At 36.9% G+C, this 69,526-nt stretch overlaps 8 protein-coding genes across 12 annotated transcripts; 3 read left to right on the top strand and 5 right to left on the bottom strand.

Moving 5' to 3' along the window:
- The first annotated feature begins 12,457 nt into the window (after window positions 1-12,457).
- On the top strand, window positions 12,458-13,970 carry LOC137722468 (large ribosomal subunit protein eL43). The gene is made up of 5 exons (XM_068461474.1): window positions 12,458-12,557; window positions 12,842-12,881; window positions 13,400-13,488; window positions 13,566-13,648; window positions 13,737-13,970. Exons 1-5 carry the CDS (start codon window positions 12,555-12,557, stop codon window positions 13,798-13,800), a joined length of 279 nt encoding a protein of 92 aa, XP_068317575.1. The 5' UTR covers window positions 12,458-12,554; the 3' UTR covers window positions 13,801-13,970.
- Window positions 13,971-15,146: 1,176 nt separating this feature from the next.
- Window positions 15,147-18,697, bottom strand: LOC137722905 (uncharacterized). Its single transcript, XM_068462022.1, has 3 exons — window positions 17,329-18,697; window positions 16,199-16,457; window positions 15,147-15,679 (listed from the first exon to the last, which is right to left on the bottom strand). The coding sequence occupies exons 1-3, from the start codon at window positions 18,198-18,200 to the stop codon at window positions 15,533-15,535; spliced, it is 1,278 nt and encodes a 425-aa protein (XP_068318123.1). The 5' UTR covers window positions 18,201-18,697; the 3' UTR covers window positions 15,147-15,532.
- Window positions 18,698-20,308: 1,611 nt separating this feature from the next.
- Window positions 20,309-24,756, bottom strand: LOC137722568 (casein kinase II subunit beta-2-like). Of its 3 annotated transcripts, none has more exons than XM_068461603.1 (5): window positions 24,245-24,756; window positions 22,599-22,817; window positions 21,824-21,918; window positions 21,566-21,731; window positions 20,309-20,947 (listed from the first exon to the last, which is right to left on the bottom strand). In XM_068461603.1, exons 1-5 carry the CDS (start codon window positions 24,477-24,479, stop codon window positions 20,817-20,819), a joined length of 846 nt encoding a protein of 281 aa, XP_068317704.1. In that variant the 5' UTR covers window positions 24,480-24,756; the 3' UTR covers window positions 20,309-20,816. The 3 variants fall into 3 exon arrangements, with proteins under 3 accessions (XP_068317704.1, XP_068317702.1, XP_068317703.1); XM_068461601.1 differs by having other exon boundaries at window positions 21,824-21,933; window positions 24,245-24,755; XM_068461602.1 differs by having other exon boundaries at window positions 21,569-21,731; window positions 21,824-21,933; window positions 24,245-24,754.
- Window positions 24,757-27,131: 2,375 nt separating this feature from the next.
- Window positions 27,132-29,996, bottom strand: LOC137723237 (uncharacterized). 3 transcript variants are annotated; one of them, XM_068462396.1, is made up of 3 exons: window positions 29,727-29,996; window positions 28,642-29,174; window positions 27,132-27,587 (listed from the first exon to the last, which is right to left on the bottom strand). In XM_068462396.1, exons 1-3 carry the CDS (start codon window positions 29,893-29,895, stop codon window positions 27,435-27,437), a joined length of 855 nt encoding a protein of 284 aa, XP_068318497.1. In that variant the 5' UTR covers window positions 29,896-29,996; the 3' UTR covers window positions 27,132-27,434. The 3 variants fall into 3 exon arrangements, with proteins under 3 accessions (XP_068318497.1, XP_068318496.1, XP_068318495.1); XM_068462395.1 differs by having other exon boundaries at window positions 27,132-27,650; XM_068462394.1 differs by having other exon boundaries at window positions 27,132-27,669; window positions 29,727-29,993.
- Window positions 29,997-35,473: 5,477 nt separating this feature from the next.
- LOC137723280 (uncharacterized) lies at window positions 35,474-36,315 on the top strand. The gene is made up of 2 exons (XM_068462438.1): window positions 35,474-35,995; window positions 36,103-36,315. Exons 1-2 carry the CDS (start codon window positions 35,474-35,476, stop codon window positions 36,313-36,315), a joined length of 735 nt encoding a protein of 244 aa, XP_068318539.1.
- A 2,484-nt stretch (window positions 36,316-38,799) lies between these two features.
- On the top strand, window positions 38,800-44,574 carry LOC137722716 (NAD-capped RNA hydrolase DXO1-like). The gene is made up of 13 exons (XM_068461785.1): window positions 38,800-39,344; window positions 39,895-40,139; window positions 40,464-40,529; window positions 40,652-40,730; window positions 40,869-40,948; window positions 41,044-41,067; window positions 41,435-41,559; window positions 42,193-42,406; window positions 42,506-42,562; window positions 42,842-42,888; window positions 43,154-43,238; window positions 43,412-43,475; window positions 43,989-44,574. Exons 1-13 carry the CDS (start codon window positions 38,948-38,950, stop codon window positions 44,090-44,092), a joined length of 1,587 nt encoding a protein of 528 aa, XP_068317886.1. The 5' UTR covers window positions 38,800-38,947; the 3' UTR covers window positions 44,093-44,574.
- A 1,415-nt stretch (window positions 44,575-45,989) lies between these two features.
- LOC137722506 (protein ABA DEFICIENT 4, chloroplastic-like) lies at window positions 45,990-48,760 on the bottom strand. Its single transcript, XM_068461521.1, has 6 exons — window positions 48,494-48,760; window positions 47,906-48,134; window positions 47,031-47,131; window positions 46,567-46,695; window positions 46,391-46,479; window positions 45,990-46,312 (listed from the first exon to the last, which is right to left on the bottom strand). Exons 1-6 carry the CDS (start codon window positions 48,542-48,544, stop codon window positions 46,159-46,161), a joined length of 753 nt encoding a protein of 250 aa, XP_068317622.1. The 5' UTR covers window positions 48,545-48,760; the 3' UTR covers window positions 45,990-46,158.
- A 3,339-nt stretch (window positions 48,761-52,099) lies between these two features.
- Window positions 52,100-56,530, bottom strand: LOC137722496 (calcineurin B-like protein 1). Its single transcript, XM_068461512.1, has 9 exons — window positions 56,265-56,530; window positions 55,453-55,599; window positions 54,884-54,966; window positions 54,413-54,472; window positions 53,848-53,956; window positions 53,672-53,724; window positions 52,909-52,989; window positions 52,541-52,653; window positions 52,100-52,446 (listed from the first exon to the last, which is right to left on the bottom strand). Exons 2-9 carry the CDS (start codon window positions 55,529-55,531, stop codon window positions 52,383-52,385), a joined length of 642 nt encoding a protein of 213 aa, XP_068317613.1. The 5' UTR covers window positions 55,532-55,599; window positions 56,265-56,530; the 3' UTR covers window positions 52,100-52,382.
- Window positions 56,531-69,526: the final 12,996 nt, after the last annotated feature.

Raw genomic sequence — 69,526 nt, forward strand, 5'->3', positions numbered from 1 at the left:
GAACAGATGAGTGAGCAATGGTCGAATTTAAACTAGGGTCACTAGTTGGTGTCGATTTCCTCTTCTGAGGTTGTGAATCCTTTGAACCAAAGGGTCTGCCATGCTTCAGGGTCGAAGCAGATGATTGGCTAATCGCCAATATACTGGGCCGGGTGGAAGGTGCGGCTTCCCCACATTCGGGGACGGTCCGACCAGTTGAATATTAGAGTGCACCACAAACAAGACTACAAAATACAATATTATTAAACAAAAAATGATGCTGAAACGGCTACAAAACTCCAAGATGCTACATTGTGAATGACTTATTCCACAGAGCTACGAAGCATGATATTTATAGCGAACAAACCTAACCCTAATACTAATAGGCTAAGCCTAAACTAAACTTATAAGAAAACCTAAACAATATAATACCTACAGTAATACCAACAAAACAAGTAGCAATCGGGTCAAACTGGTGGTGCAACAACGACGAGCAAGAATGGGCAATATCAGGATTTTAAGCAAATATGGTGGTCAACATTGGTAGGGTTCGTCAGGCAGGTGGTTCTAGGCGGCATCGAGATGGTGATGGTCTGGTACGATGATCAAGTCACTATGGGGTAGAGGGTTGGTCAGGCAGTTAGTAGCGATGTTGATTCTGGTGGTGTGATGGCGGGTTTGATGCATATTAATGGGTTCAACAAATCTGGTAAGGCAGGTGCTATTCTAGGCTTCATGGTGGTTCAGGTGAACGGCTACATGATATGCAGCAGCAGCGGGTTTGTGGCTCGATGACGGAGTATAATGGATGTAAACGACAGCTTCAGTGTAGGTTTGGGTTCTGGCAGATAACAAACAGCGAACGGTCGCAACAAGTTTAGGGTTCTGGGTTCAGCGCGGTGTGCCTCCCAAGTCCTAAGCAAACAGATTCAATTTTTTTTCTTTGTTTTCAAACAACAAAACCCTAATTAAAACAAAACTGATACTGAACAAACAAACAAACAAATCGATATCAACCCCATAACAGATTAATTCTCGAAGGATTTAACCTACTCTGATACCAAGTTGAATATCAGAGTGTGTCACAAACAAGACTATAAAATAGAATATTATTAAACAAAAAAGAATGCCAAAACAGCTACAAAACTCCAAGAGGCTACATTGTGAATGACTTATTCCACAGAGCTACGAAGCATTATATTTATAGCGAACAAACCTAACCCCAATACTAACAGGCTAGGCCCAAACTAAACTTATAAGAAAACCCAAACAATATAATACCTAAAATACTAATATATTCCAACATGGCCTTCTCAGGCGGGATATGTGATCTTGTCACCTTAGTTAGATTAGTAACAGCATTCGGCATGCTCTGAAAATCTATAATTCGGCGCATCTCAGTTTCAGACTGAGCAGTGCATGGATCTAAATGAGACATAGTGGAAGCATACCACGACAATTCGCGGCATTCTCCAAGAACTTTAGCATGCTTATGTCCCCCTAACGACTAGAAGACTGTCTCATCAAAGTGACAATCCGAAAAATATGCAGTAAAGCAATCTCCTGTCAAGGGTTCTAAATAGCGAACAATTGATGGCAAATCATAATCGACATCGATTCCTCTTTTTCTCTGAGGACCCATTTTGGTACAAAATGGTGGCATTATTGGCACATAGACTGGGCACCCAAACACATGTAAATGCGAGACGTCAAGCTCGTGTCAAGTAACCAACTATAACGGTGAATGAGGTTGGGTAGTGATGGGCCTCAGGCGAACCAGCATAACTGCGTGCAATATTGCATAGTCTCAGGCAGATACCGGTAGTTTGGTTTGCATAACCAAAGTCTGAGCTATCAATTGAATGCGCTTTATGAAAGCTTCTGCCAGGCTATTTTGGGTGTGAACATGGGGTATATAAGGTTCCACATCAATCCCTACCGACATAGATTCCTATTTTTCTCTGAGGACCCATTCTGGTACAAAATGGTGGCGCTATTGGCACACAGACTGGGCACCCAAACACATGTAAATGCAAGACGTCAAGCTCGTATCAAGTAACCAACTATAACGGTGAATGAGGTTGGGTAATGATGGGCCTCAGGCGAACCAGCATAACTGCGTGCAATATTGCATAGTCTCAGGCAGATACTGACAGTTTGGTTTGCATAACCAAAGTCCGAGCTATCAATTGAAGGCGCTTTATGAAAGCTTCTGCCAGGCCATTTTGGGTGTGAACATGGGGTATATAAGGTTCCACATCAATCCCTACTGACATGCAATAATCATCAAAAGTCTGTGACGTAAATTCTCCAGTGTTATATAGTCGAATCAACTTGATCGAATAATCAGGGTGGTAAGCCCTTAGCTTTATAATGTTTGGCAAATGTAGTGTTGCGTGTGGATAACAGGCAAACATGTGGCCATCGTGTCGATGCATCAACCAACACCATAAAATATCTAAATGGTCCGCATATTGGTTGGATAAGTCCATAAATATCCCCTTGAATCCTCTGAAGGAACTTAGGAGGGTTGTGACTAATCTTTGTAATCGAGGGTTGAGTATTTTACTTCCCTAAAAAACACGCTTTGCATGGCAGGAATCCAATGTAAGAAGGTAAATGATACACATGTGACGATTTGAGGATATGGCGCATCATGTCACGTCCGGGATGTCCCTTATAGTCATGCCAAAGCAGCAAAGTGCTCTGGACCATAGCGGTCCAATTGCATCAGTACATAAGTTTTTGTACAAGTATATAGACACATAAGTTTCAGTACAATTGTATTGATACATAAGTGTCGATACAATTGCATAGATACATAAGTTTTAGTACGAATGTATCGGTATTTAAGTGTTGGTACAAAATGTCTCGAAACATGACTACAGTACAGACATAGGTACGTAATATGCATTTATATATATAAATATAATTTACGCACATTGAAGAATATGTGATATATATATATATATATATGCCTTTTTTATATTTTATTATGGGAACTTAATAATAATTGTCAAATAATATTTATTGTTTACGATACAAATAATGGTAAAAATAAATAGTAAATTAGCATTTTTGAATATCTATGCCTTAACGTACCTAAAGCTAAAGGTTGTAATAAAACATCACCGTGCCTTCAAATGTACCTAAGCATTTAAGATGAAATGCACCCAAGAATCCAATAAGAAAAAACGTACCAATAAACGACAATTGCTCAAAACTATAGTTTGGGTTCTGAAAGTAGAGGTGCACAAAATTTGTATATATGCATTCCTATTGCTATTCAAATTTCTTTTTCCTTGGAATTTAAAACCTCAGATTCGTTTTAGGTGCACCAAAACTGGACACTCTTGGAATTTTCTATTCTGAATTGCACTTTTGTATTTGAGTACGAATTTCTCCTTCAATAAATTAAAGTAGTTTAATAAGATATCACATAGGGAAACAAAAGATCAAAGCAAAGTCACCAGCAGCACAACAATCAAAAGTAATAGGAAAAAAAGAGAAAGTTGTAGCAATGGTCCCTCAATTTTAATCCAATTAGAGCAATGGTCCCTTAACTAAAAATCCATGACTATTGGTCCTTAACTCATCAAAATGTACATCTGTAGTCATTTTCCTCAACTTCGTCAAAATTCTGTCAAAATGAGTCATGTTGGAAGGACCATTACTACAACTGGGTTAAAGTTGATGGACCATTTCTCCAATTAGGTTAAAGTTGAGGGACTATTTCTCCAATTGAGTTAAAGTTAAGGGATCATTGCTACAATTTTTCTCATTTGATTTTTCATATTTGCCCATTGATTTAGCTTCATGTGCCACACACTTGACTCATTTTGATGGAAGTGCTAACGGAGTTGACGAAAAGGACTATAGCTGCACGTTTTGATGAAGTAAGGGACCAATGATCATGAATTTTTAATTGAGGGAGAAAAATTAAGGAGAAAGGGGAATGAAGGGCTTGTGGTTGTGATTTGTGAGTGCCATAGAGAATAGGGAAGACAAAGGGTTTGCGCTTGGAAAAGGAAAAGGAAAAGGAAAAGGTGGGAGAGGTGGTTGACAGCTGTGATTGGGTTGGTATACTTATATGGAATGTTGACCTGGTATCCCAGAGACAGTGGAGTTTTCACCTAATTTTGACCTTCTTTCATAAACTTTTTCCCCTTGACACAGTAAGAAAAAAAAAGACCAAAAATTGACAAGGGGCCGAAACTCTCTCTTACTCTAGCGTGCATGCTCTCAAACACTTTGCCCCCTTGGTGCCCTTCTTCCAATTTTACCACAAATCTCCTTCGTCTTCATTTCCCTTTGCAGCCTCCCCCATTGTTGCAGGCAAGTTTCTCTCCCTTTTTTTTTTTTTTCTCTCTCTCTCTCTCTCTCTCTCTTTCTCTCACTTTATCTTTATTTCTCTATCTTTAGCTATTTTTGGGTGTTTAAATATGTGTGTGTGTGCGAATGTAATATTTGTGTAATGTAATTTTTATGCGTGCACGTCTGTGATTCGAGGAAAATGAGTTGACTTTTTGATGATTTCAATTTTTTGGCGAAAAAGTTTGGATCTTTGTGGGGTTTTCAGTTATGTTACATCTTGCTTTGTTTTCTATTTTCTTTTATCCCTCATGTTCTTTCCTTTTCTTTGTGTATATATGTATATGTATGTCAATGTGTATGTGTTTATGTGATTTTGATGAACAAAAATATGACTTTTTGGGAATTTTTCATGTTTTGGATAGAAAAAGTGGACGGTTTGAAGTTGATAGGATGGACTACATAAGCTTTCCAATAGCAAAGAGAAGCAGACGAGGTCAAGAGTTGTACTAGAATGAGCTTTATGACAAGAACCGGAAGAATAATTATGCGGGTGAGTCGGCCAATGTGAGTCAACCCGCAAAAGATGTGGAAAAGAAGAATGCCCGGAAACGAAAATCCACTAATGGCTCAAAGAAATTATCATTTGGAAGTTCAGTGGAGTACGTGTTTATAGATGATTATGATGAGAGTGAGGATGAGGCGATGATTATGATGAGAGTGAGGATGAGGCGAGAGCCTATGAATCACTGGATGTTTCTGATGAGGCTGAGAAGGCCAATGCAAGTCCACTAGCACTAAGTAAACACAAGAAAAGGCTTGGGAAACCAAAATCCAATAACCAGTCCAAGAAATGGATGTCTATAGATGATTCTGATGATGGTGAGAAGGTCATAACAGATTCATCCAAATGAGCTAAACTCAAAGAAAAGGTTGGAAAACAAAAATCTTGTGAATGATTTAAGAAATGGAGGTCCAGTTCATCTATAGATGTGTATGATGATTATGAGAATTCGTGTAGAGAAAATGATAGTGATTCAATGGATTTTGATGAGGTACATAGTGCTGGATCAAAGAATGAAAAAACATCTAAATTTGGCTCTAAGAAAATTGAGAAATATGGTACACTTGATTTAGAGAATAATTATTCCTACATGGTGTATTTAGGTGAAGAGGAAAGAGAAGATGAAGAGGAAGAGGTTTTGCTCTTAATAGCTCATATGAAACGGAGAACCTCTTGTCTAGTGAAGATGACAATTCTTATTCGGATGATGAAGATTAAGACCTTGAAGAGGCAAAAAAATTTGGGTTTTTTTAGGAGTCAAGTTCAACTAGTAGAGAAGACTAGCACAATGAAAGTGATGTTGAGGTGAAGGTAGACCAAAGTATTGATAAATGTGATATTGAGGTGAAGAAAGGGAATAATGTTAATAAAAGGGAACAAAGAAAAGGGAAGATGGGAAGCAGAAAAAGGGGAAACTGTTAAGGATAATGTTGTGGTGAAGAAGGTTTATAACACTAATCAAATGGATGGTAAAAAGGGACTTGAGAAAGAGAGAAACGGGAAATTTGTTGAAGAGGTGAAGAAGGGGAAGCATTTTAATGAAAGTAAGAGAGTGGAAAAGGGGAAACACGTCGAGGATGAGAATGTTGAAGTGAAGAAATGGGTGAGCTTTAATGGTAGTAAGGTTAAAATGGAAAGTGGGAAATGAATAAAAGGAAATGTGTTGAGGATGATAACTTTAAGGTGAAGGGGGAGACTTTGATGATGGTGAGGTTAGGAAATGAAATGGAAAATAGAGGTTGGTATGAACAGAAAGAGAAGGTTTGGGTTGGATACAAATGCTGAAGTTAATAGAAAGAAAAATGTTCATGTTCATGTTCATTTTGGTTAGAATTCCAGAAGTGTGGACAAAGAATTCATTCACAAACAAATCCAAGAATTAAAAAAGAGAGTACTGAATATGTAAATGATAGAGGAAAAACTATGTTTGACGAGCATGATGATATTCATAAAAAGAAAACTGAGTCTGTTGATAGAAGAAACGATGAAGATGATGAAACCTGTGGTGGTTGGTGGAATGATATGCAAAGAGTACGCACAAAGAATAAAGAGGAGAGGCTTACTAACAGACAGTTTTGTGGGAAACAAGTTGCAATGTTTTTAAGGTTCTTGTGGATTCCATATATGAGGATCGATAGGTGCTACGGGAAGAGTCAGATCCTTTGGGTAGAAGCCCCCAAAGATGAAACAAATCAATGAGTAGATGACACTACCACTCTTCCATTGAAATTTAGTTTTGGATCAAAGCAATCAAGCATACCGGAGAAACCAAAAATTGAGCTAGAAGAAAAGGAACTTTGGGACAAGTTTTACTTTATTCTTAGTTATTGTGAGATTAGTTCCACCAGATCTAATGATGTAGGTTGACATAAAGTAATTGTTCATAGTATGACTTTCTAACGATTTCAATTTTTGTGCGAAATAATTTGGATCTTTGAGGGGTTTTTCAGTTGGGTTACATCTTGCTCGGTTTTTTGTTTTTGTACAATTTTTGTGTATGTTTGTGTCCAATTTGATATAAAAGAGACAATGTTCTGGATTTTTTCATTTCTTTGGTGAAAAAGTTTGTATATTTGGTGGTTAATAAGTTAAAAGCTTGCTTTTTTTTCCCTCACGTTCTTTCCTTTTCTCAGTGTGTTTATATATAAGTATGTCTACGTGCATGTTTTTTTTTTTTTTGTGATTTTGGTGAACAAAAAGATGACTTTTTTGGGAAATTTTCATGTTTTGGGTTAAAAAGGCGAATCTTTGAAGTTGATAGGATGCACTACAGGAGCTTGCCAGTAGTAAAGAGAACCAGGTGAGGTCAAGAGTTATACTGGAATGAGCTTTATGACAAGAACTAGAAGAATAATCTTGCGAGTGAGTCGGCCAGTGTGAGTCAACCTATAAAAAATGTGGACAACAGGCAAACATGTGACCATCGTATTGATGCATCAACTAACACCATAAAATATCTAAATGGTCCGCATGTTGGTTGGATAAGTCCACAAATATCCCCTTGAATCCTCTGAAGGAACTTAGGAGGGTCATGAATAATCTTTGTAATCGAGGGCTGAGTATTCAACTTCCTTAAAGAACACGTTTTGCATGGTGAGAATCCAACGTAAGAAGGTAAATGATGCTCATGTGATGATTTAAGGATACGGCACATCATGTCATGTTTGGGATGTCCTATATGGTCATGCCAAAGCAGTAAAGTGCTCTGGACCATAACGGTACGATTGCATCAGTACATAAGTTTCGGTACGAATGCATTAGTACATAAGTTTCGGTACAAGCGTATGGACACATAAGTTTCAGTACAATTGTATCGGTACATAAGTTTCAGTACAATTGGATCAATACATAAGTTTTAGTACAAATGTATCGGTACGTAAGTTTTGGTATAAAATGTCTCGGAACATGACTATGGTACAGACATAGGTACGTAAAGTCATTGTTTGCAGTATGACTTTCTAACGATTTTCAATTTTTGTGCGAAACAGTTTGGATCTTTGTGGGTTTTTAAGTTGGGTTACATCTTGCTCGGTTTTCTGTTTTTGTACAATTTTTATGTATGTTTGTGTCGGATTTGATATAAAAGAGACAACTTTATGGATTTTTTTCGTTTCTTTGGTGAAAAAGTTTGTATCTTTGGTGGTTAATAAGTTAAAGCTTGCTTCTTTTTCCCTCATGTTCTTTCCTTTTCTTTGTGTGTTTATCTATAGGTATGTCTATGTGCATGTGTTTTTTGTGATTTTGGTGAACAAAAAGATGACTTTTTTGGGGATTCTTTATGTTTTGGGTCAAAAAGGCGGATCTTTGAGGTTGATAGGATGGATTACAGGAGCTTGCCATTAGCAAATAGAATCAAGTGAGGTCAAGAGTTGTACTGGAATGGGCTTTATGACAAGAACCGAAAGAATAATCTTGTGGGTGAGTCGGCTAATGTGAGTCAACCCGTAAAAGATGTGGAAGAGAAGGATGTTTGAAAACAAAAATCCACTCATGGCTCGAAGAAATTGTTGTATGGAAGTTCAATGGAGTATGTGTTTGTTGATGATTATGATGAGAGTGATGATGAGATAAGAGCCTATGAATCACTAGATGTTTCTAATGTGGCTAAGGAGGCCAATATAGGTCCTTAAATACCAAGTAAACTTAAGAAAATGCTTGGGAAACAAAAATCTGGTAACGATTCCAAGAAATGAATGTCTATAGATGATTTTGATGATGGCAATGAGGCCACATCAGGTCCTTCCACAAAAGCTAAACTCAAAGAAAAGGTTCGGAAATGAAAATCTTGTGAAGGATTTAAGAAATGGAGGTCTGGTTCATCTATAGATGTGTTTGATGATGGTGAGGATTCGTGTAGAGAAAATTATAAGATCCAATGGATTTTGATGTGGTACATATTGTTGGCTCAAAGAACGAAAAAACATCTAAATTTGACTCTAAGAAAACTAAGAAATCTGGTCCACTTCATTTAGAGAATAATAATTCCAACATGGTTAATTTGGGTGACAAGGAATGAGAAGGAGGAGGAATATGTTTTGCTTCTGATAGCTCACATGAAACAAAGACTCTTGTCTAGTGAAGAGGAAAATGTTCATTCAGATGATGAGGATTATGACCTAGGAAAGTCAGAAAATTCTGGGTTTTTTAAGGAGTCAAGTTCACCTCGTGGAGAAGACCAGTAGAGCAATGAAAGTGATGTTGAGGTAAAGCTGCGCCAATGTACTGATGAATGTGATATTGAGATGAAGAAAGGGAATATGTTAATGAAAAGGAGAAAAGAAAGGGCAACATTTTAATGAAAGTAAGAGAGTGAGAAAGAGGAAACATGTCGAGAATGAGAATGTTAAAGTGAAGAGGGGGGAAAACTTTAATTGTAATGAGGTTAATAAGGGAAGTAGGAAAGGGGATAAGGGGGAATGTGCTAAGGATGATAACATTGAGGTGAAAGGGGAGACTTTTAATGATAGTGAGGTTAGGAAGGGAAATGGAAAAGTGGATGTTGGTATAACGAGAAAGAGAAGGCTTGGGTTGGATACAAATGCTGAAGTTAATAGAAAGAAAGATGTTCTTGTTCATTTTGGCCAGAATTCTAAAAGTGTGGCACAACAAACTTGTTCACAAATAAGTCCAAGAATTGAAAAATAGGGTATTGAATACGTAAATGGTAGAGAAAAAAAGGTGTTTGACAAGCATGATGATATTCACAAAAAGAAAACTGGGTCAATTGATGGAAGAAACGATGAAGAGGATGAAACCTATGGTGGTAGGTGGAAGCATATGCAAAGAGTACGCATGAAGGATAAATGGGAGAAGCTTACTAACAGACAGTTCTCATAGGAAACAAAAGATTGCAATGTTTTTAAGGTTCTTGTGGATTCCATCTATGAAAATAGAGAAGTGCTACGGGATAGGTCATATTCCTTTAGGGATGAATCCCCCAAAGATGAAACAAATCAACCAATAGATGGCACTACGGGACGGGTCATGTTTCTTGGCAACGTTTTAGCACTAGTGTAAGATTATGGAGGCATTCATCAAAATAGGAACCAAAGACGAAAAAGTCACCCACAAATACCTCAATAATTCGTTCCACCATGTCAAAAAAAAAAAAAAATGTTCATCATGTATCTTTGAAAAGTCGCTAATGCATTGCATAACTATACGACATTCGTCTATACGCGAAAGTTCCAAAGGGGCATGTGAAAGTTGTATTTTCTTGATCTTCTAAAGCTATTACAATCTGGTTGTAACCGGAATAACCATCAAGAAAACAATAATATTGATTTCTTGTAGGTCTCTCTAGCATCTAATCAACGAAGGGATAAGAGAAGTGATCGTTTCTTGTTGCATCATTGATCTTTCTGTAATCAATACACACCCTCCAACCTATGATCGTTCTCTGAGGAATCAATTCATTTTTTTCATTCTTTATTACAGTAATACCTTATCGTTTTGGTACTACATGTATTGCACTCACCCATTTGCCAGAAAAGATCGGATATATGACCCCAACATCCAACAATTTCAAAATTTCAGCACGCACCACTTTTTTCATGTAAGGATTGAGGCGCCTTTGAGATTTCTATGGATGGCTTTGATTTCTATTCAAGTAGTATTTTATGCATGCATATAGAAGGGGTTGATCCCCTTAATGTCGGCAATTGTCCATTCCAAGGTTGTTTTGTGTTCTCTTAGTACCCATAGTAGTTTTTCTTTCTTACATGCACTTAGATCAGAGGCTATAATGACGAGAAGAGTTTTAGAAGAATGCATATTTTAACGTATCAAGAAGAAGATTCAATTCTAGCTTTGGAGGCTCAATAATGGACGAAACAATTTTGGTTTATGGAGGCAAAGTTTCAAACTTTGGTTACCATCTAAGTGGGTAGATGGTTGCAGCATTGAGTGTTGCCTCAACTACTACGTTTTCTTCATTTTCAAACTTCATGCCATGTTGTGTGATGCATATTTCCAGAGGGTCATCAATGCTTATCTTAATGAAAGTCTTTTTGACAAGATAATCCACAACATCAATACTAAAACAATCTTAAGCTCCCAATGATTTTATCAAAGCTTCGAACATCTGAAACCCAATAGTAATATCTTGCATAGTCATGGTTACTAAACCAAATTTAACTTCAATCTTCTACTTGTAGTCGCCATGAAGGGTCAACCTAGGATTAGAGGAAGTTCACAATCTTTGATCTCCATTTCTTCCATGTTCAAAATAATGAAATCAGCTGGGAGGATAAATTGATCAACTTTGACAAGTACATCTTCAATAATGCCTCTTGGGTATTTCTCTGAGCGATTCGTAAATTGCAAAGATATTGAAATAAGTTTCATCTCCCTCTAGCTTAAACGTTCATATGTAGAATAAGGCATAAGACTGACACTTGCCCCTAAATCGAGCAAAGCCCTTTCAAATGTTTTGTCACCAATAATACATGGGATTGTAAAGCTTCTTGGATCTTGAAGCTTTGGTGGCAATTTTTGTTGAAGAACTAGACTAACAGTTTCGGGAAGCTTCAAGTCCCACTTTTAGTCATCTCTTGCTTTTGGTTCTGGCGAGTAGTACTTTGGATTAGACTTGTGTATTGTAGATATTTCCGTTGAAATATCTAAAAAATCAATAAATATCTACAATGTTTACCAATTCGCAATAGAAATTTTGCCAAAGCCCATTGCAATTCTAAACTTTTGAATTTTTTTGAGAAATTTTTCTCTAATTTTAACTAAACTTGAATGAGTTGATATATCCATCCCGTGGCAACTTTTCTTAATTTTTGTCGAAGGAAAATGATATTGATATATCCATCAATATTTTCATAAATTTACATATCAATATTTCCACCTGGATCGATATTTTAAACACTGATTTGGAGGTAGTGGTCGGTGGTGGTTAAGAGTAGTGGCCTAAGCTCAGCGTCTGATGCCAGGGGCAAGGTATGATGCATTTCTGTGCTTAATTTAAAGTTACCGACCACTACTTTTTTTGTCTGGAGACTTGAACCGGGGTCATCCTTGAGCTTCTATGTTCTTTCGAGCTTTTTTGTGAGTTATTTATTTGGATCTAAGTACGAAAATAGACTCCTATTGATTTATAATGGATCTTAAAAAGACCCCATATTAACAAGTCCCATAACTCCTTATTCAAGAATTTTCTTTTGATTTGGTGTAGTGAATGTCAAAGATTCAATCAATATTACGCTAAACCACCAATTTGCTTAATTCACCACAACAAAATCTCTCCACAAACATGTCAGGAATGGTATCAACAAGCAAATAATTTATAAAAGGGTAATGTTAAGGATATCAAATTTGGAGACAAAATTTTAGAAACTAAAGAACATAAAAGTTGAATATTAGTTTATTATTTATGTGTTGATAAACGTGCTCATTAATGATACATAATTTAGTTTGTGAATTTTATCTTCCTAGCATTACTCTTTATAAAAACACATTCAAATCTCTTGGTTAGATTCTGAGAATTTTCTCTCTGCGTTTGGGCCTTTAACCAACCCATTATTAATTATGGACCCAGTTGGTATGACCCGTTTTAAAGTTGGCCCATTTGCTCCTTTTGAGGGGCTCTATAAATCCGAACAAAGCAAATTAGGGTTTCTCTATTTGCTCTGAGAAGAAGAAAGTACCAGCCGCTTCAGCCCTTCACAGCCAGCAGACCCTCCAATCCACAACAATGGTATTGCTTTATTCTCTCTTCCTCTCTCTCTCTCTCTCTCTCTCTCTCTATATATATATATATGTAAATGTATGAATCCATCCACTGTTTGTTTCCTCAGAAATTTGTTTGTTGTTTTAGTTTTCTGGGAAAATGTTGTGGTGATATGGGCTTATATTTTTTGTGGAATTAAACGATAAAAAATAGTTGGGTGTTTTGAGCTACCTCTAAACAAGCAAAAGTTATGTTGATTTGGTAATTATGTCCGCTGTGTTTATAAGAAATGAATGTTTTGTGTGTTTCAGACTAAGAGGACGAAGAAGGCCGGTATTGTTGGGAAATATGGTAAGTTAAGTTCCATTTGTTTTACTTAAATCTTAATGCTCTTGTTGTAATGCAATCTGTTCTCTGTTATGTTGCGATCTGTGAAATTACTCATTATTCTATAAATTTAATTGCTTGTCTCATGGTCGTGTATCGGTGTGAAATTTATTTGCTCTAGTAGGTTTAACTTGGCCGAGACGCGGTTTATGTTGTGATTGTATGCCTGAATAATTGATTTTCATTTTTGCAATACAAGAGCTAGTTATAGTTACCTCGCAGCCAATATGTGGTATGTAAAACCGAATTTGGGATTGGAAATTGAACCGTCTTTTGTTTTTGTTCGTTTTCTGTTTTAGTTTCGTTGGTAAGGGAAATGTGTGTTCATGTGTGTCAAATAGTTTTGGTGGAAATTATGCACAACAATACAACATTCAGATTTGTTAAGAAATTCTTTGAGTAGATATGTTTCGCATTTGTGACGTTTTGATCTGATTCTGGATTGAAGTGTTTACGATTCTGTCATCCGCCTCTTATTACAGGAACTCGTTACGGTGCCAGTCTGCGTAAGCAGATTAAGAAAATGGAAGTTAGCCAGCACAGCAAGTATTTCTGTGAATTCTGTGGCAAGGTAGTGTGGTTGTATTTTGTCAACTATTTGTCTCTCTAGTCTGAGGAAACATGATTAAATTTTTCATTTCCATGTAGTATGCTGTGAAGAGAAAGGCCGTTGGAATTTGGGGATGCAAGGACTGCGGAAAAGTGAAGGCAGGCGGTGCCTATACTTTGAAGTAAGAACCCTTTTTCGCTGCTGTCTCATTTTTCTTGAATTTTCTGTTCGCGTGATTAACTAAATGATACTTCCGTATTTTTAAACAGCACTGCTAGTGCTGTGACGGTTAGGAGCACCATTAGAAGGCTGAGGGAGCAAACCGAGAGTTAAGCCTGCTGTTGTTGACCTCTACTACGTTTTGAGCATTTGCAGCTATGGATATTCCAAACAGTTTTGGGGATGTGGTTCTCCTTTTATTTTGTTATATTGTTTCGAACAAGTTAGATGAAAATGTTGACTCGTTGTAGTATGTTTAATATGAGATTTTAGCGGCCATCTTTGAATTCGGAGTGCAATTTAATTGTTTCTGGATTTCTGTTTGATACTGCAAGTTATGTCATCTCTTTTGCTGAGCGCAAACTTTAAGCTTGCATCCAACCCTGTGCAGCTCTGGTCTCTTTAGCTTTGCATCCAACAGTGACCTGCACGGCAATACATCAAACGCTGACGTCGGTCTGAACTAAACTCTGACGTCGGTCTGAACTAAACTCGGACGGATCATGTGACTCAAACTGCCGCCCTTGAGCAATGAACAAGTAGATTCTGCAGAAGGGTCGTTTTCTAGGGGCCTTGACGAAGTGGCACCAAAGTCACAACGGCAAACTTGTACCGCTCTCAATGGTCTTCGATTTGTCGGATGCCATGGCAGTCCATGGAGACCGGATCAATCGGATGCCACGGTAGTCCATGGAGACCGAGTTAGGTGCCGCAATCTCTTTTTTCCGTCTTTAATGTTCGCATGTCTTGCTATCGTATACCAACTCTGTAATGGTCAGGTGCCGCAATCCATTTGCTGCTTCTGGCGCAGCTACTCTTACGACATCGGATTGTTATGAAACCAAACGGTGATGATACTGAAAGTCTGAAAACGCCAGCACAACTCTCTCCTAATCCCCTCGAACTGAAGACCCATCCACCTCTATCCTCGTTATTACTTGAAACATAGCGAGTTATTCATTCAGATCCAATCCTAGAGACCTAACGAGGCCCTCAACTCTAGTCGGAGTGGATTGGATTGGAAAACTCACCATTCAATCCAACAACCGGATGCGGATTGGCTTTATCTTATTAGATTATAATTGATGAACGCCGTAGATGAAGGAAAAACCAGTTCTATGAATTTAACTACATTAACTAGTTGACAATCAATCGACCTAAAAAAAAAAAAAAAAAAAAAAAACCCCCTAGTTGTCAATCCTACAATGTGTAAACGGAAATATGATCTTGTATTAATTTTCTTTTTGATGTATTTCGTACTTATTATCGAATAGGGGTGTGCTATCCACATATCCTATTTTACTTGTCACACATCATTTATAATTTATGTCCGTTAATCTTCTTCAATTCATCCGATCCGATGGTCGAAAATTAAAAATGTGTGAGAAGTAAAATGGAGTGTGGATATCACACCCCAATCGAATACAAAGTCGTTATAGAATATTCATGGCTCGAGTTCATCCAGGCAAAATTACATATATAACAATAACCAGTAACGTTTACAATAGGAAGCAAAAACGTAGAATCACAAACCTTGGTCTATAACTTGCACTCTTACTCATCATATGTACATATTGCTGAAAGGCCAGAAGGTTAAAAAAAAGGCGAAAACCGGCCTGCTCCTCAATCAGCCATAACTATAGTTGACTGAATGTGGTTCCAGGTATGTACCTCGCATTCCCCATCAAAATAATTGCAGGAGCAAAGACACCAAGTAGAAGAGAAGAAAAACAAACCCATTCACTGATTTACGCGGTAGTTTTGCTTGTGTGGCTTTGTCACACAATCATGATGGGTGATTGATCGGAACATCAGGTGAATGCGGGTAGTGCCGCTGCTGTCATTGTTACAATGGGTGTACTTGTTTTTGCACAGCCTTTACAGCCGCAACTCGTGCAGCAATTGCTGCTTTATTAGCTATCGCTACAGCTCGGTTCACCCTTTCTTCTACTTTGGCCACTGCATATGCTCTCTCAGCAGCTCTCTGTGCTTCCTGCTCATAAGATGGTATTCAGTAAGAAACTCATATAGTTGCGGTAACTGGTAAGTGCTTGTTCAAATCAAATAATTAAGGTTTTGCATTCAGTCTTCATGTAAATAAACACCGAGTAATTCTATTGCAGAACTGTCATTTTAGAGGAAAAGCTCAGGTAGCGTAAGGTCAAAAAAAAAAAACAACAGCGGTCTAACTCTAATGACTGATGAAATCTGTAGTGGGCGTTGGAATAATTCATCTATACACAAACTTCCAACAAACTACAACAAAAATGCTATCATGGTTGATGTCAAAAAATAAAAGAATTATTTCCAGTTTTTCAGTACGATATTTACCTAAAATCAAATGTCTGTAAACTTGAATTGATAATCAAGTCAACAACATACAATACAAAACACGTTAAGCAAATCAAAACGATATTTACCTACTAAATATTTATGGTTGTAGACCAACATATTTACAGTAGAATTTGTTCCAATGAAATACTGATACCACAAGGACATAAAAGACAATTACCTGGACTGCATTAAGCACTTTGGCATGGTTGGCAGAATAAGAAGATCCAGGTTGGGTATTTTGTGCACTGGGAATATCTAGCACCCCATTTTGCCAGTGACCAGATTGTGTTTCCCCATTTCTGAAAGTGTACATGCCAAGTCCCTGCTTTCTACCTTCATGCCAGGCTCCTTCATATCGATGGCCGTTCCCAAACTGATATACTCCAAAACCGTGCATCTTGTCCGCAAAATATTCCCCAGCATATGTGTCACCATTTCTGCGTTATCATATATACCAAATCAGCCCTGTGCTTGCGAATTTAACTTTCACTAGCATATCAGAGGAACAAGTATTCTTAACATGTGTGAGACAAACACAGATGCAAGCGCCCACACACATGTATATGAAATTGAAAGGAGCGAAACTAGATCAGTTTTCCTTTCGAATTTAACCAAGTATAAGAACAGTAGTCAAAATCCAAAGTGTCTTGTTTATATTAACATATAAACTAAATATTAGATTACTGAGACCCTGTAGATAATGTGCCGGAGAATGAAATAGCAAAAAAAGTATGAGATTGTTCCAAATACCATGATGCTGACCATTTAATCTATGTACTCTAATATGATGCTAGCCATAACCCACATTTGAACCCTAATAACCTCCACCCTTGATTGTTTTGGTAATTATGCAAAAGAACAACGAAAAATCCAACTGAAGGCCCGACTGACTTGACACGGAGCATCTATAAACAATTGAACGTAAAAACAAATACTTAACTACAGAGACAAAAATCAACCAGTCTCTAAACTTGGTGCAAACTGTATAACAATTCCATTAAGCACATGATACCTCAAGGGCTCAAACCTTATTTAGACCTAGCTAGCCCAAAAATTGCATACCAGATGACAACACCACATAATTGACTTAATATCTTAACAACCTAGTAACTGAGAGAGGTACACAAACATTTCAAATCGGTCATCCTAGTACTGTGTAACTAAAACCCTACCATACCACATAGAACAACAAGGCAACTAGATGAATCAGTGTTCAATTCCAAACATCAATATCATAGACAAGAACATGGAAATCGAAACACATATCCATTCGCTTCATATATGTTAAGGAAGACAGTAAGCTTTTACCTGAATTGATAATGACCAAGTCCATGTTTGACACCCCACTTAAACTCCCCAACATACCGACTTCCATCCTCGCAAGTATGTATGCCACTCCCATGACACTGCCCATTAGACCACTCTCCGGCATAAACATCACCGGTGAAGAACCTATACACCCCAATTCCATGCCTCAAGCCCTGCCTATACTGCCCGCGATACCTGCTACCTCTGGCCCAAGTCTCCACACCATAACCATCGTACTTCTCATCCACCCAATCACCTTCATACCTCCCACTCATATGATAGTAATAAACCCCACTTCCTGAACATTTTCCTTTATCAAATTCACCCTCATAAACATCCTTATTACTATACACCTGCACCCAAGACCCCGAATTCGGCTTTTTGTCCAACTTTGGCTTCGACCCAATTGACCAAAGAACAGGCTGAGCGGGCTTAGAGACGCAGGAAGACGAACAAAGCTTGATTGGCAAAGAGCGGGAAAGAAACAACCGAGTCGAAACAAAACGGGGAAGTGCAATGTTGAGAGAAATCAAAAGGGCCGCCGAGAAAGCGATCACAGAGAGGAAATCGAGAGCGAAAGAGCGGCGGGAACTGGTGATGAAGTAAAGGGAAGGCAAAAAGAAGAGGACAATCAAGCGGCAGTGGACTCTGAGCAAATGGGCACAGCGGAAATGGCGGAAAAGCTTCAGAACCAGTGATCGGGTGGCGAAGGGAATGATTGCAAGTGAAGCAGAATACAGAAACGAAGAAGAAGAGGAAGAAGAAGGGCCGGAATTGAAAGCAGTGTGGCTATGGCGGTGGAAGTGAATCGGGTGGTGGTGGAGAGAGGAGAGTGTGGGAGAGTGGGATAAAGTGGAAGGTGTGTGGTTCATTGCAGGATTGTAAGAGATGGGTTCCTCATGGAATTTGAATTGGGTGTGAATTTGGTGGGATTGTGCTGCTGGGCTTGGTGATTTCCGGGTCTGGGTTGCTTGGAAATGATCAAGTTGGTGGTTTGGTTTGGTGATAACATGTAGAACTAAGTGGGTATTTGAACAATTAACATTTGGGTTTGAATTTAAAAGTGCTTTTGAAATTGATGAGGAATTGATTCCTCTCAGATTCTGCTTTTCTGCCTTCCTTTCCTCTTCCGATCTGAGTTGAATTGCATTTACAGACACATATTTTCTTCTTCCTCTCTCTCTCTCTCTCTCTCTCTCTCTCTCTCTCTCTCTAGCTTTCTCTCTCTTCTGTGACTTTCTGGGTTTCTGAGATCAGAGCAAATGGTGGATATCTGTGTGATGTGTTGCTGTTTCTTGTTGCTTTTCTCTGGTTTTCATGTCTGGTTTATCTGCAGAAGCCAGAACTGACCTGGGGTGGTCTTTCCTCTTCTCTACAAAGCCCCTGGATTTAGGATATTTTCTGAAATACCACCATTCTTTCTTGTATTTGAAGGAAGCGAAACAAGTGGCAAAGCCCGAGTGGATAATTGCTGACTGTTTGTTTGTTTTTTTTTTTTTTTTTTTTAGTATATTGATATTTTTGCAGAGGAAGAGTTCGGATATCATCAGATGTACTGCGGAGTGGCGATTGACGTTTGCGGTTTTCCGTCTTGCCGTCTGTTAACTTTGACAATCGTAACGTTTGATTGGTGCTGATTAATTAGTTATTTAATTTGAAATTGATGTTTTGCAAAACTAAATAATTTACTAGTCTTTTACAACGTCACTGCATTGCTGTACTAAACTACATTATTGATGACTGGTTTTTATGATAAGAAAAAAAATTGTTGGAACCAATTAATTAAATGAGAATTTTAACAAAAAATTTATGATATTGTTCACTTTAATGAAAAATCATATTTTTACATTAAAAAGTCAATTATGGTACTATTCACTTTACCCTTTATTTTGTCCTTATCGTTAAAACTCAAAGTTTTCAAACATTTTTACACTAAAAAGTCAATCATGGTACTATTTACTTTACCCTTTATTTTGTCCTTATCTTTAAAACTCAAAGTTTTCAAACATTTTTCATTAGTTTTCCGTTAATTTTAAATTAAACTAATGATATTTTCTTTCGAATGTTGAAGTGAAACGTTTGAATTTACCTTAGCCGGTTGATGGAAAACTAATTAAGCATTACATTTGGAAAGAAAAAAATATATACATTTGTGAGAAGTGCACAATGAGATTTTTGACCGCAATAATAATTTCCAACAAATAAGAAGAAAAAAAAACATTTTAATTTGTGCCCGCATACTCTTTACAAAATCTCGGTTTACACGTACATTCTATTTTGTCTCACTTTATCACATGTACTCTTCTTTTGTATTCCAATTTACCCCTTTTCTTCATCTAAGTTGAGTGAAATGTTAATTTTGCTAATGTGGCATTGCGATTTTCAATAGTGAATATAAATATTTGTTTAAACAAATTGCAAGTTTTTATAACGTTATGGGGAAAATGATTCATTTAAGGTCAGGAAGACGGGATCTCCTTGTTTCAAAAAGTGAGGATTAATTGCAGAGCCCACATCCCATTAAATTTAACGATCCGAATAATCTATTTTTTAAGTATAGATTATTCTTGCAAAAAATCAATTTCAATCGAAGGATGCATAAATCCTTGAAATTCTGTGAAGAGTGCAAATGAAGAAAAAAGATTTTCTGTGGATTTAGTGCCATGATTGAGAGAATCCTTCATTTGCACCCTCTATAGAATTTCATGAAATTTCACGTAATTTAATCGTGACCGTTCAAATATAAAGAGAGAGAAAAAAGAAGAGAGAATCCTACTCCAAAAAAGCGAGTGCAAATGAAAAAGAAAAGAGTGCAGAAATCACTTCCGACTAACAGACAAAAGAGGGCTCCCAACCTTCCAATTCAGAATCCATGCAGCATAGATGTCCCCTTGCAAATTACACACCAAAAATATATACCAACATCTCATACAAGTGCGTATGAAATACGATTCAAAAGCAGAATAACACATCCAGTGCGTACAAAAAATATCCGAATGTAGAGGGTATAAAATTAGGGGTGTGCTATCCACACACCCCATTTTACATCTCACACACCCCTTGATAATTTATGTCCATTGATCTTCTTCAATTCATCCGATCTGACAGCCAAAAATTAAAAAGGTGTAAGAAGTAAAATGAGATGTGTGGATATCACACCCCTAAAATTATATGATGCTATATTCCAACAATTAAGTGCGTATATAATCCTACTGCTGTGCTATTAGACAAGAATATTAAGAGACTACACGATACAATTCTCAAGACACAAGAAAATTGTAGAGATGAACTAGCTATTCTCGGAGCGCCAATAATCCCGCTTTAGCTAATAAGAAAACGAAGAAAACAAGTCCGGCAGAAGCCACTACAACGTAATTATTGATACTAAAGCCAAACGGACAAGTAAGTCCGCCCGCGTTCGAGAACATTACTGACAGAGGGGAGTAAGTCTCACATGAAAGCCCTGGCTGAAGCTTGAAATTTCAGCATCATGGCTTGTGAAGCTTGAATCCGAACACTCTAGGAACATAACTCTGTGACGCTTTCTGTGGCTTCAGGTGGCCGTATGTCATCATGAAGAGGTGCGGAAATGTGCTTCCGAAATAGGCTCCATCAATGTCTAGATAGAGTTAAGTAACTCAGAAATTAATGCAAGCATAACTAGTGAGCATTGTGTCCGACCATCAAAAGGAGCCACGGCCCTCAATGATGTTATAGATCACAAAGCACAAGGCAGGATACTGATAAACACAAGTACGAACAAAGTATGCAGTAAATTCATATTTTTTAACAAAATTCAAGAATAAACAGAAGATATCAGTACGAAACTAACAATGTTCCCAGATGACAAAATGAAGTTGCTTAAATTAATCGATGCTTAACTATGCACAAAGGAAGCAGCCTAAGACCTCCCCACTGCACAACATGTAATACTCTCCAAACAGACACCCATAACGCCTACTGATGCAAGTGAATTAGAAGACAAAAATAACTTACTGTATGATACCTCTCAGGACAAAACCTACAAATTGAATTTAAATTAAAGAAACCCCCAGCTCAACCTAGACAAGAGATTAATGCTTACGGGACATCTAGATACCAACCAGCAAAGGAACAAAAAATAAATAAAAATATATGGCAAGGCATGAAAGAAAATTCTGTGAGCAGCATCTTAACAAACCAGCTGCTTATATGCAGCCAGCAATTGTAAATATAGGTTCAATGATATAAAGGATACTACCTTGATACTTTGATCGAGGGTAGTAAATATCTTCACACTTGGGGCAGTATATTTTTACAGTGCTGGACCGTGGGATATCCGACTGGCCAATTGGGAGGCAGGGTTGTCCACTGCAGAAAACTCTAGGGCATCTCCCAAAATCATAGTTCTTGTACTTGTCTAGCTGTAGATCCAATAACCCAATTCTAAGTTTCCAAATTTTACAGTCAATAAGCAATGAAACTGTCAAACAGACAATCAAGAAAAGAAACTTGCCATGGCAGCCATGCCCTTGCTTGTCAATATATATCGAACATGAATGAGACCATAAAGCATCTCTGCTGCTGATTCAATCAATTCATTTTGTTCTTCTGTGAACATATCACCTGCCCAATGTATATATCAAAATTGGCAAACAATCTTATGGGTGATCAAGGAACACAAATATTGTCATATATTCTAAAACTGGGTTGTCTACTTGTATCCAAAATATCTCTCTACGTTCTTTTCTCGAAAATAACAAATGGAATCTTACCTCTTCTATTAGTATTCTTTCCAGCCTTTAAAAAGTAAGAATTATAAATCTCAGCGGCCACTGGCAACCAGAAACATTACCACTGACCACGGAAACACCATGGTTAGCACATGAGGGAGAGAGGGATAGGGGGACAGGGGGGGAAAGAGGGCAAGAGGGTTCTTCTTTTCATTTTCAATTTTTGTTTTCTAATTTTTTTCAAGAGGGTAAAATTAAGTTGGAACTTTTTTTAAATAAGGGCTTTTAAGAGTACCTTATTGGGTCTTAAAAAAATCATACTTTATTATTAAGTTGGGGAAAGAAAAAATTTCACGAAAGCAGACATCAATATTCTGATGTAATCGGAAAGAGTTCTAGCAAAAAATACAGTTTAATCATATAGCTGCATTAAAAAATACACATGGGCCAATGCATAACAAACTTATTTTTACTTTATAAGAAACATAATATCTAATATAATGTCATTAACACCATAGTTGTCATCAAACGAGACAATAAACCAAAACATATACTGACCGTGAGAAGATTCAACATCCAGAATTAAATCAAGTGCATAATCATAGTACGGCACTTGGCTGCTTAGCCCGCAGAGGTTAAAATCATCTTGTATGTAATCATCATCGACTTCGCAGAAAAATTCATTTCCTCTCAAATTGCAAAACCATGAGATCCAAGATGTGTCATCCCCTTCGGAACCACTAACATCTGACTCTTCACTGTCTGTCTCAGATTCCTCTACAGCCAATTCAGATACATTCCAATCAGTAAATTTACAGAACTGGTATCTTCTATCTATCAATATACCTTCTAGTTATAAATCAAATTTTACTAGAGTTCCACAAATCACATACGTCAATGATTTTAATGATGAAAACTATTGTTATGGTTTATCAACATTGCTCCTTATACAAAAGGGACACATCCAGACTACAATAACAAAGATGTCTTCATGTTGAGACAACAATATTAACTCTAGATCAACACGAATAGATGTTCAATATCACAAAATGTGACTGAACACCTAACTGTTTAGTATTACTCCCTACAAAAACCTAATTCTACTACAATGACCGACTCTTGCCAAAGTTCAAACAAATATCCCAAATGCCCAGTAGCCTCTGGATTCGGGGCCTGGTGGTGGTTTAAAGGACTGTAAAATCATGTGAGGGAAGGGATGGGACAGCAGACTGAATAACCATCTAAATGGGCCTCAAAATTACAGCTTTTCTTCTATTGATAAGCTTGCTAAAGAAATAAGACAATGGCATTTAATTTGGGGCGGACTTCTACAGCGAAGGACATACTTTAGTTTTAGCTCTATATAACAAAGTTTGATTCAAATACCACTAACAAGCTTCAATGGGTAAAAACAGAATGCTTATCCGTAATACGCATTGTCAAGTGCTATAATAGAATTCCTAAATGGATACCCATCGTATAAAAACAAGTATATGCACACACCTGATTGGATAAAAACAAGTATATGCACACACCCGATTGAATAAAAACAAGTATATGCATATGAAGCATGGATACAGATACAGTGACACAATACGCCAAGACATGGTGATACGTAAAATTTCTACAAACTAGGTTACAATATGTCATGGATACGACAATAAAATATATAATTTAAAACACATTTTAACATAAATACATCCAAATTCAAGTTCATCTTTGAACTAAATCTTTGTTTCCTATTAGTTTTCTCCTCTTAAAATCGCATCTGAAAGTGTAATGCTATCCTAAATGCCGAATACTTGTAACTGGAAGTATCCGACGCATAATACACGACCAAACTGGAAGTATACGTGCTTCTTATTATGCACACACCCAATTGATATTATGGAAGTAAAAATTTTATCTTTCAACCCAGATGCAGTTCATTTCTTCGAGGTTTATCAAAAGGTAAATCTATGATATACCATGTTTCTTCTTCTTCCAAACTAGGCTTAAACTCAATGCAACAAAGCAAAACATAGACTTTTAACCTAATAATGATGCTAGGCAGACAATCGATCTATAATCTCCTCTTTCAAGAGAAACCCACAAAAAAAATTAAAAATTAAAAAGATGAAAAATTAGTAAACAAAAGGTACCAAATGCGACTAAAATCGAATTAACACGACTATGAAAAGCAGGAAAGAAAGAAAATTTCAGACCATCGGAGCAATTGGTTTTGGTGAGAGAGGCAGAGCGAGAGTCTTTGTGATCGGAGGGAGGCTGCTTCCCACCCATGATAAGCGGCTTGTCCTTGCCGTTGATTGCCCTAGAAGTGGAGGGCGAGAATCGCTCAAGCTGCTTGTCCAAGACGTCGTTGATCCGCTGCTTCCGATCAACGGCGGGCCCCAACACCTCCGCCGTCTTAGACCCAACCACCCCGCGCTCTCTGTACATCTCTTCTTCTTCTTCTTCTTCTTCCTCCTCCTCCTCCTCCTCCTTCGATGCCCAAAATTAATCACCCAAACATGGTAATTTCGATTCTACCCCAAAAAAAAATGAAAAATAAATAAAAATTGAAAATTGAAAAGAGAAAAAACCTAGGGCTGTGGAAGTAGGGTTTTCGGTTTTGATTGCTAACTCATGTCGCCTGAAATTCGTTCGTTCGGGCTTGGGTTAGCTAACTCAGCTTCAGCTTTGAGACGGAGAGAGAGAGTATTAGTGCGAAATCAGAGTGAGGAGAGAGAAGCTTATATTTATTACGGAGGAGGGTATTATGGTAATTTAGTTGGAGATGGATGGGAGAACGATATGGAGGGAGATCTAGAGTTTGGGTCGTTTAGATTCTGTAGAGAGGAGGGGAGGATATGACCACCACGTGTCGGGTGATCGGGGAATGTTGGGTGGATCGTCATGTGGGACCCCAATCGGGCGGGAGCCAATCGGAGTGGAGCTGTCGCCAGATATAGTTTTCGCTGTTTATGGTTTTTAACTTTAAAATAATTAAATTAATAATTTGAGTGAGACTAGTGAGTGAAGAGAATGAGAGATTTTTCAGTGTGATTGGTACACGGAATGATACATCACATGTCACTATACAAATATTACGATATGTGTGATAAAATGTTAGTAATTTAAAAAATAAAATTTCTCACCACATACCACTTGTCTTCCCGTCACAACTAAAAATTTCTCGAAAAAAAACTGAAATTATGAATGGGACTTGCAATAAATTCGACATTCTCCTCCTTCTCTGGTGGCAGGGGAAGGGTAGGTTGGGGTGGGGTCCACGATGGAGCGTGGTATTTGTCTAGTGCAGAATAAGTGGGTTGTTGAGAAAATGCTCCGAGTTTTAGGCAAAACGTGAACTCGGAATACAAGTTAACCGGACCGCTAAGCTAAAAAGTCCTTTATCATGTAAGTACGCAACCGTCTTTATCCGCCTCAGCCAATCTTAACGGTAGACGGTAGAGATTATTGAGCTAGGCACAATAATTATGAGTGAAATACATAAAAAAATGTATTGAAGTGTGCATTATATAATCACGTGAAAAGTGAAATAACCATGCAAATATATTGCACCGGTAACATGAAATGAAAAGGTACACCGTGCATGATGATATTTATAGGGTAGGACATGTTGCTGTTCATGTAAGCTAATGATAGCTGCTAGCTCACATTAATAATTGCACAATGAGACAACGGTCAGAGTGTAAAGCTAATGAAAGTTGTTAGGTCGGACACACTTAAAGTATTGGTAAACCAATCATAATTGTTCGGCAATTTCTAACCATGATCCACGTAAACAATAAAAGATCTCTCGTACACGCATCGAACTAATTATACATTTTTTTAAATATGTCTATATATAAAGTTAATGGAAAAGGTTAATAATGATTTTGGTGTCATCAAGTTTTAACAAAAATATTTGGACAAAAATGTTTCCAAGACAAAAAACTTCAAAAGCATCCAAAATAATGCATCAAATAAGGCAGGGCATTTTCATCATTTTAATAGTATTCTTTTATAATTAATTTTTTTGTGGTTTGTTTGTTTGTTTATTTATTTTTTTTTTAATTAGTATCTCATAATATGCTAGCAATAATGTGATTCAATTTATTTATTTTTAAATACGTTCAAAATGTCTAAGAGACGTGTAATGCCGGTTATAAAAAAAGGTCATTCGCACGAGGATAACAATGTGATTAAATTAGTTGTCAAATAATTTTTTTTTTTTAACAAACAATATTATCTACATTAAGGGGAAGGTAGGTGGGTTTAGTTTCCTAGCAATAATGTAATTCAATCAATTGTTTATTAAATATTATTTTCTCTATTCTTATGTAAATTCTATAGAGACCGATTTTATTATATGAATTCAGCTGTTTTAATTAGTTTATGAAGGGTTTCTTCTAACATGATCTAGGACTATTCATTTACTTTAAATACTTGATTTTCCTTTTGTCAATTTATGCATATAAAAACATTTAAAACGTGTAAATAGCGCGTAGCACGTCATAATTCAAAAAATATCTTCTGCACGTGCATGAAGACTAATTTTTCTTAACACTACCAAACCGCCTATAAATTCAAGTTCCTTGTAGGAAAAAAAAAAAAACCTCGAACTCCCCATAACTTACGGACTCGGATACAAAAGTACAGGTTTTGCTGCATATGTCCCATTAAAACACGTCACTTTACTTTTAAACAGTGTGTATATGCATCACTATGATTTTGTGTTTCAATTGGGTACAAGTTCAATTGATGGAGAAGGACCTCCATCTCCATGGAACGGTTACACCGCCAGCCTGGCATCCCGAACCAATAATCAAGTGCAAAACAGACTTACGCAAGGCATCATATTATTAACATGGGAAGCTACGACAACGTTGTACCTATGCCCTGTACGGTGTTCTCTATAAATTTGGCAAAAATCACATGGTAAGGACAGGACAGGAAAATACCAATCCACAATCCATGTGGTTACATTCAGAATGTTCACTCATCGGCAAATACTGTGGTAGAATAATACCAAGGATAAACTTTGAGAACATACTTGAGCTTTGTAGTACCTTTCCATCGGCATAATCTAAATCGGTCGAGACTAACAACTTTTCAAGTACTCTGAAGATGTTTAAGTTTGAAAAGCCGGCAAACAACTAAAACAAAGTGCTGGTGACACACATAATGTACAGTGACAGAGAAACTAGGCGTATACTTACAACTGGATTTCTAGGTAACCGAACTCTCAAGGACACTGAGAGTATTGCTTTCAGTTAGAGCAGACTGGAGAACAATGGATGCACTTTGATTCTTCTCAATCCTCGGCAAAGTACTTCTCCTCAGCATCATGGTTGGCTTCCCTCTGCCAGTGATCATCCAGTGTTTCGTCATTGTCAATTTGTGTGTAATCTAAGTACTCGGAATCTTCTCCCAACAAAAACTTTTGCTGCATGATGTGGGTGAACTGGTCCATCTGATCTTCCAACTCTGCCGCAGATAAAGTTTCTTTCTCACTGTGCCCTCCTGTGGTGGTTTGAGTACCGTTGGGCCCATCCGACTGACCTGCAGTTTGAGCACCATTGGGCACATCTCGATTATCCATAGTTTGAGCACCGTTGGGTGCAACTGGATGATCGATAAGCATCTATAAGTAACAAGGCAAATCTAAAAACGTTAGAACAACCTGCATGATTTGGAACAACTAATAGAGTCAACTAGACAACTAAATCATTAGTATACAAGAACCAAAGACCAAGCATGAAGAAAGCACGTTCACCGACTTGATTGAAGATTATTACAATCTTTAGGGGCTGTTTGATAACCATTCATGATTAGTTTTTCATTTTTCACCTTTTGTGCTATAGACATCGGAAAAGTACAAGGGAGAAAAGAGGAATGAAGAAGGGTGAAGGAAGGATAGTGGAAGAAATGTTAATGAATTGATGCACAAAATAAATAATAAAACCCAAAAAGTGAAAATAACATTAAGTGGGTTTCTCTTTCAAGATTTTGCTTTCATATAATCTCCTTCATTTCTCCCTCCTTCCTCCCACCACCTCCCTTCACCCTTCTCCATTCTGCATTCCTCCCATATAGTTTCCCTGTATCTCTAGGGAAAAAAATGAAAACTAAAACTGAAAACAAGATAGTTGTTAAACAGGGCCTTAACGTTTCATCAGTAGAGCACAGTGTCACAACACTCACAACTACGTTACCACCTCTTCTCATTTGTAAGAATTATTTTAAAACCGACTCAAATGCAACAAATAAGAAAATCAAGGTATTATGCTATCTATACGCAGCATAATACAATAGTTAACAGAAGAAAGGCAGGGCAAGAGGGGTCTAAAATCTGAAGTCATAGCTAGGATTTTATTATAACCCACTTAAAAAGGAAAATAAATAAATAGACAGATTTTATGCATGCAATTTTGGTCATTACATATCTCATAGAACAATACTCCAAAATTCAACAGAGAATACAGAAAATCACCATATTGTTTTCATTTTTTATCATGTGGTAGTCAGCACAAATATTAAATATATAAATATATAGATAAACAAACAAGACTTATCAATTTTGCAAGTATAACTTTGTAATTGTTTACTAAGTTACCTCGGTAGATTGTGTGCCTCTGTCAGCCCTCACAGCTTCCTCTTTGTCTTCATCCTCTTCCTCTTCTTCTTCTTCTTCCTCCTCCTCCTCCTCCTCCTCTTGCTCTTCTTGCTGGTTTCTATCACCACCACCAACCCAATCACTTTCAGGAACACCCAACCTCTGCTGCTCCCCTCTAATCTTTGAAATCAAAACTGCTTCCTCTGCCCTCCTCAACAACGTGTCCGACCACCTTTCTCCGGGTCTGGCCATGGTCCTTCCAATGGGATCCTGAAACTTCCCAACATATTCATGATGCAAGTATGGCTCTCTCTCTCTCATTGAGTCCTCTGAGAAATAATTCCCGTCAAACATCAATTTGTTCAGGTATGCTCGCCTCCGGTTCTTGACTGTAACTGACCTTGACTTCAATTCATCTGATGTTGGACTCATTAAGCTTTTAAGATGCTTCACATGCCAATTGATTTCATAATCATCATGGAGCGCATCAAACTCTCGGAGCTCATCAAAGGTCAATTTTGAACCATAACGTTCTGGACAAATAAAATAAACAATCAAGAAAAAGGGTATTGGAAGAATGGGAAATAAAATTAACTTAAACCATCAGCTTCCCATAAAAATTTTGATAAAAAAAAGAAGACATTGTTCTGTAATTCAGTCTAATTTCGGTAGTTCGAACCAGTTTGCCCCTGCTAAAGTGAGATTCCCAAACAAAGAAACATACAAATATGCAGCTAAGAATTCATTCTCTAATCTCAATTCTCTAAGCATCCAAAACCAATGAATATTATGAAAAATAGAAATTAAAAAAAATAATCATCCTTAAATTCTTGGTTTCAAACGCGTAGCTGAGCTAAAAGCCTATCACCACTACACTAATTTATCAGCTTTACCACAATTTGTTCTTCCCTCCCCTCAATTTTCTCGGAAACCAAAGGAACAATTTTCTTTTTCTTTTTTCCCAGTAACCAAGCAGAAAGTTAGGGGCTGTGAGCCTGTGAAGAAGTACTGTAAAACCCTAATTAAAAGACATTGGATATCAGCATACCAAACACAGACATGTGAGAGATATAGAGATAGGGTACCTAGGAAAACGGCGACGTCCCTCGAAAGGAGGTCGAGGAGTATAGCCTTGCGTTCAGAGGGATTGAGGGCGTTGGATTGTAGGGCACGAGGGAAGTAGAGATCCTCCAACGACGATAGCCTCTCCGATATGCTCTCCATTGCTTCGCCTCTCACTGCCTTTCCCTCCATCCCTGCTGAGTCTGCTCTGCTTCCTCTCCCAGTCGCGAGACTCCCTGAATATTTTCTCGGTTCGACCCAACACGTGAGAGTCGCGTGGCATGGAGTTGGGCTTTCATTTTATTTTCTTCGTTCTTATAATTATTTTATTTTCGTTATTATTTAAAAATAAAAAGTGAAATGGTTATCACGCATAGTCTTATATGATACACCCCTACCGGAATGTCTATCTGAACTTCAAATCGAGTTGTGCTGGGCAACACCGGAGGGTGACGAAGCCATAAAGTGTAGTAATGTGGAAAATGTGGATAAATTTAAACCTAAAAGTCTAAATATAAGAGTGCGCTCGTGAGCGGTAATGAACACATTTCACACGTGATGTCAGAGTATAAGTAAAGTACAACAAAATAGAATGAGAATTATATCATCGAAGGTACCACCTATACTGAAATTTGCCAAGAATCATCGTCAATGCGAAAGCTTAGCTACTAAAACTTGGACGGGCGAAAAAACAAGGGTGAGTGTCTGAGTGAGCCTAAAAATAGGCTTTGTAAAAACTTTTTCGAAAACATAATAATCCCTTGCCGTAAAACGAATATAGTTTCCAAAATATACATACTACGTATAGTGTGAAAATACTTACCGTAGCCTGCAATATCACAAGAATTTAATAAGTCACAATATTTCGTAAATAAATGCCTAACGTTCAGTAGTATGTAATCTCGCATAAACTAACATATCATAACGAGTGTTCATCGACATATGCTGACACACAAGTTTATGCAGAGATATTCTGACATGAATAGGACTGGGTGTAATAATGATTTATGTTCTAGTACTACAATCATGTGAATACTAGCGCTATGCGCATCACATACGAGTTCTAATTGCCTATAGCAATCTAGGACATGACTGGCACCTACAATGGATCCAAAGTGAGCATACGGTGCGATGTGAACATATATGTGAAAGATTGGCCCTAGCCCGAGCGAGTACTAGCACCAGTGCATCACACGATGAGCAAATAACGTAAATAAACATCACACTAATCAAGGCGAATTGTAGAAAACTCTTTATGAAATGTATAAATGGAAACTAACAACTATATATATACTATATAAAAGAAAAGACTCACTCACAGATACTCGTGAGATCGCAACTGCTCGAACTGAGAAAGCCAGAGTCTCCGGTGGTAATTGCACCTAAGCATAATATTGGGACCCGTTAGTAAAACTCAGCTAAAATGACTAAATTTAGGAAAACGGAGTGCGGATTTGGAATCAGAGCATTAAGATACACTAAGAAGGGTACTAGGCAATTTTCGTAAAAAGTCAATGAAAAGTCAACGGTCAACCCTAAAAAGTCATCCGAGATGCTCTGGTGGTCAACTATGTCAAAACTTCAGAATTTCACTAAATGGATGTCAAAAACGGACTTAAGGCGTCGAATTAGCCTAAGAGGGTTCTCGAGAAAATTTCGAAAAAGTTAACACAAGGAATATTCCAAGCTTAATTCAGAGATGGGCTGGGCCAAATCCAGGTTCGAATTTGGATCCAGGTCGCAGATCAGGGCTTCCTCTTTTATTTTTTTTTATTTTTTTTTTCTCTTCTCCGGCCAGTTACAACATTCTTCTTCTTCTCTTCTTCTCCTGCCAGTTGATGCTGCAACTACCGGGAAAAATCCCAGCTCCGACCACTCAAAATCTTCACTAACCTTAGCTTTCCAATTTATCAAATTGAAGCTTTGGGGACAAGGGATTGGAATATACCTTTAGTTTCCTCGACCGTGGTAAAACAACATGTAACCATGTGGACTTTGCCAGAAACTGGAAAAATAGTTTCCCCGAGATGGTTTCTACAATAACGCCACCAAGACTCACGTCTAATGAGTCAATTGTCGTTAAAATGAGGCGGGGGAGGCAAAAATATGTGATTTAAACCTTACATTGCTCGGCATCATCGAAACTAGCCGGTGGTTTGTTGAAGGGGAAGTGTACAGTGGTCTCTATCACTGTCAAGATTCCAGGTTTTTGGAGTGGGTTTAAGAAAATGAATGAAGTGATGATGGTGGTGCTGGTTCACGGGGAAGAGTGAACTCGATGTTGTCGTTGGAGTCGGTGAGGTGAGGTGGCACTGGTGATTGTACAGAGGGAAGAGAGAGCTAGAGTGAAAGAGAGACGGGAGATGATAAAGAGGATAGAGAGGAGAGAGAGTCCCAGTTTATGGTGGATGAAAGGAAACATGGCAAGAAGAGAGTGGAGAGTTTGTGTGGGTTTGGGCCCCATGGGCCAGAAAAATTATAAAATATTTAAAATATCCCCTCAGAAAATATTAAGATAATAAAGTACCCAAAATTCAAATTTTATAAAACACCCTCAAGTTTCGTAGTTTCGTAAAATATTTATCGTATCTCCAAATTCGATTCCGCTTGCGCCTACACATTCGTAACGTTAAGTACTTCGAGGTTACGGCAACCTAAGAGCTTATACGCGTCCCGAAATGACAGTTAATGAAGGTCAACAATTTTTCCTTTAGGCACATTTTTGTCCATTCACTCTTTTAAAATTAATAAAATCGTAAAATTATGGACGGGTTGTCAAATTATAAACATATCGAACTTTTTTACAACTTTTTTTTACAGAAAATAAAGTTATTTCCTTTCACTCAAAACTACGACTTGATCTCAAAATTTAACCTAAAATGGAGCACTGGTCCTCAAATATAATTTTGTTTGCTTTATTATCTACTTTGCTTATGTAACACTTATCTACGACCAATTATCCATCATTGTTTTAGCCTAACTAAGCTAAATAATGAACTTAACCCATGATACAGTATTCACTTTTGCACCAAGGAAAAAGAATGACACTCTTTCTTTCTCGTCTCTTATCTCGTTGTCTCCACTGCATTTACGACATCTTTATTCTTCTCAATTCTCATTCCATTGCACCTCCATTAGTCTTTTTTGAATTCTAAAGTTATCTCGGTCACCAAGTAAATTTTTAAATACTTGGGCCTTTACTTTCTTAAGAATAAGATTACGATTGAAACTAGGGATTTTTTTTTTTTTTTGAATACATTGAAACTAGGGATTAAATTTTAAGAATTTGTTTAACTTACTTGATTTTGACAAGCACAATAAGGAAAAGACACTTCCTCACAGACCAACACCTCAATTCTGAATAATGATCACCGATCCAAATGGTCTCCTTGACAAAGTGGGGGTGTGACGACCTGTCTTCTATGTAATTTCTCCCCGAGTATGTGAATTATCATTTCTGCCCTTGTTATCAAAGTGACGTGGACGTGATTTCAGCTTTAAATTATTTTCTCACTATCGTAATTAAACTACACACGCTATTACGAGTGTACGTTAATTTTATCAATGTTAGAAACACTATTCCAGATAGATTTTCTGATTTGCTTTTACTGTCGGAAATCTATAAAAGCCTATCCTTTTACTTCTTTAAAATTTGATATGTGCCTTATTTTTTTCACCAATCAGTTTTCTTCCCTCTTTTTGGCACCCAATCAGACTCTTCGTTCTCTCTGCCCAATCAGAACCATCATTTCTCTCTCAAACCCATACCTTGTTCTTCTCTGCAACAAAGAAGACCACCACTATCTCTTCACAGATCGAACCTGAAAACCATATATTTGGACTCCTCTCGTCACCATGAACTTAACCATACCCTCAAATCACGTGTTGGTTGAGTTTTGAGTGGTCAATGCTCTGACTCGGTGGTTTTTGTGTCGACATGATCGCAGCCAAGTTACAAAGTTTCAAGACTCAGAAAAACTTCTAGGTAACTCCTTAAGGGTCCTAGACTAGTTTCGGTGAGTCATTGGCGTTGAAACAAGTGAGTTCAAGAGGTTGACTTTTGGTCGGAGCTATCAAGCTATTTTCAGGCTAATCTTCGACTGTTTTTCGACTTTCAAAAGTTTCCGGCGAAAATTCAAGTTGCAGACGGTGACAGGTAACGCTGTTAATGTTCGTTACTATTTAACGAAATATTCTTTCAATTCAGACGGAATATTCCTTTGTTCCGTTAGTCACCTGCAATGCACATGCTTGCGCGTGTAGCCATGGGTTGGACGGTGCATGAGGGCGCCTCTAGCCAACAAGTGGTTTTTACGTGTAGGTTCGTGACTTGGAGTAGAACATTTTGGTATATTCAAACCTTCCGTTTGAGCAAGTTATGGGAAGTTTTTCCTAGTTTTTCGTATATGTGTTAGTTAAGTAATTTTTATTAGTTATTTCGCATATAGGGGAGACTTACCCTGAGGACATACGTGGACAAGCAAGACTAGGGGGCTATGACCCTATGACATACCTGTGAGTGGGCATTTTGTTTTTGTATATTATGTATATACCTCATAGTTTCCATAAATGTTTTTAAATGGTCTTATGCATTTATGCCACGAATTATATATTTTTCTAAATGCTATGACATGGTTGAGTTTTATATTGCATCATGGCATATCCATATGCATATTACCTGCATGTAATTGATGTGAATGGTTTGAAATGCTAATGTGAAAGCGGGATGCGCAGGTAAGCCCAGGTAAGGTTATGTGATGAATTGAATGATTGAATCATTATGTCATGCTTACATATAGTCTGCTCATCATTGCTACACCCCGGTGTTCGTGCTCCTGCCCAGGGCCAGGGCTAGCCCTTTACGTGTATGTTCACCTCCCGCACCGCACGCTTGCCTTGGATCCAAGTAGGTGCTAGTCCTATCGTACAAGTCACATTAGGTGACTCCGACTCGCAAGTGACTCAAGCATAGCGCTAGTCTTCACGTGATCGTATCACTAGAGCTATTATTATGACACCTATTCTTGTCGTACGGGTCACATTAGGTGACTTCGGCTCGTGTGTTAGCATATGACTGATGAGCGATAGGTGCAATCGTACAAGTCACATTAGGTGACTCCGATTGACATGTTAGTATAGATTACAGCACTTAATCATATCTATACTGTTGTTGAGAATATCTGTTGTGGCATACTTCTGGACTTACATTGAGCATGCATTTGATTTTCATACTTATACATAGTATGATATTTTGGAAACTATACTTGTTTTACAGCGAGGGGTTAGTATAATTGAAAGATAAATGGATTTTATAAACCTTTATTTTTGTGCCCACTCACTCTTCTGTTTTTTGCCCTTCCAAGTCCTAGTTAGCTGATTTATATTTGTGGCATACGAGGAATAGCTGGTGGATTTTGACATATCTCCATCTTAACGTAGGAACTTATCTCTAGTTGTGTAATAAGTACCTTTCTTGTTCAACTACTTTACCCTTATGTTATTTATGCTTTGAATATTTGTAGTTATGGGTTATAACCACTTATGCGCACTCACTGAATTAGTTTAATTAAATTCTAATTTCAGTTTTAGTTTATTCACTATTTTCTTACATCACTTGCACTTTCGACTGCATCATCTTCACGTGACGGCCATCATGCCTTGATTCCGGTCGGGGTGTGTCGGTTTGGTATTAGAGCATAGGTTTAGGCAGTCCTGTATTCCTCGTGTGTACTATAGATCCTAATAATTTTTTATCTCTTATGTCAAAATTATGTCACCTCGTAAAGAGCCACGTGCCCCTTCTGAGGTAAAATTTTCGGACTTTGGGCAATTTGGTGAAGCCATTGCCAGGGCTATTCAGTCTACACTTCGTCTTCCCCAGAGGAACACCTTGGAGACTGTGTCCCGCTTGAAGATAGATAATTTCTATGACAATGAAGGGTATGAGAAATTTCAGATTTGGCTCGATCATGTTGAAAATACCTTTCAAGTTATGCAGCGGCATATAAATCTTGCAGCGGATCGCTATGTAGAGACAGCGACTTTGTTCTTTCGTCGGGGAGCAGAATCTTGGTGGGCTCAGGTGTCACGCCCATCATTTGCTGAAGATGCCATGGATTGGGATATTTTCAAGCATCTATTTCAGACTAGATTTATTCCTCCAGAGTATTTAGATCGTAAAAAGGATGAATTCTCGGAGCTAAGGCAGGGTAAGATGTCAGTCACTGAATATCACTGGAAGTTTACAAATTTATTTCGTTACTGTCCTGAGACTGCCGCAAATCCTAAGGAGGTGCTCCGTCTTTTAAAAGGGGGACTCACAAACGGCTGCGTTCTATGGTGACTTCGACTCCCTATTCTACCTATAAGGAATTCTTTGAAGTTTTGCTTTGGGTTAAGGACTCTGAGAACGCCCCTGATGATGATGATGATGATGATGAGGAAGGTAATAATAATGTTCAGAGGAACAATAATAGGGGGCAGTCTTCCTTTGGCCCTAGAAAGACCCATAATTTCAAGCGAAGTGGAAATAGTTCGAGATCGTCGAGCGGTGGTTCAGATTCTAATACACTGCGGGGAGGCGACAAGTCCAAATATGGTTTCTGCTTTTAGAACTAGAGGAATCCTAGCAATTCTAATGCTCCATTACATCGCAGGTGTAAAAACAATCATTTCGGTGAATGTAAGAGAGGAAGCAGTGGATGCTAACAATTGTCTGCGAAATCAACAAAAGTAGCAGAAACCTCAGCCTTCTACTTTACCACATGCAGTTCCTCTACAGTAGATTGCAGGACCTAGTGCTTACACGCTGACAAGTTATGGTGGTGCTTATCATTATCAGGGTGATGTAGCTCAGTATCTAGGAGGAACATATCAGTATCCACCAAATCCTTATTATCAGGGTGGTTTTCCACAGTACTAAGGCGGCTACACTCAGTATTAAGGGGGCTATACGTCGTACTTGAGTGGTGGAGCACATATGTATACTAGGGCACAATACCAGAATTATGAGGGAGCTTCTAGCAGCGGTACATCGACCAGGCAGCTTAATCTGCAAATCAAGGTTGAGGTACCCAGGGTCGAGGAAATAAGAATCAGGGAAACATGGGCAGAGGAAGCCGATAGCAAGCTCAGGGCTAAGTTAACCATATCACCTTGCAGGATGCGCAGAATAACCCCGATTTGATTACGGGTACGTTGAATGTTCTTGGTCATTTTGCTAGAATATTAATTGACTCTGGTGCTACACATTAAGTCATTTTCCATACATTTGCTCAAAAGACTCAACCTCATCCCACTCCCCTCGATTTTGAGTTGGAGTTCTCGATGCCTAAGGGTGAAGTTTACTATGTTGATTGGGAGTACCAAGGATGTCTCGTTCTTATCGAGGACTTTGTGATGCCATCCAATCTCGTTCCTTTGGATATCATTGGCTTTGACGTTATCTTGGGCATAGATTGGTTACATTATAATCGTGCCAAGTTGGATTGTTATCAAAAGGTTGTTACCTTTCATCGACTGGACATGCTTATTGTCACGTTTGTTGGTGAACAGAGCGGTTTAAAGCATGGAGTTATCTCAGCCGTGAGGGCAAATCGGTTGAAAAAAGGTTGTAAAGGCTACTTGGATGGTCACGAAAGAGAATCCTGCTCGTGTGGAAGATGTTCAGGTAGTTAGACACTTTCCTGACTTTTTTCCTGACGATTTACCTGGATTGCCACCGGGTCGTGAAGTGGAGTTCATTATCAACTTAATTCCGGTCGGGGTGTGTTAGGGGGAGGAGCCACAATCACAAAGACTCTTTTCACCATTAAAAGAGAGACCAAAATCAGGAGATGAAAATAGTTACAAGATATAAGAAAAACATGGAAGGGAGAGTGAAAACATGAGCCAAAAACTAAAAAATTTTCAACTGAACACCAATAAATTTCAAAAATTATTTCCACACTTTATTTTCTCCCATTCACACCCACATGAAAAAATGGAAAACATAAAGAAAACCAAAAAATTACAGGCGCATCTAAGGAGCGTCGAACAACTAACCCAAAGCCAATTGCCGACAAACTACATTACAAATACAATTATTCAACTAAATTACTATAAGAACAATTTTAGGCTTCCAAAATCGAGAGGCTTAGGTGGTCGCCTCATCTAACTGTTTTCAGGTCCGATCCTAAACCTTTATGTAAATTTATCATTGTATAAAACAAAGCTATCTAAAGAAAAAAATAAAATAAATATAGTTAGCTAAACAGCAAAGAAAGAAAACAAAAATGAAAATGAAAGTTAGGTTTTGAGCCCGTTAACCGGTGGACTCATAATACCCCTCTTTATCTTCACAACCAGTGTTTAAAATATCCATGAAAGTGTAGATATTTTTGTCAAATATCCGTAAAATCAATGATCGATATGGAAAGAGGATGAAATGGAAACTTCACCCTATATATACGACATATAGAAAAAATCAATGAATATTGACGATATTTACTGATTCACTGTAAAAATGTTGCCAGAAACTCATGCATATTTCGAACTTTTGAATTAAATTTTTATTCTTCTAATTTCGACTAAATCTGATTAAGTTGATACACCCACTGTATTACAGTTTTTTATAATCTCTATTAATTAATGAAACCCTCTTTGTCAACCAAAAAATGATGAAAAGACAACTTAGTCCTTTATCACACAAAAAAAAAAAAAAAAAAGATGAGCAATAATATAATTTCACATGTCCAAATTTTATTTTATTTTTATTGAAACCTCACCTACAGGTGATGTTAAAATATTTATAATATTTAAAATTAAAAAAAAACCTCCTACTTCCTTCGTGTTCTCTCCCCCTCTCTCTCCCTCCCTCTCTCCCTCTCTCCCTCTCATTTTCTAAAAAAAATGTGTTCATACGTACAAAATGTGTAGGCAAATGCTAATTTCTAATGAAGCCAACTAATATCGATATATCAATCAATTTTTCATAAATTTGAATATTAATATTTTCAACTATATTCATATTTTATTTGGTAAAAAAAAAAAAAAAAAAACCTATATTCATATTTTAAATACCGGTCCAACTCAAAACCGAGTCACCTTTCACACGAACTCAGTCTCCCACATTCGATTTCCGGCTCCAAACCACGCACCCCACATACACATACACTGATACACATATACATACACAGACACAGAAATCATTGAAACGAAAATTCTAAGCAAAACCCACGAAGATTTTGTCCTCGATCCTCTTTCGATGGATTTTTCAGAACACCACAAAAATATCTTCGGCCCAGACTACGATGACGACGGTGATGGTAATAAACAAGATGGGGCCCACTCATCCTCACCGTCTTCCTCATCGTTGGCTTCGACGTCGTCGTCGGCTTCGTCATCGTCGGCTTCTTCTTCATCGAACGAAGGAGGGGAGTCAAGCAGTGGGAATAGCCCGAGCGCAAGCAGTGGCGGTGGCGCCGGCGGTGGAGGTGAAGAAGAAGTAGAGAATGGCGAAGAGGCTGATTATTCAAACGCTGCCGAGGACGACAATGAGTACAGCAATATGGGTTACTTTGGGGAGGAAGACAGGGATCTGTTTGGCTCTGACAATGAAGATTACTGTAAAACCCCTGCTACTAGCCCTTTCCCTATTCCTGGTAATTACCTTTTTCATGGCGGTGTAGTATTTTTTTGGTGATTTGGTTACTTATTTTGTTGTGTTAAAAAATGGGTACTCAGAATTTTGGTGATTTGGCTGCTTAAGGTTAAATTCATGATATTTGTAGCTTTGTCCAAGTGCATTTCTATGGTGGGTATCTTGCATTTTTCTGATTTGGTTGCTTATTAAGTTGTATTGATGGATTTTCTGGCTTGGCCTTCTTTGATTGGTGTTTTACATGTTTGTTTCCCACCCACTCTTCTTTTCCAGGTTTCATTTTTTAGGTAATTTGTTCTAGTACTTTTATTTTTGGTTTTGTGAATGTAATTTTGTTTCATCCAGCGTTTCTTCACTTTGCAGTGTTGCATATGCTGGGAGGGGTTAATGTTTAGATACTTGTAGGTTGAACTTGTTAGTTGTTACTGTATCTATATTCTTTAGCTTAAAAGGTACGAGCTTTTGATGTATCAGCTAAAATGCTTAGTTTGCTACTCTCTTTGGACTGTTGGTACGTTGAACCCCCATACTCATCAAACTTTTCTTGGCAGTATTGCCTGTCATACGCAGTACGAATAATCAAGGTAGAGGGAATCCAGGGCGTGGTCGTTGGCAATCTGGACGTCCAAATGATAGAGGCGCAGGCATCCTTGGTCGAGGCGGACCTTTTCAACAGAGGCAAAATTTCGGATATGGTGGCTCTAATGGTTATCGTGATGAACGTTTTATCTCGGAATTAAAACTACTTTCAAAGAGTGAAGAAACACTGTCAAGAAAGGCCGTTGCATTTCAGGAAGTAAGGCTAGTAATCATTTGTTTCGATGCTATTTTTCTTTCTCTTTTTTAATTCAAGTGCTTTTAAGGTTGATTTATCAAGGGTTTATGGAAAAGCATCACAATCTTATATTTTTACTAATATAAGTAAACAGTCCAAATTTTGGACTTCTTAGTTTACTCCCTTTTGGTTCAACTGATGCGAGCAGCATTAATCATATATATCCGTGTCAGTTTGGTAAACTTACTTATTGATGTTCATAAGTTGTCCTTGTCAATTGGCTGGTGCATTCTGTGTACATTGGTTGTTTTTTCTCTTTGCTAATTTAATAATTTTCTCCAATAGCCCTGTGAGCTTGCTTGCTATAGTCGGGTAGAAGGTGGAGATGTCAGCTTTGACGATACCAGCTTGGTAAGCATACTGTAGCTTGCTTTCTGAATGGTCCATTGACTCCATTCTTTTGTTAGGTTTCTCTTGTATATGTAGTGACGCTGATCACTAACTAATTCATGTCGTTCTGTTATCCACATTAGAGGCTTTTCAAGCGTCTTATTACTGAAGAAATTGGAAGAGATCTTAATGAAGGTTATGATACTTTTATTGCGAAGAAAGGTATGCCTTTGTCTAAATTATTTTTTGGGATTATAAGATGTGAATTGGAGTTAGTTTATTTTGTTTCTTTTTGGTTTTGCATATGAGGGCTGATCTTTGTTGGCAAATTTATATGCTTTTTTTTATTGTGTAAACCAGATTTGGGCTCTCAAGGTTTTGGTGATCTTCTCGCCTGCATAAGAGACAAGAATATTCCTCTTCAAAACATTCATTTTGTGGTGCGAAGTGTATTACACTTGTACTTTTCTTATTATAATTTTCTCATATGGGTTATTAACTACTAATTTGCTTGACATGTTTTTCTCTTTGACAGACTTATCGCAACAATCTAAATAAGGTATCTCCTAGCCCCTTTGCTTATTTTATTCTGAAGATCATTTTCTTAATTAGTTTGAGTGGATACCACTGATGAACAGTGGGTTTGTTATCATACTGTGTGTAGAGGTGTGGTAATTTTGGATAAGAGGGAATATGTTCAAGAAGTTGAATGCATAAAGCAGCTGCAGGCCTCTGATGACTGCTTTTTAGTGGATACTCAAGTTACTGATAATTATAATTATCTATATGCATGCTTACTAGAGACATAATGCTGTAGAGTACTTCAACTGATTGGTTATTAGTGTAATTATTTAAGCTGTGGTATTTGTTGGACTAGTTAACAGATTTTTTGTTGTATTTCATATGCTTCTGTCTTTTTTCTGTAGATATTGGCCACTTTTTATAACAAAAGGGATCCTTGGGAGATGGGAGTACATAAAAGAAATGGGGTTGTCTATCTTGATGTGCATAAACTACCCGAAAGGCCACAGACTGAGTTGGATCGAAGAAGGTACTGGACTTTTATTCATTCTTTAGAAATTTGAATGGTCTTTCTAGATGATAATGACTATTTTCTTGGAGTATTTGGAATTGCTTCCCTGGTTTGTTTATTGGAGTTATTGGAATTGCTAATTGCTTTAATCAATGGAATTCTCCTGCTTAAGAAATAGATTTATGAATGAATATCAATGTTTCCAAACCTTTCTTCTCAAGTTGTACCCGAAGGATGGATTAGCAGCCAACTATTTCGAGTTTTCATTATGAAAGAACGGGAATTTTGATAAGGATTGTCTAAGCTAAATGTGTTACCATTCTGTCTGTAAATCTGTAATATAGTAATGAGATGTAATATAGAGTAGATGCAGAAGTTTTCATAAGGTATATGGTTTACTTCATTGAAGTTGGGCGTAAATGCTTCCTGTCATCTAGAGATAAAATCAGAAAGCTATTGTGGAAGATATGTATGTGTGCTCTAATTAGGGTTCAAGAGGGCTAATCATGACTTACCAGCTACTTGTAACTGATGTTTTGTTGTTCTTCATCAACCGGTTCAAGAGGGCTAATCATGCCTAGATGCATTTTTCTGTTATTGCTTATTCTCAATTTTAGGCGTGCTTTATGCAATGTTATCCTTTCAACTTAGGTGTTACTGGGGGTATTGTTTTGAGAGTCTTGCCACTGAAGATCCAGGAAGAGGAGATGGACCGATACATCATGTTGATGCCAATGTTGAATACTGTTCTGTGATCAAAACAAAATTAGGGGCTCATCGTATTATGATGGGTGCTGAAATGGATTGCTGTGATTCAACTGATGATGGAAGGAGGTTTTATGTGGAATTAAAGACAAGCCATGAGGTTGAGATCTGTTTTTCGTTACTTTCCGTTACATGCAAATTTTTTCTTCTCTGAGTTTTCTTATGTAACTGACTGTAAATTTCTCATTAAATTGTGCAGTTGGACAACCATAAGATAGAGTACGAGTTTGAGAAAGAAAAGCTCCTCAAATTTTGGGTACATTACTGTTTTATTACCTACAAAGTAAAAACACACAGGGTCTTCAATAGCTTTTGTTAGAGATTGACATGCATAGTTGCAGAATTTAGATTGTACCTCAGTCTTGTCTAGTTTTCTCAAGGAATTGGTTGTCATTGTCTATAGTCCATTTCCTATTTATATTTCAAAGCATCTGCTTTTTTGTAAAAGAGTTAACCCGTCTTTTATATTTTCATCAGGCTTCTGTAAAATCTGTAATTGTAAAAAGAGTTAACATTTCTCTTAATTTTGGTGCAGATTCAATCATTCTTAGCGGGTGTTCCCTATATCGTCATTGGATTTAGGTAACCCAAATTGCCACTTAAGCCTTTTACTTTCTTACTCGGTAGACAATTAACTTTTTACATTCGTTGGTGGCTTATGTGTATTAAAAGGCGCAAAAGAATGGTAATTGATAAAGTTGACACAAATAACTTTAATTTGCATAGAAACACATGAATTATATATTCCATTGTGCAGTTACTTGTTCCTGGAAGAGTTTTTTTGTGGTAGCACTTTGATATTCTGTTCTACAAAATTATTCAATTTATATATATTCCCTTTTTTCAGGAATGATGCAGGTCAACTTGTCCGCACAGAGAGACTAAGAACCAAAGATATAACACACAGAGTGAAAATGAAGAACTACTGGCAGGTAAATTTTGTTTTCAGTGATGTACTCTCTGATCATACCACCCACCTTCCTAATCGTCACACTGAAAAAATTTGATTTAACGATCTTAGTATTTATGAAGTTTATCGCTCATGGTTGCGCTGAATAAATGCTTAATGAAACTGGTTGTCGCTTCTAATGAATCTTGTTGGCAGGGAGGAGTTTGCTTGGCATTTGCTGATGAGGTATTATGCTGGCTCTATGGGACAGTAAAAGAGAGTGAGTTCTTTAATCTTTGTCTACGTTTTCCCTTCAGCTTCATTGGTTTCCCATTCAAATAGAAAAAAGCATAAACGAGAACCTGATTCTCTAGTTTCTAATTGAAGAAAGAGAGGAGGAGGAAATGTGAGAGAAGATGAAGAAAACATATATGGTTACAGAAATAAAACTGAAAGCAATTTTAAATTGTTTCTAGGTTTAGTTCTTTCTATTCTTCTGTTTTCTTTCTCGTTTCTCTCCTCTTCCTCCACTCTTTAGTTAAAAGAAAAACAGAACTTTGAAATCAATGCATAACTTGTACTCCTGCATCTGGCACACGAAACATTACAACTTTATTTATAACGGTTAACACAGCACTACCACATGAGTCTGTTCGATATTCTATAAAACTCATTTTATTTCCAGGAATTCAGTAGCCTTTCTTTCATAGCTCAAGTAGTGAGATTCGATTTCTCAGCAGTCAGATGGTGCGTTTGTTTAATAAATGTGCTAATTTTGCATGTGTGCCTACAGATGAAGACTACATATTGCAGTTTACTCATCCTTTCCAACGTTTGGAGCTTTTACAAGCCCAATCTTGCCCAGAAGAAATCACTAACCATGTTCAGCAGCTGTAGACGTTGAGTGACACGCGCCATATTAAGTATAGACTGAAATTGGGAGTGGGAGTCCTATTATTGACTGTGCATCTCCCCCGGTTGTTCTTGCTTCAAATTACTTGCGCCTCTTCGAGGCACAAAATGCAGTGTTATTCTCATGATCAACGACCCCAAAATTGCTGTTTGACAATCGCATTCCCTTTTTATGTCTGATGGCTCATATCATTGTAACGCTGCCGAGAACAACACCAATCGAGAGAATAATATGTAACCTCTGTTGCATGTTTTTCTTGCTGATTTATTACTGTAGGAACACATCAAGGTTAAGTAGGCAGAAGGACTTGCCATCTTATAGTAATGAAGTCGACACTTGAATCGACTTTGTGCTTTTCATGACTGCTCTAGACAGTGGCGCGTAAGCGCAAGAGCGAGATTACGACGAGTCTTTTGGCTGAAATGATCAGTTTTTGACATTTGGTTTCTGAAATGATTCGTTTTTAGTATGTCGTTATATCATCGTTCTGTTGTTGATACATGATCTATTTGTCGTCCATATTTGATTTTGATTATTTTAAAAGTAGATCATTTTAGCTAATTACGTAATTAAAATTAATTAACATACCGAAAAACACAGATAAATAAATCAAGCATTAATGTCTTCATAATATCCTAGTCAATCTGATTAGTGAAGAGAATAAGCTGACAAGGAAAATTAAAAAAAAGGCGAGATATATTACTGAACTTGTTCCATATTATCTTGAATGCATATCAATTATTAACGAGTGGATGAGTGAGTTAAATATCATAATGGCTAGTAGACGTAATAATTTGGGTTGAATTTGTTTTTAGCGAGAATCGAATCTAAAACTTCTTATTCACAAGTGAATAAGAATTCTAGTAGTACTAATTAAGTAGAAGAAGAGTTGCACTCACAAATTTAATTAAGTTGATTAGAACAGTGTGCTCTAAAAAAGAATTTAAGAGTGGCTCCCTCTCCGCTGCCTTGTCTTTTGACTCGTCTCGAGGTGAACTCTATCATCCGTAACATTGTTATAATAATATTATTTCTTGAAAGAAGCAAACGATTGAAATTAATACATTTTATCCCAAGAAAATCGTAAGAGGCTTTGGCTATAGAAACATCAATCTCTTATCATAAGATGTTATGAGCTATGGCTCTCCTCCAAACTCCAAGTCGGAAACAGGGAAGCACAAAAATGCTTGCCACTACAAGTTTTCTGACCTTCTTGTTCATTCATGGACTACTACTACTACAACTGCTAGTAGTAACGTCGCAGTCCAGTTACATGGCCGTGGCCGTGGCGGTGGCGATGGCGACGGCGACGGCCACTCCTCAAGGTTTTTCCAGCCTTCCCATGGACGAATTTAAAGTATCAAGAAGAGCTTACAGAAGAGCACCACCGCCGTCACCAAAATCTAATGTTCCGTTTCATTTCCTACCTCGACCGGAGCGGTCTCCGCCCCCACCGCGACCGAAATCTAGTTTTCCTGTTCAGTTCTTGCCACCACCAGAGCGATGTCCGCCGCCGCCACTACCACGGGCATAAATTCTTAAGAACTTAGCAACATTATATTTCCCCATCAGCCTGTTCATGACTTTTATTATGATTCAGCATGCAATGTCCGTTTTGCTGTATGCATGTTATGTTGTTTTCTTTTCGTTAGTTTTATGGTTTTCTATTTGCAATGGAGTGCGTGCATTTCTTTTTCGGTATCATCTAGTATGCTTCGGAGTGTCCTACACACTGGTATTTTTGGCCTTTAGATCCGCGGTCAAGAATCCAATGACCAAGATCTAACAGCCGAAAATTCAGGTGTATGATAGACCGGAGCATAGTAGAATGTTTGCTCCCCACGTGAAATCTAAAGTAATAATATATGCCAATCACACAAATGAATGACTTGTCAATGTATATGATCAAAGATTGTATAAGCTCTGTGCTTTCAAAGAAAACATATATGTAAATTGCTGACGAACTGAATCTTCATTCGTTCGTTCATTCAAATCAGGTTTTCTTTTCAACTTCCTAAAAATCGTGACTGTCGCGGAAAAACTTCGACTGTCAATGCATATTACGTCTGCTGGAACTTCCAGCACTTTTAGTCAGTGCTTTCGTAATAGCATGAGTAGCGATTCCAACAGGACAGCAAAAGAGGCAAAGAGAAACTGAATGTCGCGTCTCAATTTCATTGTCCAGTCCATCGCGAAAAACCTGCCTGGAAAAATGAACGCACTGAGTGTTAGAACCGAGAAACTCTTGGACAAAGACAGCAAAGTGAGAGGAAGAGAGCTACCTTGCAGCAAAGAGATCAACAACCAATAAGTGAATCCAAGCAGAAGCTAATGTCATCTCGTTCGAGAACATCCTTCCTATACCAGGCAGCTGCAAATAATAGACAGGCAGGAAAGAAAGTTTCATGTAAGAGGTTCATAACTTATCAGAACTGAAAGTATATATGCTAATGCATACCTCAGGAAGCCAGTATTTACTTGCAAAAATCAACTGTAGCGTTTCGGGAGTCCAAGAGAGGTATAGCAGATAAGCATAGAGAACTCCCAGCACAATATACGGTATACTACTTTCCATGGAAATTTTCGTCTGCATTTCAAGTGACTTGAACTAATTAGGTGCATCAGTTTAAGTCCAGCAAATCATGATAAAAAAGGGATCTTCAACCTACCGAAATAAGAGACGAGGAATTTAAAAGTCACAAAGACTAAATTTGAGATGAAATGTGCCATCAGTACAAGCATGTATGTCAGGGAAAGAGATGTAACGATTTGGGGAAAACACACACATACACACAGGATTGAACACAATCATATAACAGCTTTCAAATATAAACGAGAATTATGATAATTAATCTACATGTTGAACAAAAAATTGATACATTGAATGAGAACCAGAGGACTGAGATAAATACAGAAACATACTAGTTCAGCTTTAGGTGCCAGAACCATGAGGGCATAGAATGGGAGAACTGCGGTTGTTCCGAAAGTAAAAGCAGTGCTAGCAATTTGAGAACTTGCCAACCCTGAAAAAAAAATAACAACATTAAACTTATTTTATCAGTAATATTTGAAACTAAGCCTACCTCCAGCCGCCCCATCCCCTTATCCTTGCACTAACACGAGGGGCATCACAGCAAACGTGTTACGTATGGATCACAAGAACATGGAATGGCTAAAAATTATTACAGGTTAGACAAAACTAATTAAGAAGATTTTCAACTCCTAAAGTTATCAAACCACCATATGTACCCAAAGGCATAAAACTAAAACAAGGAAATCACCAATCAATTAGATGGAAGGGGCTTGTAGAACTGGATGTTGCGGTCTCATGCAACATAGAACAAGTCATATGGGCAATAGATGATGGTTTTGTGTCTGGCTTTGATCTAGTCAGTTAGGCAGGCAACACTCACATTCAGCAGCTCAAACCTGGTGGTCTCTTAGTTACAGATTTTCTCTGTTCATAATACTACTCCTACATTGTTTTGCACATATGGGGCTACTTCAACGTCAGTACTCCCAAAACATGCTACGGACTTTCCAATCTGCGTAGTTTCGTTGGACTTAGGCATAGCATAAGTTACTTGCGCATTTTCATCCTAAATTTGTACCTCAAAAACCTCTCTGTGCTAGGACTTCGTTACTAGAAACGTTTTAAGGAATAAACAAGTTACTAACAGGCATAAAACTACTTTCAAACATTGCAAGATACACATAAAGTTATATCAACCACGCAACGTTACAAATGATAATAAGAATAAACGACTAAAAGGAATTAAAGTTGCAGAGGGGGTCACATGAAGCATATACGCCAGAGACTTTTCGAAGTGGAACGAATCTCTCATGCTTTGGTCTCACAGTAACTCTCGAACCTCCGACAAAACTCCAGTTCATGTGTAAGTGAGCTCCCGCAGTCACAAGCTGATGACCAAAGAGTTCAGTGTTACTACTTCTGAGCAGAAAAGGGAACCTTTGTTTCCTTCCATCAATACTCCGAGGTCCTACACTCTTCTTAGCGTAGTCAATCTATAAGAAACGGAAGTTTAATCGTAAGAGAAGCCCCCAAACCAAACATGTTATGAATTATTTTACAGCAGAAGCACAATATAATTACACGAGCGACCCATCAAGCCGCAGCAGCAGAAATTAATCATATAAGCAGCCATAAAAGAAGAACAATTATGTAGCTTTAAGGTCAAGAAAAACAACGCTCAGCTGCACCCAAACTGCAAATCCATGGACAAAACATAACTACTTTCAACCCGATATGCAAGATTAGAGATTACCCATTTCGAGAGGATCATAAATTCATCCAAAACTACCAAAAAAAATAAAAAAGTTTTATAATTTAGGAAGAACAGATTACAAGAACAAAAAAAGGATACCTTGGAAATGGAAGAGAGTGGAGAGAGGAAAAAGCAAGAAGAGAGGGCCATGTGCTCGTTTTGTTGCGAGAGCAGACAACCCAGGAAGACAACAATAATGGCAGATGCATTTCCTTGGGTTTTATTAGGAAAAGAAAACAAAAGAAAGGAAAACGGAACGTGGGAAGCTGAGTTGAATAATGGAGGTAGAGGAAAGTATGGGTTGGTTTCCACTGAGAGAAGCGCAGGACGGACAGCAAACTTGGGAGAGAGAGAGAAGCAACTACAAAAGGAAAGGCGGCAATAGCAACAGTGGTGGTTCATGTCATACATCAATCAATTTTGTATATTTCTCTTACGCTACACACTTTATTTTTCGGAAGTTATTCGTTTTTTTTAATTACGATGTGATTTTATTTTACAGAGATTATATTCACATATCTCAAATTACTTCGTTCATACCTTTTTAACTTTTTAATATTTTTCTATCAAATGTTAATGGTGTGTAGATAATATTAAAATTTTAAAAGAGTGTGGAAGAAATGATTTGGGATGTGTGAATATAATATCTTTTATTTTAACGTATATAATGTTATAATGATCATTTAGTATTGTTAGTGATATTTTTTCTTATTTGTATATGAGAGGTTGTTTTAGGTTTAATTTTCGTCAAAGACGAATTTAAACTGCATTATTACTAGTTTGTTATGAACCTAAGCTCACATCTGTAGATAATATCGTTTATCAAAAAAATAAAAAAAACCTTCCACATCATCTTTTTTGAAGTTATTCTTATTATTATTTTAGTGTCCAAGTAAGCAATAAGTGGGATCCATTGTTGCTACATATATATTTAAAGATGAAATTAATTGGGACTTAACGGATGTGGTATTTTCAATAAATTAGATACATGTTTGGAATGTTTAAAAAAATTAAGATCAATTTAAAATGATATTAAAAAATTAGAAGATTTTAAGTACTTAATTCTAAATAATAAAGTAATACAATACATTGATTTTCTAAGAGTAATCGGGGTGCCTGACCAAGAGCCTTCTCGTGTGTATGTATGCGCTCTCATGTCCTCAGTCGCGCCTTGAATGCACAATTCATTTTCAACTAAGGAGTACGTAGATTAACCATTACCCTCCTCTAGTAAATAAATAGGTAAATTAACATTCACACATGCATTTATAAGAATCCAGATTCTCGTCGAATCTTTTTTGTAAGGATTTTAGAAATTCGTGATCGTGTCCGTTCGTCGTACATCATATGGTTAAAAATCATTTTAATTATTTTTATTTAAAATTAAACACAAACAGTACTTGACAAAAGCTGACCGCACGATTTACGATAAACGGACATAATTCACAGATCTCAAGAATTATGAGAGGATCCTGTTGGCATTTATAATCAAGAAAACCTCAAATTAACTCAAATAAGCTGAACAAAAAAACGATGTGTATTAAATTAAGGACCAGTACTCATCATCGACGAATGAGAAAAACACAAAGTACGTAGTTTTCATTTAGGTCCAATTGTAGAGGTTTTCCCAAACGTCGTTCATAATGCTGTAAGAAAAGAAGCCTTCTTCTGCAACCCGCCACTGGCAATGATTCATGCAACGTTCTTGATCCCTCTTGGCGTCGTATATGTCATGGGAGGTTTGGATCCATTTTCCCTCAGGATTTTTCCACTGAAAGTAGCAATAGAAAAGGGTTGTGTCCAGAACGTTATTCTCGAATTTGAAGCTGTAAATCTTGCCATAGTCGAGTACATGGTTTTGCAGATCGTCGTCCCCGGACTTGCAATGAACTTCGATTTTAGCCTTCGAAGGGTCCATAACGTTTTGTATCTCGAGAAGGACCTCCCCGGCCAGCCATGCCGAGACCGGACGTGAAGATTGGCCCAGTGTGAGTACCACCACGGCAAAAAGAACGAACATAATACGGCTACTCCCAACCATTGTGTGACCAAACCTAATCGTTAATGCTTCCCGAGAGTGATGATTCTTGTTCATGTTGTATGTTATATATGCACGCACACATATCCGGACTACTCTTTTCCTTTTGGTTGGACATTAACATACCATGTATGGTTTTGGATTGAATCGGGAACATTAATCGGGTAAATTCAGATTTCATGTGTGCAGATTCAAATTTGTCACCCAAAAGTTATTACTTATTACCATGTAAAATTCTGACAAATTTGGGAAAATATATCCGACTGATTCATCCCTTTTCTTAGCATTCCATCCATATGCATCATCGCATGCTTGTTAAATTTTTAAGGTAGGCAATCAAGATTTATTGATTTGTCAATTTGGAGAGTACGAGATATTTAGGGTTTTTCAACTGTTAAATCTTTTGTCAAAAACACAAAAACCATAGAATTTCTCGTGGCAGTTCCTCTCATTTAGTTTAAGGCTTAGTTTTTCCTACACTCTCTAGAACTTGATTTCAATCACACTTTGCCTTTTAAAACTCAAAAGTCGTCAACTTACTCTCTGAAACTCGATTTTGATCCCACTTTGCCTCTTAAAACTCAAAAGTCGTCAGCTTACTCCTTGAAACTCAATTTTGATCCCGCTTTACTTCATGAAATCCAAAACTCATCGCTTTACTCCTTGAAACTCAAAATTCGCTCTAAATTGTCTTTTTTTTTTAATTTTAATTTTCTGTTTTTTTAAATAAATTCATCCATTCAAATTTTATAATTGGTAATATGTCAAATCACCCTTGAAATAATGAACAGTAAAAGAAAAAAAAAATCATCTTTCTCTCTTCACCAGCCACATCCATTGAGAACACAAAAAATAACAAAATCAGTGGAACTTTGGTAAGATTGTTGGAGATGGAGCGAGAAGAGATGAATGTATGGATAACAACTAGAGAGAGATGGGAGAGAGAGGTCGGAGGGATGAAACCTAGGAATTGTTTTTGCTATTTTTTCTACTTTTCTTTTAATTTTTTAATATGTTATACAATGCTTAAAAATTAAATTTTTTTTTTTTTTTTTTTCAATCTAAACTAACTATTATGGCATGGAGTAGATAAAACCAAGCCAAAGTAAACTGAATATTGAGTTTCAAAAAGTGAAGCAATAACTTTTGAGTTTTACAAGGCAAAGACAGATCGACATCAAGTTCCAGAAAGCAAAATGATGACTTGTGAGTTCTAAGAAGCAAAGTAGCAAGTTTTGAGTTTCAGAAGGCAAAATGAGATCGAAATCAAGTTCCAGAGAGCACAGCTAAAAATAAACCTTAGTTTTTCAATCATCATCCTTCTGTAAGCCCCAGAACACTCGATGCTTTTATGGGAGGTGGATTGTCTACCCTTCCATTTTCATACTCTTCGCATGCTCTTCTGTGATGTGTGATTACAGTTAAGTCACGTCAACATTTTATATTAATTTTTTATAGAATAATAAAACAAAAAGTAATAGGAATATAAAATGTTGACGTAGCTTAACTGTAACCACACAAACAGAATGGCATGGAAAGAGTATGAAAATGAGAGGGCTAACAGGTGTTTTGAAAAGACATTTCAGAAATTCCAGGAGGCCGATAAGCAAACTTGTCAAACGTCTTTTCGGACCCAAAACAAAGAAACACAACCTACAAATCTACAGTTAAAAACATTAATCCGACTTCCCCAATCAAGTAAAAGTCGCCAACACCAAAAATGGCTAGAAATTTTCCATCACATGGATGGTGCTTTACAATCAATCACAAAGAAACTACTACTGAGGTGACTTTCCTTATGCCCGAACGCAGATAGCAGCTCTCCCCCCTTTCATCAACATACCAATTTCATTCCGTTTCTTTTTTTTTTCTTCTGAACACTAGTCGATTAGTAAATATAAAAACTACAAGGAACTAAATTAAACACTATCCTTTCTAAGCGATTGCCTCTCATGTAGCAATCTCATCAACCTCGGAATTAAATACAAAACTTGGAAATGTGGTAGTAATATCCCTGCATTCAGTCAAGAATAGAAAGATTCAAAACTAGTGAATTTTTTACGAAACACTGACTTCTACGCATGAGATAGAAAAAAACCGTTCCATACCGAAGATAGGGGAGGGTCATGATCTTTAACAATGACGGATTCTTTGAGACAAAATTATTCCATTCATACTTGTCTATCTTCCCGTCTTGATTTACATCAGCTTCCAAGAAAGTCTGTCCACAAACATAAGAATCTAATAAATTTGTGATGCCAAATGGAAAAATTGGAAGAAAAAACATTGACAACTCTAAAAGGATGACTCTAAATTGTGTTTACTGTGAATCTCCACAAAATGCACCGAAATTGGTGTATAATATTTAGCGGATAAACAATCTGGAAGGCTTTGATGAGTTTCAAAAGACAAATGTATACACTTCTGTGTCACCTGAGGTGGTCAGACATTTCATCGATGACAAATGACAACATACCTTATCGAGAATTATCTCAATGGTCTCATCAGCCAGCTTCATTTCAGATTCACAAAGAAGTGCAATTAACATTTGTTTGACCTGCCAAAACCAAAAACAATGAAGATGCATACAGGGAGGTTTAATATTATCGTAGGTGAATAGATTGCATTACCGTAGTGGACAAGTGTTATAAAGGGAAAACACGTGAAAAGAAAAATTACAAAGACACTCAAAAACTTTAAAAGATCTGAAAATCTATATGGGAAGAAATTTAGCAGATTTGCGTATATTCATAAGCAGTTTCAGAATATGGAAGTGAAGTGGTACAAATTATAGTACATGCTCAAACATTTCAAGTGTATTATTCTCTTTTGGCTCAGATCTTTTTGCTCATATTCTCAGAGCTATAAAAAGAAAGAAAAAAATCAGAGAGTTTACAAGCTGCTGAAAATTTTGATATCCATTTTGTGAGAATTCTAACAAATTATCTGTCGATATCCTCATCCTTCTTCTGGTGTTTAATAAGATTAGCTTAATATAGTTTAATTTTCTAACCCATGCGTCCTGCTCAATCACCCCTGCAATAGTGTAATGTGTTGTAGTTTCACTCAATGAATGACAGAAAGATACTGATTACAGTCCCACTTCCTATGGGTACACAATTTTTAACCAGCCCTGCAATTCTGATTGTTTTATATCCTAACCCACTTCGGCATACCCAGATGAAGCATACAATGTAAAGAAAGAGGGAAAAAAAAGACGAAGATAAACACCAATATACCTCTTGGCGCTCAATAAAGCCCGTGCTATCCAAATCATAAAGCTTGAATGAAACTGCAACACAACATAAAAATGCAAACTTTAGAATATAGTATAGGCATTAGAGGTTCTGTGGTAAATAAAGGAACTCTGTTCTTTGAAATACATTTAAGATATCTATGTGTTCATTCAACTTACAGTCAATCTTGTCTTCTAGCGAGGCATTGGGATGGAAAACATTGAGTGATCTCACAAAGTCGGTGAAGTCAATCACACCCTTCCGTTTAACATCAAACATATCAAATATCTGCATATAGAGTTGGTTCAAGAACAAAAGTCAAAACTTGAACCAAAACAGAAATTTAGAGAGAAAATGGTTAGATTCACCAGGTCATATCATGATTCAGTGAAATATAGGAATTGAATACCTCCAATTACTCTAAATTTAAATTACATCTAGTTATTAATTTAGGCGGATGAAACTCATTTAACAACTGATACACCTGCATAAAGTTAATTTGTTCACCACAATACAGAATGTGGACAAATACATTGAGCATAAGTCAACAACCTATGCATAGCTGAAAGTTAAATTACTACCAGTCATCTAATGCATGAACTGTTAAAAAGTACACAAATTTCAAGAAATTAGTTTTATATGTTTCTGGAATATACTTAACAGCATGATTTCTATGTTTATACATACAGCATAATCTGCACACAATAAAAAACTACACTAATAATTAAAACTATAGATACATACCCGATTTGCAAAGAGATTTTCTTTCTTTCTATTCTTGAAAATGGCTAGCTGAAATTCTTCCTGCATATTCACCAAGAACACTCAAATGTCACATTTTCCTAACAGATATTTGCATATAAAGTTTGTAGTATTACGTTAGTAAATAAACGTATATCAAAAACTTTTGACCAGACAGTATAAATAAATAAAAATATTTTTTATGTATAAATATTTGTAGTCTTAATTGTAAACTGATTTTAAATATATATATTTGGAACCAAACTGTAAAAGCGAACCATCCAGTTACAACATGTAATACACTGACCAATACAGTTTAACACCGTTGAAACTTTCGATTGTAAAATGTTGTTAACATTAACTGTGATACGAACATTAGAAATCCAAGTCCTTTTCACTTTAATCAAAACTTGAAGTTCTACAATAAAGAAGGCTGGGAGAGAATTAGCATGATGGTTGCAAGCAGGTACATACCTTGTTTATCAACCCATCATCAATCACAGAACTGCTGATACTCTTATATAACTCAAAGAGTGCTTCAACTTCACTAACAGTAACTGGGGAACAAAACGAAAGCGTTAAATTGGTATGAGAATGAAAGAGTAAGTTTTGTGCATGTGCTAGAGAGAGAAAAGAGATAAAATGATCAGTTTAATTATATTATTATGTCAAAATACCGCGGCAAAACAAATATTGTAGTCAAATGCCTTGATTATCTTTTGAGGCCATAACCAATTAATTGAGGTAGAATATAAAGGTTCACATAGGAAACAAAGCCTAATGCCAGCAATTGAAACTCAGGAAGTAACATGAGACCAAGTGGTCTTATATTTTAGACACAAAAGATAAATATAATCGCTGAGAGAAACGAAAAAAGGAGAAGAACCTATAAAACAAAAGGTCAAGATTAATAAACTGTGTACAGGGCCTTCATTGACAACCAAAAGATTACAACAAACTACGGGGCGTAAACACATGGTCATCATCGTTCAAAAGGAGAATGCAAAAAACAATAACAAAAATGAGAACATTGAACAACTTACAAGCCGTTTGCGAAGCAAGACTCACGGGATCCTCGTGTCCAGGAAACTGCCGCCTTGCCTTAGAACTAAAGCAACCCATTTAGAGTATCTACCAACACCAAACTTCAGCTCACCCTCCCCTCCCCAGGCCTTATGCCTCCTTTGAACCTAAAAAATGGAGACAACGGAACAGCACATTAGTGAACAAGGCAAAGGAGTAACTTAGAATATATCACCAAACCAGTCTGGAATAATACATGGTAAATCTTATCCCATAATTATCTTGATTTGTAGCTGTAATTAGCAAAAAACTATTGCATAAATGCACGAGGAGTAATTAGAACCATCTTTCAACTTGTTCAAAGAAAAAAACACAGTCAAGATGAACTCAATCGTAACAGCCATTCAAAACCTTTTAAAACAAATTAATTTTTAAATGTTTGCCAAATTGATTACAGAGAAAATAATAGGAAGTTTGGAATTGCTTTTGCATGCAAAGTTCAATGAATGTAAGTTCCATTTTTTTTTCCTTAAATTCCTAAAAGCTAAATCAATAAATCATTTTCCATTTTCCTTTGCAAATACCAACCCAATGAAATAGTTGGATTAAAAACAAAAACATCAATGATTTTCCCAGCAACCAAACAAATAATTTCAGAGAAAAATAGAATAGAGAAACCCAAATCGCAAAACCCCCCAAAATCTTAGAAAAATCAGAACTTTCTCAAAAACACATCATAAAAACCAGAAATAAATTGAACCCACAATAAATAAGCAAAAAGAAGGAAACTTTATAGCACGGTAAAACGGGAAAGAAGGTAAAAACGACTTACCGACCAAGAATTTGGCCGGAAAAGCTTGGCTGCCAATTGTGGAGAGGGAAAAGGTAACGATACAGATTCGGAGAGGCAACGAACTGGAAGGGAGGTAGAAAAGGAGAGATGGGTTACTTCCGAAGAAAAAGAATAGGTAAATCCGACGGCTGAGGTTCAGTTTGATCACGAACTTCTCGGGAAATTCAAGCTGATTTGTCTAAATAAAAGCTCTTTCCGAAAGCCAATGCGCGTGAGGGGCTTTTTGATTTTTAAAGAAGGGGATATTCTTCTTGGCAGAAATGAAAGGGATGTTAATTATGAGTTAGGCCTTGCTGCATGCTTAGTTAGATTTTCGTTAAAAATGAATTTGAAAAAATAATATTTTTTTTAAAAAGAAAACTAGTATTTGCCTACATATTCTGTGTGTATGAACACATTTTTTTAGAAAATGAGAAGGAGAGAGGGGGGAGAGAGAGAGAAAGAGAACGTGGGGGGAGTGGAAGATTTTTGTTTTTGGGTTTTTTTTTATTTTAAATATTAGATATATTTTAACATCATCTGTAGGTGAGGCTTCAATAAAAAACAGTAAAATTTGAACTTGTGAAATTACATTATTGCCCTTTTTGTGTGATAGAAGACTAAATTGTCTTTTCACCATCTTTTGTTTAACAAGGAGGGTTTCATTAATTAATAGAGATCATTTGAGTTAGGTCCTTTAAAAGGGAATTGTTATTAGCAATTTAAAATAGGGTTCATTAGATATTGGTCCTGAAAAATCATGATTTCTAAACATAAACCCACATATAATTAAACATCCAACAGAAACCCAAAAGTCAAATAAACTGCCGCATAAGAATATAAGTAGCCTACTAATACAAATTATTTACAATTTTTGCCACACCAACACTTGAAAATTAGCTTCAATCAAGGGCCTTAAAATCTAATTAATCATCCTGACGTTTTTTCTATTTATTTATTTTTAATTTCTACAACAATCTAGTGCATTACTTTAAATAATAACTACATTATTATTCGGTGTAATTATTCTCCTTATATATAATAGTTAAACGTCCCTACTCTACCTATATAAATAATAATATTCTCATGTTTTGTTTGCATTTTCCCTAAATTATGCAAGTAGGTAAATTAATAGTACAGTAGGTAAATTATGCAAGTAGGTAAATTTCAATAATAGTATGTAAATTATGCACACGTGATTTACCTACATTTTTTATGTTAATAAAATATCTAGATTGTATATGTAAATAATTTACCTATAGTTGATTATTTTCTTTTTCTTTGTCCTAAAATTAATTTACCTGCAATATTTATCTCCTTTAATTTATATATTTTTACTTTGACAACAATTTTTTATATATATTTTAAAGTACAATAACTTACCTATATATAATATGGACACGTTGTAATGGTAAATTGGAATTCAAGAGCCAAACTAACCAACAAATCCCTAAATTTATATGCAAAATATTTTTTTTGTAAAATCATTAATTCTGCCTTACAATTTACATAGAATTAATTGTGTACATTAACATTCAATAAGGGTGTTTTAGGCATCCAAAAATTTTTAAATGGGTAAAGCCAAACATAATTAATGAATTTGCTTATGTGGAGTCTAGTCAATGGATTTTATTTGAGCAAAAAAATTTACGTCAGATTTTATGTGAAGAAAATTGAGTTCCAGGAACTAAAATCATGTTTTCAGTTTAAAATAAAAAGAAGTAGAATTTAGCTGTAATTACCTAATTGATTTATGACCTTTTTTTCCATAAAGATTTAGGACTAATTTTAGACTTTTTCTTTTTTCCTTTCTTTAATTTAGGAAAGAAAAACGAGTTTCCCCATCTTGTGATCCTAGAACTGAATTTATCCTATTTTAATATAGGAAAATTATGTTAAAATAGTATAAGGAGTGGACTCAATATCCATTTTACAGATGAAATACTTTGGTTAAGTGGATATATTTATCAAATAATATCTCTAGAATAATCTTTCCAACTTCATCCTACGGATAACACATCTTAGCCAACTAGATGACGACCTATTGCGCGAGATCTCTCCCCATGACTGGCCTTATGCTCTATAAATATCCCAGTTCCCTGCCAAATTTCAACAAGCTTCTGACTTAAGTATCATAGATCTATTGGTCAAACCCTCTTCTTGGGCGCATGGCTTTGGTCTTCTTTTTTTATCAACACCAACAACAACAAAGCATTTTCCCACTAACTAGGGTTAGCTGTATGAATCCTAGAACGCGATTATGCTTGGTCATGCACCACGTCTTTTGTTAGATTCAAGTAAATTTTATTGAAAGAGAAAGCTAGTACAAGGTAAGGTTACAATGAAATGGGCCCAAAGTGAGAAACATACAAATAGAAAAACCTAGACATGAAAATGTAAAGCGACCACCTCCATCAAAACACCTACATCACTACCTCAGATCCATCACCAACACCTGGAAGAAGGGCCAAAGAACCAAAAGAATGAACAGAAAATGGGGGTAGGCAAGCTACCAGCTGCTGAGAGCAATCCCATAATCCTACCAAATAGTGCAAAATGCACTTTAAATTCTACGAGCAACAACGGTAAATGGTTGAAGATTCACGGTGAGGAGCGATATTTGGAGAGAAACAAGAGAAAACATATCTAAATATAAACTCAGAGCAAACTGAGACTAAGCTTAGAACAACTTGAGACACAAAATGCTCACATAAAAAACAGCTGAAAGCTAAGTGCATAAAAAGATAATCCAAATCGCCAACCATGTGGTTTGGAGAAGGGAAAAATCGAGGAAGGGGGAGGGGGTGAGTTGGAGGAAAAGGTGGAAACCAAAAATAGGGAAAGATGGGGAAGTAGGGAAGAATCAGAGGGTGGAAGAAAAGGGAAAAGGGAGGAGGGTGAGGAGGGGTGGGCACTGGCTGCCGCTAACCTAAAGCTGGAGCAAGGGGCCGACAGCTAGGAGGCTTTCAGAAATTTAGGGTTTTGGGAGATAGAGGGCATAAAGTCATAGGCAGAGAGAAAAACACACTACGGGTGGAATCAAGTAAGCAATTAAACGAAGTCGGTCTTTAATTAAATATGTTTATTTATTTTGCAGGTACAAATTCGTCTAAAACGAAAATGACGAATTTTTGCTAAAACACTAATCATTCTCTCTGTGTCTCCTCAAGTAATTCAAATTGAAAACCTAACTAGAGATTTCTAAGTTTATCTTTAACCAAGAGACTCCAAGCCAAAATATTAACACTATGTTGATGAGGGAAATAAATTTGAAATTTTTGACAAAAGTGAGAATTTATAAATTGATATACACTAATTCCCTTGTTTGGATTCATAAATATAGAATTTTAGAATTTGTGCATGGAAAAAAACTTGAAATTTGGTGTGACATCCCACATCGCCCAAAGGAGTGATCCTTATATGTATATTCCAATCCCTACCTAGCACGAGGTCTTTTGGGAGCTCACTGGGTTCAGGTTCCGTAGGAACTCCAAAGTTAAGCGAGAAAGGGGCTAGAGCAATCCCATGATGGGTGACCCACTGGGAAGTTGCTTGTGAGTTCCCAAAAACAAAACCGTGAGGGAATGGTAAGCCCAAAGCGGACAATATCGTGCTACGGTAGTGCAGCGGGCCTGGGAAGTGGTCCGCCCCGAGCTGGGATGTGACAAATTGGTATCAGAGCCAATCCTTGGCTAGAAATGTGCCGACGAGGACGTCGGGCCCCTAAGGGGGGTGGATTGTGACATCCCACATCGCCCAGGAGAGTGATCCTTATATGTATATTCCAATCCCTACCTAGCACGAGGCTTTTTGGGAGCTCACTGGCTTCGGGTTCCGTAGGAACTCCAAAGTTAAGCGAGAAGGGGGCTAGAGCAATCCCATGATGGGTGACCCACTGGAAAGTTGCTCATGAGTTCCCAAAAACAAAACCGTGAGGGAATGGTAAGCCCAAAGCGGACAATATCGTGCTACGGTGGTGGAGCGGGCCCGAGAAGTGGTCCGCCCCGGGCTGGGTTGTGGCATTTGGGACCTCCAATTCCCAAGTTTAAATTGCATGTAAATAAGTGTCATTTTCAAATTTTTATGAGTTAGAGTTTAAAAACAAAAAAAATTTCATATTCAAATTCTATTGTTCTTTTAAGTTAATCAAATAAAAAAAATTCACAAATTTTAGAAAATGAAATTTTGTCATTTTTTTTTTTATTTCCACCATTTCGAAATTTTTTTAATAATCTTAAATTTTCTCATCCAAACACTGTGTAAACAATCAAACTAATATCTAGGCAAAGCTCAAGTGGGAATTTGTTCTAATTGGCTCCATACACAACAAAAAAACTTGTTGAAACTCGTGAACGTAAATTAAGGATTGTCCAAAGTCATGCCTATTGTATTGAATTTGTTTTTCAAATAAGAAAATAAATAAATCTCAAACGTGGAGTTAGGTTTAAAAATTCTGCAAATGGTGGAGTTAGGATCTTTCTCTTTAATCCACCTTATTCTTGAGTTCAAACCCTCCTTTCTTCTCCATGTAGACTAGTATAAAATATCTTAAAACTCTAAAAAATACTTTCAAGCTCGCTTGCTCGAGCTTAATTGATCCTACTGAGTTTTATTTTTTATGGATTGTTCTCGAATTGTTAACAGAGGAAAAATACATTCTTCAAATTGATAATTTAATTACAATTTACATTCTTCGGGTTCGATGTAATTTTTAAAATGAGCTATGAATTTTCAATTTTCTCATTTTGCACTATAAGATATTGAATTTGTATCAATTTATGCCTTCGGTCGGATTTATTCTTTGATCATTCACTAAATTGATGATACGGTGAACATGAGGCCCTTATGTGGATTAAAAGGTAAGCCACTTTTGCATTGCATTAACAAAAAAACTAGTCAATTTAATGGAAAATTAGATGTTCAAAGAGACAAAAAAATATAAATGATACAATTTTGAAACCTCATAGTGTAATATGAGAAAATCAGTTGATCGTAACTGACACACCCTGACTTGGAATGTTCACCTGGACTCTGAATCGAGCTGTGCTAGCCGACACCATAAAGATGACGAAACCATAAAGTGTAGTGATGTGGAAAATGTGAATAAATTTAAACCTAAAAGTGCCTAAATAAAAAAAGAGTGAGCGGGAATGAACCTATTTCACACGTGATGTCAGAGCATAAGTACAGTAACATTAGAATAAGAAATATACCATTGGAAGTGATCTCTGATACCAACTTTTCCAGGAATCCTCGTCGACAAAAGAGCTCTACCACTAAAATCTGGAGGGGCGAAAAATAAAAGTGAGTGGGCCTAAAATAAAGCTTTATAAAACCTTTACAAAAATGTATTAACCCCTCACAACAAGTATAATTTCCAAAATATACATACTACGTATAGTATGAAAATACTTACCATAGCCTGCAATATCTCAAGAATTCAATACGTCACAATATTTCGTAAATAAACATCTAACGTCCGGTAATCACATAATCTCGCATAAACAAACATATCATATTATGTGCCCATCGACAAATGTTGACACACGAGTTCATGCAGAGATATTCTAACATGAACAGGACTGGGTGTAATAATGATTTACGCTCTAGTACTACAATCACGTGAAGACTGGCGCTATGCGCATCAAATATGAGTCCTAATTGCTTATAGCAATCTAGGACAGGACTGGCACCTATAATGGAACCTAAGTGAGTACGGTGCGATGTGAGCATACATGTGAAAGACTGGCCTTGACCTCGGGCGAGCACTAACATCGGTGCAGCACACATTGAGCAAATAATGTAAATATGAACATGCCACGATAAATCGATAATTTGATATTTCTAATCAATGCAATGCTATTCATGACCATAAATCCAGGCATCAATAATAATACACATACATGTGCGTCCCGTATGATGTAACATAATTTCATAAATTTTGTTAAACACTAATTTCTAAAAGCGTTAGTCTAATCTAGGCGTAACATAGAAAATTCTTTATTAAATATATAAATGGAAACTAAATGAATATATAATATTTAAAAGCAAAGACCCCCTCATAAATCATGTCTCCGGGTCGAGCCCATCTCGTGGGCATCGAAGATCCTTGAAATGCATTTCACCTAGAAACGAAATCACATACGTTAATATATAACGTCTATACGCATTTTCGTACAAAGTACGACTAATAAAGAAACTATTTTTCCACAAGGTGGTGGCACTGGTAGCCACACGCTGCACGAGCACTACACGCCTTCCTCATAATTTCTAGATGTTCCAAATTTTCTCTCCAATTTTGAGAGCTCTGTTTAAGCTTATTTCTCAGCCAAAATCAGTTATTCAAAAACCAAATAAAAGCTAGGAATGTAGGGAACAAAACCATACCAAAGTGGGGCCGAGATATGGTCAGTGTTGACCGAAAAATGGGCTAAAAGTGGCCAGATGGTCACGGTTTAATTTTCCAAAATTCTGGGAAAATGTCCAATCTGTCCCAAAAACCTACCAAAACATGCCTAAAACCTTGTGATCCTTCATAGAAAATGAAAAAGTAAGAGAGAAGGAGTTCTAGAGGCTTACCTTGGTTGCACCGTGGAGCTTTGCCATGAGAAATGGCGATGGTGATGACATGTTATCTTTGCACTTGCAGAGATATGGAGAGACGAGAGAGATGGGTAAGAAATGAAGGAGAGAGGATCTGGTGGTCAGGGGTGGTCTAGAGTTCGCCAGAGTGGCGAAAGAGTGGTGAAAGAGTGGTGATGGATTCAGTTTGCAGAGAAGAAGATAGTGTTTTAGTGAAAGAGAGAGTTTGAAAATGAGAGAGTTAGAAAGAGAAAGAGAGAGAGAGAGACCGAGATTTATGGGGAGAAGGGACACGGGACAAGGCAAGAGTGAGGTAGGGGCCCCACGTGGCTCACAAAACAAGCCACTAGATATCTTTAAACATGAAATTACCAAATCGCCCTTCACGTTCGTAAGTTCGTAAAATCTCTATCGTAGTTCTAAATTTGATTCCGCTTGTTCCCACTTGTTCATATCGTTGAGTGCTACAATGATATGCTGAAGGAATGTTTCGTACATCTCATTATACGCTGTCAATGAAAGTCAACACCCTCACTTCTAGAGACCATTTTCGTCAATTCACTCTTTTAAAATTAATAAAATCATAAAATTATGGCCGGTCCCATTTTGAAACTTTTCCCAAACTTGGTAGTCGGAAAATATAGTTAGCCCTTATTTGTTTGAATGTTTTGCAAGTGCATCCAGATGACAATTGAATTATATACATGCATAAGATTAGGAATTTCAAGTTTAATTCCATAGATTACCTCAACGGAAGAAATGGGTATATAATTAAGTTTTTTATTTTATTTTATTATTATTATTATTTTGAACAAACGATATTATTTACGCTAAGGGGAAGATGATGGGCTTAGTTTCATAATGGGTTAACAATAATGTGGTTCAAATTCACCTTTGACGAGAATCGAACCTAAGACATTTCACTTACAAATGAAGAATAATACCATTGGATTGTAATAATAAGTGGCATATAATTAAGAAATTAAATACCTGATTCCAAATGAAAATAATTCACCAAGGCCAAATTCAATTGTTACTCAGGGTTTTAAAATTTAAAAAAAAAAAAAAAAAAAAAAAAACTTATGAAAAGAGTTTCAAAACTTTGAAATTAACCAAAAAACATCTAATAACTTTATTTAATGTTAAGGACAAGAGGAAAAAATTATCAAACACGTGTGTAGTCTCCTTAGGACGAGAAAATTTGATGAGTATCGAAGAAAATTAGAAGAAGAAAATATGTTTGGAAGGTGAGAATGTGCCAAGAAAATTCAAGAAGAGAAAAGAGAAGAATGTAGTACTGTTAAGTTTCATAAACAGTATAGTACCATAAAGTTTCATAAATAGTGTAACATCATTAAGTTTCATAAATAGTGTAGTACTGTTAAGTTTCATAAACAGTGTAGGAAGTTTCATAAATAGTGTCGTAAATTTCATAAATAGTGTAGTACCATTAAGTTTCATAAACAGTGTAGAAAGTTTCATAAACAGTTTGTGTGAGGACACGTGGGTCTTTGAGTCAAATTTCTTTTTTTATTTTTTCTTTAATATTAAAATTATGTCTGTTTCATTAAAATTTAAGTTCTTTTGTCATTTTTATTAAAATTTACAAGTTTTTCATTAAAATTTAAGTCTTTTTCATTAAATAAAGTTATAGTATGTTTTTATTAAAATAAATTTAGCCCAAACCCTTATTATTAAAGTTCCCTAAAAAAAACCTATTGTTTCACGTGTCCATATATTTTTTAACGCAAGCCATATTCTACAATAATCTATCGTAAGGGGAGAGAAGAGAGTCAGTCCAAATAGACTTCAAGGGAAAGAACTTTTTACTTTTGATACCCAGTAAGCTTTTTCTCTTTTGAGTACTCATTCTTATGGTGCTAGTAACATATTATATGTGTTTATTTGCTTAAGTTTTGGAGGGGGAAATGCACGCTCGTTTGATCCCATAAATGCCGAAAACATTCCAAATACACTCTAAGGGAGAACTGTGTACTTTTGACACCCAATAAGCTTTTGATCTTTTGAGTGCTCATTCTTAGGATCCTAGTTGTGGATGCAAATTTCCACCTTCTTCTCCTTTGACAAAAATGCACTTACAAAATAATAACACCTAGGATTACGGCCAAGAGCCTCACGCGCCCACGATGAATGGGGGGCTTTGGCCGAAGAATCTCCGATGCCAAAGTTAGAATTTTAGAGAGAAAGTGTTTAGGGGATTTTTGGGAGAGATTGAACTTGCTTTTTGGTGGAGAAAATGGGACTATTTATAGGAGAGTGGCCGGTCCTATTTGGAGACTAGGGATCGGCCATTATTGGTAGAATTATGAGTTTAATTGCAAGATATTATGTTATGTGAAATAATATCTTGCAATTAACTTGAAAATCAATCCTAATTTAAAAAGGATAGTTGAGAGTTAACTTTTGAGTGGGGATTTGTTGAGGAGTGGTGAGAGGGACTTGAATAAATACCATTTTGATCACCCTTGACTCTTCCTTAATTAAGCCGTTATTGTCTATTGCATGCGCGTGAGAATCCCAGTGTGCCTTGAGCGTAATGTTGTCATTTTCACCCCAAAAGTCCACGTGTTGTGATAACCTGTCCCAAATTTTATTATTTTAGAAATCTTAAAATGTGAAATTTATGAGAATACCCTAGAGGCGAGGGTATTGATTTTCGTTGATCGTTAGTTCATGACACGTATAAACTATTTCCTTACCGTATTCCAAAAGTACGTTGGTAAGAATTATTATTTATTATCTTATTCATTTCTTATTATTATTTTTTTTATGTAAAATGGTTGTGGGAGATTAATAAAAAGAAAAAGAAGAAGAAAGAAAAATGGATGATGGCTGCCTGATGGCAGCGAAAGAGATGGAGAGGAAAGAGATGGGCACTGCCCAATCAGAAATGAGGAGAGAGGGAGAGTGACGAATGGGAGAGAAGAACCAGGGGGAAAGAAGAGAAGAAGAAAAGAAGGGAACCCAAAATGGGTCTTCCTTGACCCATGTGACCCGGCCGGCGGAAACCATAGAAACCGATGGTTTCTAGGCCAAATTCCAGGGAATTAAGCCAAACCATCACCTGGAAACACGTCCCTAGCCTTCTTTACCATTCCTACCCCTAAATTCATAAAATTTGGCCTTAGATTAAGGAGAAATGCACCGGTGGTGCGTGTGGGTGTTCGGCGACAATCTGCAAATCGTGAAGCTAACTTAGCCAATTGTCACTACCAATAGGCTCCCCTCAACCTCAGGAAGAAAGCCTAAGTGATGGTAGGGGCGTCGGAGCATCCATGGAGTCGAATCGAATATACCTAAAAACTAGGGTTCCGGTGGGTTTTCGTGAAATTGGAGCCTTTCCAAGCTAAATTGGCCTTAGCCACAGGTATAAAGTTTGCTTTACTCACTGAGATCTTCATTTTTGTGAAATTTGGTATTTTTTGGAAATAGTTGGATTTTCCGACGAGTCAGGGCGGCCGATCGCCGCCCACGGCAACCCGTGGCCAGTGGGCCACCAATGCTATTTTTAGGCTATGTTAAATGTCTTGAATTCAGTTTTGATATTTGAATGACGTAGGTTGATTGTTGGAACTTAAATTTTCTATGATACGTTAATAGGTATTTATGTGAATTGACAATCCAACCGTTGGATCATCACCAAACTTTATTACATTGTAGTACGTAATATTTAAGAATGTACAAAGTTACAGATTGGGAATCCGACGTGCGGATCTTCCCAAATTGGATTTGTAAGTTCGTAAAATAAATGTTAACCGCCACTTGGTTTTAGGCAATTGGCAAAAATCCGACCGTTGGATCGTAATGAAATTTTAGTTCTAGAAGCATAATTTGAATCTTTGGAAGTTGCGGATTGGAAATCTGATATGCGGATCTTCTGGACCGAGTTATATAGGGTTGTAGACCCTACCGTTAATCGAAGATCGACGGTTGACTTGTGGTTAATGGGCCTCAAACTATTTTAGAATGTCCTTGAGGATGTACTTTATGTGAATTACGTATTCTGTTGATAAGAGTTCTGAGATGTAATTCGATAATTGTTCTAGGCACCAATCGTTCGGACACCTCGATGTGCGTGCTAGAGAATCATAGCGTGGACTCCAGGTGAGTGGGTCTTTTCACTTTTTATCATATGTATATAATTGATTGTTCCACAAACGCTTCTAAATTGATTTATGCAAGTTACCTACAAATAATTATTGTAAACTACGATTGGCTTGATCCCTGTTTAGGGTACGTAGGCAGTCTAATGAGACGTTAGATGCAATCATACAATAAAGGAGATTAAATAATCAAGACAAAATCCTTGTTTGGGGAATTGAGCAATGTGAAGGAAGTTGATGGAAAATGTGAGATTTAACCTTATTTATTGGTGGTTAAATGTTGGTTATAAATTAATGTGTGAAGAATCGTAATATTGAAGTGCAAAATAGTTAGGAATGATAGTTAATTTAACTAGTGTTTAGTTGGGCTTATCACCGAGAATTATTTTTTGAAGGTAAATAGTTTGGGAGTGGGGTGTTACAACTTACACATATTATGCCATTTGTATATATGTTTATATATTTGGAAATATTATGATATGGTTGAATTTCAGATTTACATTCTGGTATATCCATATGTATGTTACTTCCACATAATTAAAGGTGAATGCTATGAAGTGTAAAGGTGAACGCAGGATGCACAGGTAAGTTCAGGTGAGTTTATAGTATTAGTTGAAATTATGGAGTTATGGCATGACTACATGTAAGTTTTAGGCAACTCTAACACTGTCGTACTGGTTGCCCATGAGTTGTACATGTTATATTGAGATGCATTGAGAGCTCGTAAACCTGCACCTCGGTGTTAGTACTCCCGCCCATGGCCAGGGCATAGTCATTCACGTGATGTTCAACTCCCACACCTTACGCTCACCTTGGATCCAAGGTAGGTGCACAATCTTGTCGCACAGACCACTATAGGTGGTTCCGACTCGTAGGTGACCCGCGATTATTCACACAGTCTTCACGTGATCGTAGCACTTAAGCGTATTTATTTACACCCAGTCTTGTCGTACAGACCACTAGAGGTGGTTCCGACTCGTGTGCAGGCATGTTTGATGAGTTATGGATAAGTCGTACGGGTCATTATAGGTGACTCCGACTTATATGCTAATATTGATTGATGAGATATGTGATGAGATATTGATTAAGTCGTACAGGTCACTATAGGTGACTCCGACTTATATGCTAGCATTGATTGATGAGATATTAATTAAGTCGTACATGTCACTATAGGTGACTCCAACTTATGTGCTAGCATTGATTAATGAGATATGGATAAGTTGTACGGGTCACGTGAGGTGACTCCGGCTAGTATGTTGATGAGCTATTGATTCAGCCGTACAGGCCACAGTAGGTGGATCCGGCTGATATACTATTTCATATTGATTTATTTCATACGGGGTACTTATTCTTGTTGAGATATATATGTATTGAGATCTATGACATGATATTCATGTGGACTTTGTTATGCCGTGTTTGGGATTAAGATAGATATGTATTCTATTTTCTGGGAAATATACGGGTGTTACGGCGAGGGGCTACTGCCTTTGGTAATTGAAATTGGTTTGAAAAGTTTTGTTTCACTTACTCACACTTTCTATTTTTGCACCCCTCCAGGTTCTAGTAGCAGAGTTCCGTATCGACGAGGATTTGTGGCACTTTTCAATACATATGTTTTCTTATGATGGTATAATCATTATCTTACCTTACTGTACCCGCCCATCGCGCACTTGTGTACTTAGGCACTTTTAGATTTTAATTTATTCACATTTTATACATTATCACACTTTATGGCTTTGTCACCTTCCTGATGTTGGCCAGCACGGCTCGATTCGGGGTCCTAGTGAACATTCCGGGTCGGGGTGTGTCTCGTGTCACCTCCATAATTTTCTTGATTATTTTTGGCTCCACACTAATAGCATATTATATTTGTTTATTTGCTTAAGTTTTAAAGAGTGTCAAACGCATTCTCGTTTGTTCCCATGCATTTGATATGATGATATGCATAGAAGTATGATTAGTTGATGTCCACTTTGTATAATTATAGCATATAAAACTTTATCTCAGTGACATAAAGTAATTATGCTTGCGCATCCTAGTGCGTGGGAGTTCCATCCCAATCGATTTCTCTTCCCTTAATAAATAACTAGTCATATGTGCACACGTTATACTTGTGTAATTAAATTTGTCTATTATTTGTTATAAAAATATTTATATCACTTCTTAAAAAATAAAATAAAATAATAAAAAAACTCGAAAAAAATTTGGGCGTGGAACTTTGAAGAAGGGGGTTAGGGGCGTGGTTTTGAAGTGGGAGAAGTGGGTTTAAAAAATTTAAAAAAAAAAAAAAAAAAAAACCTCTTCCATTTTTTTATTTTAAATAAGATATGTTATGTTTATTTGGTTGTGAGGTTCGTGTAAAAAATAGAAATTTTGAGTGGTATGTAATTACTAAATTGCCAGGCCTTTTAATTTTGTTTAGCTTTGATGAGAAGGTTAGAATAGTAATTTCATGGAGTTTTGTTTGATAAAAAGAATTTTATTAATAAGCAACTTAAATTATTTAACACACTAACGCTATCATTGTATTAAAAAATAAAACACTTTTGACCGACC

This window comes from Pyrus communis, chromosome 17 (assembly GCF_963583255.1).
Source record: "Pyrus communis chromosome 17, drPyrComm1.1, whole genome shotgun sequence".
Lineage (NCBI taxonomy): Eukaryota > Viridiplantae > Streptophyta > Magnoliopsida > Rosales > Rosaceae > Pyrus > Pyrus communis.

What these genes read in the sequence shown, in the direction of transcription:
- LOC137722468 (XM_068461474.1), top strand. An exon ending in CGGTATTGTTGGGAAATATG is followed by an intron (nt 12,882 to 13,399) that starts GTAAGTTAAGTT and finishes CTCTTATTACAG; the next exon opens with GAACTCGTTACGGTGCCAGT. An exon ending in TCTGTGAATTCTGTGGCAAG is followed by an intron (nt 13,489 to 13,565) that starts GTAGTGTGGTTG and finishes ATTTCCATGTAG; the next exon opens with TATGCTGTGAAGAGAAAGGC.
- LOC137722905 (XM_068462022.1), bottom strand. Translation starts at nt 18,200, where the DNA reads ATGAACCACACACCTTCCACTTTATCCCACTCTCCCACACTCTCCTCT. An exon ending in CTTGGTCATTATCAATTCAG is followed by an intron (nt 16,458 to 17,328) that starts GTAAAAGCTTAC and finishes ATGATAACGCAG; the next exon opens with AAATGGTGACACATATGCTG. An exon ending in AAGTGCTTAATGCAGTCCAG is followed by an intron (nt 15,680 to 16,198) that starts GTAATTGTCTTT and finishes TCTTATGAGCAG; the next exon opens with GAAGCACAGAGAGCTGCTGA.
- LOC137722568 (XM_068461601.1), bottom strand. Translation starts at nt 24,479, where the DNA reads ATGTACAGAGAGCGCGGGGTGGTTGGGTCTAAGACGGCGGAGGTGTTG. An exon ending in GCAAGGGCATGGCTGCCATG is followed by an intron (nt 21,732 to 21,823) that starts GCAAGTTTCTTT and finishes TTGGATCTACAG; the next exon opens with CTAGACAAGTACAAGAACTA. An exon ending in TCGATCAAAGTATCAAGGTA is followed by an intron (nt 20,948 to 21,565) that starts GTATCCTTTATA and finishes AACTCTATCTAG; the next exon opens with ACATTGATGGAGCCTATTTC.
- LOC137723237 (XM_068462394.1), bottom strand. Translation starts at nt 29,895, where the DNA reads ATGGAGGGAAAGGCAGTGAGAGGCGAAGCAATGGAGAGCATATCGGAG. An exon ending in GGACGTCGCCGTTTTCCTAG is followed by an intron (nt 29,175 to 29,726) that starts GTACCCTATCTC and finishes TTATTTGTCCAG; the next exon opens with AACGTTATGGTTCAAAATTG. An exon ending in GAGGCACACAATCTACCGAG is followed by an intron (nt 27,670 to 28,641) that starts GTAACTTAGTAA and finishes TGTTACTTATAG; the next exon opens with ATGCTTATCGATCATCCAGT.
- LOC137723280 (XM_068462438.1), top strand. Translation starts at nt 35,474, where the DNA reads ATGTCACCTCGTAAAGAGCCACGTGCCCCTTCTGAGGTAAAATTTTCG. An exon ending in CTGCCGCAAATCCTAAGGAG is followed by an intron (nt 35,996 to 36,102) that starts GTGCTCCGTCTT and finishes CTTTGGGTTAAG; the next exon opens with GACTCTGAGAACGCCCCTGA.
- LOC137722716 (XM_068461785.1), top strand. Translation starts at nt 38,948, where the DNA reads ATGGATTTTTCAGAACACCACAAAAATATCTTCGGCCCAGACTACGAT. An exon ending in TACTTTTATTGCGAAGAAAG is followed by an intron (nt 40,731 to 40,868) that starts GTATGCCTTTGT and finishes TGTGTAAACCAG; the next exon opens with ATTTGGGCTCTCAAGGTTTT. An exon ending in CTATGGGACAGTAAAAGAGA is followed by an intron (nt 43,476 to 43,988) that starts GTGAGTTCTTTA and finishes GTGTGCCTACAG; the next exon opens with ATGAAGACTACATATTGCAG.
- LOC137722506 (XM_068461521.1), bottom strand. Translation starts at nt 48,544, where the DNA reads ATGGCCCTCTCTTCTTGCTTTTTCCTCTCTCCACTCTCTTCCATTTCC. An exon ending in CACTCTCTTCCATTTCCAAG is followed by an intron (nt 48,135 to 48,493) that starts GTATCCTTTTTT and finishes CGTTTCTTATAG; the next exon opens with ATTGACTACGCTAAGAAGAG. An exon ending in TGGCACCTAAAGCTGAACTA is followed by an intron (nt 46,696 to 47,030) that starts GTATGTTTCTGT and finishes CTTGAAATGCAG; the next exon opens with ACGAAAATTTCCATGGAAAG.
- LOC137722496 (XM_068461512.1), bottom strand. Translation starts at nt 55,531, where the DNA reads ATGGGTTGCTTTAGTTCTAAGGCAAGGCGGCAGTTTCCTGGACACGAG. An exon ending in GCTTTATTGAGCGCCAAGAG is followed by an intron (nt 52,990 to 53,671) that starts GTATATTGGTGT and finishes TGGTTTTGGCAG; the next exon opens with GTCAAACAAATGTTAATTGC. An exon ending in ATGACCCTCCCCTATCTTCG is followed by an intron (nt 52,447 to 52,540) that starts GTATGGAACGGT and finishes GACTGAATGCAG; the next exon opens with GGATATTACTACCACATTTC.